We start from the raw sequence: 72,089 nt of genomic DNA, 5'->3' as shown, positions 1-72,089 counted from the left end.
CGTCAATTGCGTATCCTATCTTTTCAATGGGATTTTTCTAACTCCGGTATTTAGAGTCGTGGCTGAAGTGAGCATTAGAAATCTAACGACAAAACTCCAGCCGCAGAAAAAAGTCTGTAGTTAAGAGCTTTCTGGGCTAACGCCGGTTCATAAAGCTCTTAACTACTGTACTCTAAAGTACACTAACACCCATAAACTACCTATGTACCCCTAAACCGATGTCCCCACACATCGCCGTCACTCGATTAAATTTTTTTAACCCCTAATCTGCCGACCGCCACCTACGTTATTCTTATGTACCCCTAATCTGCTGCCCCTAACACCGCCAACCCCTATATTATATTTATTAACCCCTAATCTGCCCCCCACAACGTCGCCGCCAGCTACCTACACTTATTAACCCCTAATCTGCCGACCGCAAAGCGCCGCCACCTACGTTATCCTTATGTACCCCTAATCTGCTGCCCCTAACACCGCCGACCCCTATATTATATTTATTAACCCCTAATCTGCCCCCCTCAACGTCGCCTCCACCTGCCTACACTTATTAACCCCTAATCTGCCGACCGGACCTGAGCGCTACTATAATAAAGTTATTAACCCCTAATCCGCCTCACTAACCCTATAATAAATAGTATTAACCCCTAATCTGCCCTCCCTAACATCGCCGACACCTAACTTCAATTATTAACCCCTAATCTGCCGACCGGAGCTCACCGCTATTCTAATAAATGTATTAACCCCTAAAGCTAAGTCTAACCCTAACACTAACACCCCCCTAAATTAAATATAATTTTAATCTAACGAAATTAATTAACTCTTATTAAATAAATTATTCCTATTTAAAGCTAAATACTTACCTGTAAAATAAATCCTAATATAGCTACAATATAAATTATAATTACATTGTAGCTATTTTAGGATTAATATTTATTTTACAGGCAACTTTGTAATTATTTTAACCAGGTACAATAGCTATTAAATAGTTAAGAACTATTTAATAGCTACCTAGTTAAAATAATTACAAAATTACCTGTAAAATAAATCCTAACCTAAGTTACAATTAAACCTAACACTATACTATCATTAAATTAATTAAATAAAATACCTATAATTACCTACAATTAAACCTAACACTACACTATCAATACATTAATTAAATACAATATCTACAAATAACTACAATGAAATAAACTAATTAAGTACAAAAAATAAAAAAGAACTAAGTTACAAAAAATAAAAAAATATTTACAAACATAAGAAAAATATTACAACAATTTTAAACTAATTACACCTACTCTAAGCCCCCTAATAAAATAACAAAGACCCCCAAAATAAAAAATGCCCTACCCTATTCTAAATTACTAAAGTTCAAAGCTCTTTTACCTTACCAGCCCTGAAAAGGGCCCTTTGCGGGGCATGCCCCAAGAAGTTCAGCTCTTTTGCCTGTAAAAAAAAAACATACAATACCCCCCCCCAACATTACAACCCACCACCCACATACCCCTAATCTATCCCAAACCCCCCTTAAATAAACCTAACACTAAGCCCCTGAAGAACATCCTACCTTGTCTTCACCTCACCAGGTATCACCGATCCGTCCTGGCTCCAAAATCTTCATCCAACCCAAGCGGGGGCTGGCGATCCATCATCCGGTGGCTGAAGAGGTCCAGAAGAGGCTCCAAAGTCTTCATCCTATCCGGGAAGAAGAGGCGATCCGGACCGGCAACCATCTTGATCCAAGCAGCATCTTCTATCTTCATCCGATGACGACCGGCTCCATCCTGAAGACCTCCACCACGGACCCATCTTCTTCCGGCGACGTCCAACTGAAGAATGACGGTTCCTTTAAGGGACGTCATCCAAGATGGGATCCCTCGAATTCCGATTGGCTAATAGGATTCTATCAGCCAATCGGAATTAAGGTAGGAATATTCTGATTGGCTGATGGAATCAGCCAATCAGAATCAAGTTCAATCCGATTGGCTGATCCAATCAGCCAATCAGATTGAGCTCGCATTCTATTGGCTGATCAGAACAGCCAATAGAATGCAAGCTCAATCTGATTGGCTGATTGGATCAGCCAATCGGATTGAACTTGATTCTGATTAGCTGATTCCATCAGAATATTCCTATCTTAATTCCGATTGGCTGATAGAATCCTATCAGCCAATCGGAATTCGAGGGACGCCATCTTGGATGACGTCCCTTAAAGGAACCATCATTCTTCAGTTGGACGTCGCCGGAGGAAGATGGGTCCGCGGTGGAGGTCTTCAGGATGGAGCCGGTCGTCATCGGATGAAGATAGAAGATGCCGCTTGGATCAAGATGGTTGCCGGTCCGGATCGCCTCTTCTTCCCGTATAGGATGAAGACTTTGGAGCCTCTTCTGGACCTCTTCAGCCACCGGATGATGGATCGCCAGCCCCCCGCTTGGGTTGGATGAAGATTTTGGAGCCAGGACGGATCGGTGATACCTGGTGAGGTGAAGACAAGGTAGGATGATCTTCAGGGGCTTAGTGTTAGGTTTATTTAAGGGGGGTTTGGGTTAGATTAGGGGTATGTGGGTGGTGGGTTGTAATGTTGGGGGGAGGTATTGTATGTTTTTTTTTACAGGCAAAAGAGCTGAACTTCTTGGGGCATGCCCGCAAAGGGCCCTGTTCAGGGCTGGTAAGGTAAAAGAGCTTTGAACTTTAGTAATTTAGAATAGGGTAGGGCATTTTTTTATTTTGGGGGTCTTTGTTATTTTATTAGGGGGCTTAGAGTAGGTGTAATTAGTTTAAAATTGTTGTAATATTTTTCTTATGTTTGTAAATATTTTATTATTTTTTGTAACTTAGTTCTTTTTTATTTTTTGTACTTTAGTTAGTTTATTTCATTGTAGTTATTTGTAGGAATTGTATTTAATTTATTTATTGATAGTGTAGTGTTAGGTTTAATTGTAGGTAATTGTAGGTATTTTATTTAATTAGGGCAAAGGAGTACAAGAAGCGCAGGAAGCCTTGAGTTATTTATTGTCACAACAAGTAAAAATAATCAATATAAAAACTTACATTCAAGTAAGTAAATACATGCACCAAGTTCACAACACGGCCGCAGCACAGGACCGGATCCTCAGGCAGATATGTCCAAACAGATTTCAAAAAGGACCGCCGAACAGAGTCGGCGTCTGACGTCACTATATGATCCGGCACCGGAGCGTCCCCCTGCAGGCCTAAGCCTCCTAGACCGCTGTTGCTGATAATGTGACCAGAGCACAGGAGCACTGTATCCCTACGCGTTTCGTCCGGATCCTGGCCGGACTTTTTCAAGGGTTATTGGATAGTAGAGTTAGTTGAATATTAAAACACTGCTATAGGCCGTCTATTTATACCAAAGGAGAAGAGCGCCCTCTATCGGTCTTGTGTTTCTATAGACCACTTGTCAAAGGCACATTCATCAAAGGGGATTTGCTTGGAACGGTCGTTCTCTCCTGTTGTTCCCTCTGATATCCAGTGAGACTTTTCACCTGCTTGTGAGTCCCAGAGCAAGGTAAGGCAGACACCTTTTATTTAATTAATTTAATGATAGTATAGTGTTTGGTTTAATTGTAACTTAGGTTAGGATTTATTTTACAGGTAATTTTGTAATTATTTTAACTAGGTAACTATTAAATAGTTCTTAACTATTTAGTAGCTATTGTACATGGTTAAAATAATTACAAAGTTGCCTGTAAAATAAATATTAATCCTAAAATAGCTATAATATAATTATAATTTATATTGTAGCTATATTAGGATTTATTTTACAGGTAAGTATTTAGCTTTAAATAGGAATAATTTATTTAATAAGAGATAATTAATTTCGTTAGATGTAAATTATATTTAACTTAGGGGGGTGTTAGTGTTAGGGTTAGACTTAGCTTTAGGGGTTAATACATTTATTAGAATAGCGGTGAGCTCCAGTCAGCAGATAAGGGATTAATAATTTAAATTAGGTGTCGGCGATGTTAGGGAGGGCAGATTAGGGGTTAATACTATTTATTATAGGGTTAGTGAGGCGGATTAGGGGCTAATAACTTTATTATAGTAGCGCTCAGGTCCGCTCGGCAGATTAGGGGTTAATAAGTGTATGCAGGTGGAGGCAACGTTGTGGGGGGCAGATTAGGGGTTAATAAATATAATATAGGGGTCGGCGATGTTAGGGCAGCAGATTAGGGGTACATAGGGATAATGTAAGTAGCGGCGGTTTACGGAGCGGCAGATTAGGGGTTAATAATAATATGCAGGGGTCAGCGATAGCGGGGGGGGGCAGATTAGGGGTTAATAAGTGTAAGGTTAGGGGTGTTTAGACTCGGGGTACATGTTAGAGTGTTAGGTGCAGACGTAGGAAGTGTTTCCGCATAGCAAACAATGGGGCTGCGTTAGGAGCTGAACGCAGCTTTTTTGCAGGTGTTAGTTTTTTTTTCAGCTCAAACAGCCCCATTGTTTCCTATGGGGGAATCGTGCACGAGCACGTTTTTGAGGCTGGCCGCTTGCGTAAGCAACTCTGGTATCGAGAGTTGAAGCTGCGTTAAATATGCTCTATGCTCCTTTTTTGGAGCCTAACGCAGCCTTTATGTGGACTCTCAATACCAGAGTTATTTTTATGGTGCGGCCAGAAAAAAGCCGGCGTTAGCTTTTCGGGTCGTTACCGACAAAACTCCAAATCTAGCCGTAAAACTTTACACTTATTTTGTCAATATTTAAACAGCTAATGAATCTTTAAACAATCCATCTATATGTTATTCTCAGACTAATCTTTTCTTTGACAGCATCATTCTATCTAGCATTTATTTAGGGCAAGATTACAAGTGGAGCTCTAAATTAGCGCTGGTATTAAGAAAATTGCAATGCAATCACTAGGAAGCATTGCGCTCACGAGAGCGCGCTTCCATAGGCTTCTATGGGAGCCTTGTTCTGAGACGGCATCAGAACCTCACTCAGAAAAGGGGGTAAGTAGCGCAGGGGAGCATCTTTTAATATATGAATACATACATATATATTAATGTTATTATTTATATATACACATATTAACACATACATATATATGTACGGTATATAAGCATATGCATATATATTTTCATTGCGTTCTATGAGAACACACAGTTCCCATAGACCTCAATGCAAAACTTTTCAGTGTCATTTTTTTTCTAACACCCCACTCCCATTTTAAAGTCCCAAAACTGACTAGTGCATTTTTTTTAATAAAAAACTATAACACCCTCTATTTTTAGGGCAATTGGGGCACTTTTAGAAAATTAACCAGAGATCGGATCTCTGGTTACATTTCTGAGCACTAATTGCTACCGTGAGCTGGTGGTAGCAATAACCAGCCACTTGTAATGGCTGGTTAATGTTCCCGTTCCTGCAAACAGGCATATTTGTGTTGAGTTATTTTGAGGGGACAGCAAATTTACACTGTTATACAGGCTGTACACTCACTACTTTACATTGTAACAAAGTGTCATTTCTTCAGTGTGGTCACATGAAAAGATATAATAAAATATTTACAAAAATGTGAGGGTGTACTCACTCTTGTGGGATACTGTATATACTGTATGTGTTGAGTACATCATATTTTGTACAGCTAATGGTATCTGTAGGAAAAAGTCACATTATGACCCCAACATCTACAAATAGCTTGTAGTAGTCTTATTTCTTCTAATGTTTGATTTGAGCCTCCATGACCAGGTTGAGCTTCTAAATGGGAGTGCATCTTTGTGAACATGAGTTCAATAATCCATAGTCTCCATCTTGTTTTACGATCACGCCAAACGGTGCCGTAACAAACAGTAAAAATAAATATTCTAAAAACAATGCTTGCCAAACCATAAACGAAACATTATAGCAACTGAGCACTTGTGCCCAGTATGCCAATAGTGCCAACATACTAATGGCATTCAGGTGGTTTAGCAGAGGAGAAGTTTGAAAAGGGCTGCAAAATGTTCATTGGAACTCATGATTGCTCGATCCTGTTTTAAAGCCAAGTTATGACACCTGTACTGTTAGCGACAATTACAGCAGAGCAAATGTAAAATAAACCTTCAAAAAGCATCATCACCACGAGAAATTAATTTTCACTGCACATTCACTAGATTTCTGTCGAGACTGATATGACTGAGGTTAGGAGGGTGTAGGAGTTTTACATCGCAATGGGGATTGTGGTTGTTTAGGGGTTAATAATATGATGGGATTGTATCACAATGGGGTTCTGACTGTTTAAAGGTTAATAATATATAGGGATTGTATTGCTATGGGGAGTTTAATGTGTATTCTGTGTGTGATAAGTTTATTCTAATGCTCAAGGACGGGCTTTTTTAGGTGGGCTTTTTTATTTTAGGGGCTTTTTTAAGTATACTGTTCTTTTTAACTTAGGGGGTCTTAGTTTGGGGGCCTTCATGGGTTAGCAGTTAGGGGTTAATAATGTAGGAGGATTACATTTGATGGGGGTTCTGGTGGTTTAGGGGTTAATCGTGTGTTGGGATTATATTGTTTTGAGGGTTATGTCCATCGTGGTTTAGGGGTTAATCGTGTGTTGGGAATATATTGTTTGACTTTAACTTGTTTGACTTTAACTTGTTTGACTTTAACTTGTTTGACTGTTTAACTTGTTTGACTTTAACTTGTTTGACTGTTGATTTTAGATGGCGGTACGGATCTTGTGGTTATAGATTGTACCGCTCACTTTTTGGCCTCCCAGGCAAACTCGTAATACCAGTGCTATGGAAGTCCTATTGAAAAAATACTTTTTTAAAAGTGCGGTACTGACGTTGCGTGACGGCCAAAAAGGTGTGCGGTACACCTATACCTGCAAGACTTGTAATAGCGGCGTTAGGGAAAAAGCAGCGTTATAAAGCATAGCGCTTTTTCACTCATAATCTAGCTGAGTGTTAAAAGTGTTAATAGTTTTTCTCAAAAACAGGTACCTAACACAGAAAAAAGCCTTTTTAAGGAGATTTTCTTCATCACTCAAGAAACTCAACAACAAATTCAGGGCCAGAGTACAAGTGGAGCGGTATTTATCGCTTGCTCGCATGCTAACTCTGGTAGATGGAAGCTTTTTGCGAGCGTCGGGTAACGCTTATATTACAAGAGGAAAGTTAATAGCTTTTGCTCGTGCGCAAACCCAAAAATCGTGATTGTGCTCACGCATTACTTTCAACAAAGATCCATGATAAATTCCCCTTAACTCAGGCGTAACTGTTAGTGAGCCACTCGTAATCTGTCCCTCAGGTATCTAACATTATGAAGTCTCCTTTACTTTCAGGCTTAACCCATTGCTATGGGATTATGTCTTGTAGAACAACAGGCTAATGGTTTTTATTGAACTGGTTAGTACAAATACAAAAATAAATACAAAGGAACAATTCCCATACATTTTATACCCTGCAGTAGGTATAACAAGTAATTTGTAACACAGAATCAGATTTTCATGTAAGTGAGAAACATGGGACAGTATGATGTGTTTAGATGACTTGATTGTTAAAGCAAATTCCTGCCCGCTGATTTACATTTACCTGTGAGGGAACTGTGTTCTACCACATATTCCAGATTGTAATGATAATTGATCACTTAGATCTATTGTCTAGGATTTTTTCAAATGGATCTGAATCTATGATGAACTGAAATAAATATTTGTTTGATACTAGAGGATCTATCTAGTTGAAAAGCATATGTGGTTAGGCTCAGGGGAAGCAATTTACTACTGGGAACTAGCTGCTGATTGGTGACTGCACATTAATGTCTCTTCTCACTTACTCACCCAACATATTCAGCTAACTCCCAGTTGTCTATTGCTGCTCCTTCCACAAAGGATTTTAAGAAAATTAAAAAAAAAATAATAATAGAAGTAAATCTGAAAGTTGTTTAAAATTGTATGCTCTATCTAAATCATAAAACAAATGTGGGTACATGTCCCTTTAAAGTCTATTTCTCACATTTGTATAATTATTTTAGAAAAATGTTTCCAGTGCAGAAGAGGAATGTTATTTATTCAGGCACAAATTCACAGTTTTGGGAACTACGTAACCAAGAATATGTGATAATATCTTCTAGATAATCTTACAGAAACCACTGGGAGAGCACAACACTGTAAATGAATTCATGGAATTAAGATAAATAAAACTTCATGCTAAATAATTAAAAAATGAATCATTATCTCAGGATGAATTACCTGTGTATTATAATATATCTTAAATAAAAACTATCTTTAGATAGATTTTTTTCTCAAAAAGCATTGTATTTTAAAAAATCCTATTTAAATAGAAAAAATCTGACTTAAAGGGACAGTCGACTAGAATTTTTATTGTTTAAAAAGATAATCCTTTCATTACCCATTCCCCGGTTTTGCCAACATGGTTATATTAATATACTTTTTACCTGTGTGATTAGCTTGTATCTAAGCCTCTGCAGACTGCCCTGCCCTTTATTTCAGTTCTTTTGACAGACTTGCATTTGAGCTAATCGGTGCTGCTGACTCCTAGGTAACTCCACGGGAGTGAGCATAATGTTAACAATTTTGCACGCATGAACTAAAAAATCTGAATTAAAAAATCTGAATTAAAAAAAAAAGATTTTTTTTATTTTTTTTTTATAAATCATTGATTTTTATCTACCCTGTGTCAAGTATGCAGAATTTAAATTGTGAGAATTATCCAACAACTTATAAAGATAGATTGTACCTCTCTGTTTTCTAACTTCTGCCTTATTTGTTTTATGAACTACCAACACAGATTATATATAAATAAATATATTATATATAAATATAATATAATAAATATATTATTTTTTTTTTATTTGTATGTCAAAAAGATCTTCATACCTAAGCATATGGCAACAACAGATTTATGGTTTCACGTTTAGAAAATTAGTATGCAAAATCTGTTTCTGCTGGTTTGAATAATCCTCCAATTTATGGGGAAAAAAAGGATTATGAAACAATAAATAACCATCCAGTATACAATTACATAAATTATCTACACATGTTTTGTGTGACATCATTTTAACAAAGCATTGAAGCAAACAAACAAACAAATTAATTACACAAAAGACAATATATTCTGACAGTTTGCCATAAAACCATGCTTGCTTGACATATCCCTATTATTTTTAGTTATTAGCATTCTAATCTGTGTATTTCCTTAGAGAAACCAGGGTTTATGAGCTTCAACAAAAAAAATAAAAGGATAATTCTGCTAGATGTTCCCAAGTGATCATTATTGTTACAGTAATCAAATGACAAATATACAGACATAAAACCTAATAGACTGACCTTCTATATTTAAATATGTGATATATTTCTACAGGTTGCAAGAGCAAGTGTTTTATTAGAGTCACCAAATGCACAAAGTAGAATAATCATAATTGCTATAACAGTTGCTTGACAGATGAAAGGAGTAAGAATCCCTAATATGAAGATAGACCTATTTTCAAACAAGGCATTTTGGACATTGGAGTTGCCACCTGTTCAGTTTTCACATACACAGTCCTGGAAAATGGAGGTAGAAAGAGAGATAAGAGAAAGGAGGAGAGAGTATAATAAAGGGTGAAAAAGAGAAAAAAATGTGGGAGAGAGAGAGGGGGGGGGAGGTAGAAAGAGAGAGAGAGGGGAGAAAGGGAGAGAGAGAGAGAGAGAGAGAGAAAGAAAGAGAGAGAGAGAGAGAGAGAGAGAGAGGGAGAGAGGGAGAGAGGGAAAGAGGGAGAGAGGTGAAACAGAGAAAAATTGTGGGGAATGAGAGAGAGAGGGGGCGAGAAAGAGAGAGGGAGAGAGAGAAAGAGAGAGAGAGGGGAGAGAGGGAGAGAGGAAGGGAGAGGGAGAGAGAGAAAGAGAGAAGGGGGGAGAGAGATGATGAGAGAGGATAAGACAGTCGCACTGATTGCCTGTAGTGTTAGTGAAAGAGATTATCAGGTGTAGTTTCACCTAGGGTCATGTTCTCAATACTTACTGGCATGAAGAGAAATTATCATCTTATTTTACTGATAATTTTTTTTTGCTGCACAGTGATTGCTTAATCAGTGCAAGAGCAGATTTCTTTCATGTAATTGGCAAGAGTCCATAAGCTAGTGATGTATGGGATATACAATCCTACCAAGAGGGGCAAAGTTTCCCAAACCTCAAAATGTCTATAAATACACCCCTCACCACACCCACAATTCAGTTTTACAAACTTTGCCTCCTATGGGGTGGTGAAGTAAGTTTGTGTTTGTTTTTGTTTATGATTTCTTCTGTGATAAGTGTTTCTAAGCATTCTGACGCCCAATTCCTCTCAGAGTACAGTGTTTGTCAGAGGGATGTGAAGAAGAGTATCGTTTATTTGATTTATGGTTTTCCTCCCGGGAAATCTTTCAAGGGTTCTCTGTTATCGGTTGTAGGGATTCATCTCCTACCTCCCTTTTCAGATCGACGATATACTCTTATATACCATTGCCTCTGCTGATAGCTTTCAGTACTGGTTTGGCTATCTGCTATATGTGGATGGGTGTCTTTCGGTAAGTATGGGCTCCATGTACTAAAGCGTCAATTTCTCGCCGACAACGTGTCTGCTCGACTCGCTTGAACTCGCAGCTAGCGAGATGTTGCCCGCCCGCCATATGTACTAAAAAACATCCCAAAAAATCTTGCGTCTAATCCGCATCGAGCACTGGCGAATGATTCATACATATGACGCCTCTCTAGTTGCAAATGTACTATTATTTGCTTACAACTTGTCAGTCATGTTTGTCCCACGTGACTGTAAGGTGTCAGAAAAGTCAGATTTGTCACAGGAACTTATTGCAGCACTATATAAAGTAGAATTTATCAATTTTGTCAGACTGCATAGTTCCCGAACTTGAAGCTTTACTGACTTTTATTGTTATTGATAAATTAAGTATGGCTACTTCTTGATCGGATTCACAGTCCAAATGAAGAATCCACACTTTTCACATCAGCAGAACCTGGTTCTTGTCGATATGGTTCTAGACTCGTATGACTATTTATTTGGTTGTCGTGCGAAGCAAACTTCGAGTATCCGAAAAAAAATGTATCTGGACTCGGATAAGCGATGCTGTCAGTGCTCAGGGACCTGGGAAAAAGGACGTTGACCAAATCAAAACAAGGTACAACCACATAAAAAGATTTGCCAAAGCCAAATTGGCAAAAGAAAAAAATTCTACTTGTGCTACCGGAGGTGGAACAGCTTATGTCGCTGATCTGACCGATTACGAGCAGAGACTGGTGCAGCGTCTAGGCCCAGAAGTAATCGTCGGGATCACAGATGATTGTGATAGCGACCTAAGAGGTAAAACATAACTCTAATTACTTAGTAGTATTTAAATTGAATGATGATCATATTGCAATTATCCAGTAGAGTCGGTTTATCAAAATATTTATTATTTAAAGATATTTTGGCAAATCAATTTTTATTGGCGACAATTTTGATTATGTAAAATATAGGCCTATTACTGCTAGATTTTTGTATAGCTTACAAAATAACTATTGTTATCTAATTTACTTCATTCTCTTGATATCCTTTGCTGTAAAACATATCTAGAAATGCTTACTAGCTGCTTGAACATAGATGCCTCTAATAGAAGTATATTTGAATGTATTTTAAAATTTTATTTTCTTTCTGACTCTTTTAAATCAGTTGTAGGCGTATATCTTATAGACCCTATTGTTTATTATGGTGCGAGGGATTTTTCACAAGGTAGGTGCAGAAAAATTCACTAGCGTATAAATAGATAGTTTAGTAATTACTGTTTTGTGCGAGATTTATGTCGAGCGAGTATTTACGAGCTACAAAAAAGACTGGAATTCAAGAGTTGCGGACAAGTTCGCTCGACATTTGTTAATGTAAGGTTTTCAATGGATTCGTGGCATAGTACATATGGTTATTGATCCGCACGCAGAAATTTAGACGGAAATAGTCACGAAGACCTCGCAGACAGCTTAGTACATGGAGCCCTATGTATCATTATTTCAGATACACTCAGCTATGGTTTGGAGCTTTATGTATAAAGTTTTAAATATATGCATTTTACTTATATTTGCCATAAGTCAGGTCTATGTGTATTTCCCTTTGCAGTCTGGCAGTTTCGATATGGGAATCATGTTTTAGGAAGTTTGTCTTACCTGGGGTATAGTCCTTTTTAATTTGACTTGTTTTTTCTTTAAAACTTGCAGGCAAATTAGGCTCGCGAGGGCGCAAAATGCTATTATGCATTGCGTCATTCTTGGCGCAATAATTTTTTTGCGCGAATGTGCGTCTCTAATGACGGAAGTTTGTCATTTCCTGCATCTTAATTGACGCTAGGTTGTTTTGGCTCGAAATTATTTGTTATGACGCAAGTTGTGTCATTTCCGGATATTTGTTGGCGCCAAAAAATTTCTCAACTTCCTTTTGCGTTGTGCGTCATACTTGGCGCCAAAATTTTTTAGTTTTATTTTACTTCACTTCCTATATGCTCCTTGCCTTCTTTATGCTCAGAGGGCTATGCTATTTGCTTATTATGCCAATTTTAGCATTTGCATTTTTTTCCATTCCTTAAACTGCTATATGTGGAAATAAGATATTCTGTTTAAATGTTATTTTTTCTTTTACATTTTACAAGATGTCTCAATCTGTTCCTGTCTCAGAAGCTGCTGTAGGAACCATACTGCCTGAACACAGTTCTACCAAAGCTAAGTGTATCTGTTGTAAGCTAGTGGAGATAAGGGGGCCTATTTAACAAAGGTCTGTCAGACCTGATCTGACAGTGCGGATCAGGTCTGACAGACCTTGGTGAATGCTCTTGTGAGCTGCTGGTGCAATGCCGCCCCCTACAGATTTGCAGCCAATCGGCCACCAGCAGAGCATCACTAGCACTCGATCGGGTTGAATTACGGCGATGTCTGTCTGCCTGCTCAGAGCAGGCAGACAGGTTATGGAGCAGCGGTCTTTAGACCACTGCTTCATAACTGATGTTTCTGGTGAGTCTGCAGGCTCGCCAGAAACACGGGCCCTCAAGCTCCATCCAGAGCTTGATAAATGGGCCCCTATATCTCCAGCTGTAGTGTGTAACAGTTGTCATTATAAGCTTTTGCATGCAGAAAAGGTTTCTATTAGTGCTAGTACAGTATCTGTTGTTCCTTCAACATCTAAAGTACATGATATCCCTGTTGATATGAAAAATGATATTGCTGATGTGATACAGAAGGCTATTGCTGCTATACCGCCTTCAAATAAACGTAAAAGGTCTTTAAAAACGTCTCATAATACTGATGAAATTTGTAATGACCGGCAACATACTGATATATCCTCCTCTGATGAGGATCTCTCTGATTCAGAAGATCCTACTTCAGACATTGACACTAATAAATCATCTTATCTTTTTAAGATTGAGTATATTCGTTCTTTGTTAAAAGAAGTGTTGATAACTTAGGATATTGAGTCTGGCCCTCTTGATAATAAATCTAGTAAATGTTTAAATTCTGTCTATAAACCTCCTGTGACTACTCCTGAGGTTTTTCCTGTTCCTGATGCTATTTCTGATGTGATTGCTAAGGAATGGTCTAAGCCTGGTTCTTCTTTTGTTCCTTCTTCAAGGTTTAAAAAGTTTTATCCTTTGCCAGTGGCTAAATTAGAATTTTGGGAAAAAGTCCCCAAGGTTGATGAGCCTATTTCTACTCTTGCTAAATGTACTACTATTCCTATGGAAGATAGTACTTCTTTTAAGGATACTTTAGATAGGAAAATTGAATATTATATAAGGAAAGTTTATTTGCATTATGGCTATATTCCCAGACCTGTCATTTCTATGGCTAATGTTGCGGCTGCGTCAAATTTTGGTTGGATAGCTTAGTACAATGGGAAAAAGACTTTGATTTGCATAGCATTGTTTGTTTGCTTCAACATGCTAATTATTTTATCTGTGCTGCTATTTTTGATATCATCAAGATTAATGTTAAATATATGTCTGGCTATTTTAGCTAGAAGAGCTTTATGGCTCAAATCATGGAATGCTGACATGTTATCTAAATCTAGGTTACTATCTCTATTATTCAAGGGAAATAATTTGTTTGGTTCCCAGTTGGATTATATTATTTTCACTATTACTGGGGGGAAGAGAATTTTTTTTGCCTCAAGATAAAACATTTAAGGGCAAATCTAAAGCTTCTAATCGGTTTTGTTCCTTTCGTCAGAATAGAGAACAGAAAACCACTCCTTCCCCTATGGAATCTGGCTCCAATTGGAAGCCATCCTCAAGTTGGAATAAATCCAGGCCATATAAGAAAATAAAGCCAGCCCCCAAGACTGCATGAAGGTGCGGCCCTCAATCCAGTTCTACTGCTGGGGGGCAGATTTAAATTATTTCAAGATGTTTGGGCAGGTTCCGTTCAGAATCATAGGATTCAGAATATTGTCTTTAGCGAATAGGTTTCAGAATAAGACCTCCTGTCAGAAGATTTTTTCTTTCTCACGCTCCAACAAATCCTGTGATAGCTCAGGCCATTCTGAAGTGTGTTTCAAATCTAGAGCTTTCAGGAATAATTGTACCAGTTCCAATTCTGGAACAGGGTCAGGGTTTTTATTCAAATCTATTCATTATCCCAAAGAAGGAAAATTCTTTCAGACCAGTTCTGGATCTGAAATTTTTTAATCAATTTGTAAGGGTCCCAACTTTCAAGATGGTGACTTTGGGGCATATGTATCAAGCTCCGAAAGGAGCTTGATGCCCCGTGTTTCTGGCGAGTCATCAGACCGCTGCTCCATAACCTGTCCGCCTGCTCTGAGCAGGCAGACAGACATCTCAGCAATTCAACCCAATCGTGTACGATCGGGTTAATTGACACCCCCCTGCTGGTGGCCCATTGGCTGCGAGTCTGCAGGGGGCGGTGTTGCACCAGCAGCTCTTGTGAGCTGCTGGTGCAATGATGAATACGGCGAGCGTATTGCTCGCCGTATTCAGCGAGGTCTGGCGGACCTGATCCGCACTGGCGGATCAGGTCCGCCAGACTTTCATAACTAGAGGCCTATAAGGACTATTCTGCCTTTTGTTTAGGAAGGTCATTACATGTCCTCAATAGACTTACAGGATGTGTAGCTTCACATTCCGATTCATCCAGGCCACCAAAGAGTTCCTTGATTCCTCAGACAAGGGTCACCTTAACAGACAAGAGACAAATGAAATTAGTTTCTGCCTGTCGAAACCTTCAGTCTTGTTCATTCCCTTCAGTGGCTATGTGCATGGAAGTTTTAGGTCTCATGACTGCAGCATTGGACGCAATCCCCTTTGCTTGTTTTCATATGAGACCTCTGCAGCTTTGCATGCTGAATCAAAGGTGCAGGGATTATACTCGGATATCACAGTTGATATACTTAAATCCCAAAATTAAACTCTCTCTGTCCTGGTGGTTGGACCATCATCAGATTCTTCAAGGGGCCTCTTTTGTTCGTCCTTCCTGCGCTGTGATTTCAACAGATGCAAGTCTCACAGGTTGGGGAGCTGTCTGGGGTCTCTGACAGCACAAGGAGTTTGGAATCCTCAAGAGGTGAGGTTTACCAATCAATATTTTAGAACTCCATGCTATTTTCAGGGCTCTTCAGGCTTGGCCTCTATTAAAGAGAGAATCATTCATTCATTTTCAGACAGACAATATCACAACTGTGGCATATGTCAATCATCAAGGGGGGACTCGCATTCCTTTTGCTTTGAAAGATGTATCTTGAATACTTTATTGGGCGGAATCCAACTCCTGTCTTATTTCTGCTATACATATCCCAGGTGTAGACAATTGGGAAGTGGATTATCTCAGTTGTCAGTCTTTACATCCAGGGGAGTGATCTCTCCATCAAGATGTATTTTGTCAGATTGTACAGATGTGGGGTCTCCCTGAAATAGATCTGATGGCTTCCCATTTAAACAAGAAGCTTCCCAGGTACCTTTCCAGGTCCAGGGATTCTCAGGCAGAGAAGATGGTGGATGCGTTAGCAGTTCCTTGGTTTTACCAACCTGCTTAAATTTTTCCACCTCTTGTTCTTCTTCCAAGGGTGATCTCCAAGATCATATTGGAACATTCGCATGTGTTTCTGATAGCACCAGCATGGCCTCACAGGTTTTGGTATGCGGATCTTGTCCGGATGTCCAGTTGCCAATCTTGGCCACTTCCTTTACGGCCAGACGTTCTGTCTCAAGGGCTGTTTTTCCATCATGATCTCAAATCACTAAATTTGAAGGTATAGAAATTGAACGCTTAGTACTTAGTCATAGATGTTTCTCTGACTCAGTGATTCATACTATGTTACATGCTCGTAAGTCTGTTTCAAGGAAGATTTATTATCGGGTTTGGAAAACCTATATTTCATGGTGTTCTTATCATAAATTCTCTTGGTAGTCTTTTAGGATTCCTAGAATTTTACAGTTTCTTCAGGATGGTTTGGATAAAAGTTTGTCTGCAAGTACCTTAAAGGGACAAATCTCTGCTCTTTCTGTTTTATTTCATAGAAAGATTGCTAAACTTCCTGATATTCACTGTTTTGTTCAGGCTTTGGTTTGTATCAAGCCTGTTATTAAATCAATCTCTCCTCCTTAGAGTCTTAATTTGGTTTTGAAGGCCTTTCAGGCTCCTCCTTTTGAACCTATGCATTCTTTGGATATTAAACTACTTTCTTGGAAAGTGTTGTTTCTTTTGGCTATCTCTTCAGCTAGAAAGGTTTCTGAATTGTCTGCTCTCTCTTGTGAGTCTCCTTTTCTGATTTTTCATCAGGATAAGGCTGTTTTGCGGACTCCGTTTTAATTCCTTCCTAAGGTTGTGAATTCTAACAAAATTAGTAGGGAAATTGTTGTTCCTTCCTTGTGTCCTAATCCTAAGAATACTCTTGAAAGATCTTTGCATTCTTTGGAAGCTTTGAAATATTATGTTGAAGCTACTTAAGATTTCAGAAAGACTTCTAGTCTATTTGTTGATTTTTTCTGGTCATAGGAAAGGTCAGAAAGCCTCTGCCATTTCTTTGGCATCTTGGTTAAAGCTTTTGATTCACAAGGCTTATTTGGAGGCGGGACAGTCTCCACCTCAGAGAATTACAGCTCATTCTACTAGATCATTCGCTACTTCTTGGGCTTTTAAGAATAACGGTTCAGTTGATCAGATTTGCAAAGCAGCAACTTGGTCTTCTTTGCATACATTTACTAAATTTTACCATTTTGATGCATTTGCTTCTTCTGAAGCAGTCTGTGGTAGAAAGGTTCTTCAGACAGCTGTCTCAGTTTGATTCTACTGCTTATAATTTAAGTTTCTTTTCTTGAAATTTATGTGAAATTTATGAGAAAGACTTATTTTTTTGTGGATTTAATATTTTTCAGCCGAAATAGCTGTTTTTACTTTCTACCTCCCTTTCTAGTGACTCTTCTGTGGTCTCCCACATCTTGGGTATTTCTATCCCATACGTCACTAGCTTATGGACTCTTGCCAATTACATGAAATAAAACATAATTTATGTAAGAACTTACCTGATAAATTCATTTCTTTCATATTGACAAGAGTCCATGAGTCCCACCGTTTTTACGGTGGTTATGTTTTTTGTATAAAAGCGCAATTTTATTCCAGTTCCTCTTTTTGTATGATTTTTCACCCCACTACTTGGCTATTCATTAAACTGAATTGTGGGTGTGGTGAGGGGTGTATTTATAGGCATTTTGAGGTTTGGGAAATTTTTCCCCTCCTGGTAGGATTGTATATCCCATACATCACTAGCTCATGGACTCTTGCCAATATGAAAGAAATGAATTTATCAGGTAAGTTCTTACATAAATTATGTTTTTTTTTATGTGACCCTAACTGACTAGGGCAATGGAGGTATAAAACACTTGAGAGACTTGTCAGGGTGTCTGCTCCAGCTCAGAAAGAAGGTGGTGGGTTCTACCATATCAACAATGAAGCAAATCAAGTCATCGTCAACACTTTACAAGCTGTGACTACCTTTGAGCTGGCCAAGGGGTTGAATGTGTGTATCTGTGTATAGTACAACTTATCACTGAAACAGCATTTGTTTTGCAGGTTTTTGGAAATACATGTGCATTGCATTGCGGTTTGCATGAAAAGAAAAGCGATATTGAAGCCATTTTTATAAACCCATGATATGAAATTAACAATTAAGGGCTGAAATGCAAAATAATCTGCTTAGAAAATAAAATTGAAATTAAAATAATATATTACACTCCATGAATATTATCTTCAAGCAATCGATGTGTAGCATGTTACAGGGTCATCTTAATCTTAAGGATAAACTCAAGCTTCTTTGAGATCGTATATAGGCCATCATTTTCATAGATCAAAGGACAAGTGGAATAAATAAATAATGAATGTAATATACAGTTGTTGTTTTTTGTTGTTGTTTTTTTAATTCCCTAGTAACCAATGATAGCTGTGTTCTCGAGTAAAGTACCTGACCTTCTGTAAGTTATTGGGCTTAAAATAACAAAAGCAGATACATTCTATAAATGCAAAATTAGATCATTGTTTGATCAAGAAAAAAATTAAATGAATAACTGGATTTTTTTTTTTTATTATTTTCCTTATAATTACATCAATTCAATACATTTAATAACACCTTTTTTATTTCACTATATTTGACTTAAAATAAGAAAATGATGCTGCCTTTATTAGGTGATATTAAATAATTCTACAAGTATTAAAGATTTCTTCTAGTTGAAAATGCCTGTTACAAAAGCCATTGCTATGTAAACATGACCCTTGTCCCTAGTGAGTAGTTGTGTAACTCAGTAACAGGGGAGGTTACGGTAAAGTTCAGTTATATAACATGCTGTAAGACTGGTACCTTACTAAGCATAATTTATGTTAAAGCTATAATAAGCACCTATTAATATCATACAGCTTATGTACTGCAGCTAATACTAGATACTTAATGTACTGTGCAAATTAACACCACTTGCTTGCTATTATGCAAAAATGATCATAAAATATATATATATATAATATATATATTTTTATATATATATATATATATATATATATATATATATATATATATATATATATATGTATATATATATATATATATATATATATATATATATATATATACAGTATATACACACACATATATATATATATATATATATATATATATATATATATATACTATATAAGATGATAAAAATCTTTATAGCAAGTAAGTAGGGCACGTGAACATTTAGGATTCATATTTAACGAGATAATAATACCTTTCTAAATACAGACAGTTGAAATAACAATTCAGTTTGATTAAAAAATAATCAGAGGGTTTGCCTCCTTTATGGGAATGACCCAGGACAGTTAGGGTTTCCTTTTGTGTGTTCGGGTTTGAAATGTCTGGATTAGGAAGTAAACAGCCAAAGCTAAAAAGGGGATATTGTTCATTTGTAACATACTGCAAAAGCATACAGTTGGTTTCTAATTTGCATGTGAGTGTCTTTTAGTGGGAGTGTGTCTGTGTGTGTAAGTGTCTTTGTGTGTGAAAGAGTGGGTGTATTTGTGTGTGTGTGAGAGAATGTGTGTGAGAGAATGTGTGTGAGAGTATGTGTGTTAGTATATGAGAGAGCGTTAGTGTCTTTGGGGTCGATTTATGAAGCAGCGGATGCTGCTTCCAACCCACTCTGCTTCAGTCCTGCCTGAAGAGGAAGTTAAGAAGCAGCCGTCCTAGGACCGCTGCTCCTTAACTCGCCCGCCACCTTTGTGGTGGCGGACAGCAATCAGCCCGATCGAATACGATTGGGTTTATTGACACCCCTCTGCAGGGGGAGGTATTGCACCAGCAGTTCACAAGAACTGCTGGTTCAATGATAAATGCCGACAGCGTATGCTGTTGGCATTTATCGATGTGCAGCGGACATGATACGCTACATCGTATCATGTCCGTCTGCACAATAATAATTTGACCCTTTGTGTGAGTGTCTTTTTGTATGTGTGAGAGAGAGAGTATCTGTGTGCGTTAGTGTGCTAGAGAGAGTGTGAGTGTGTGTGTGTGTGTGTGTGAGAGTATGTGTGTTAGTGTATGCAAGAGTGTGTGTGAGAGAACGTTATTGTCTTTGTGTGGGTGTCTTTTTGTATGTGTGAGAGAGTATGTGTGTGCGTTACTTTGCTAGAGAGTGTGAGTGTGTGTGTGAGAGCGAAATAGAGTGTGTATGAGATTATGTGTGTGAGAGTGTGTGTGTTAGTGTATGAGCAAATGTGTGTAAGAGCATTAGTGTCTTTGTGTAAGAGTCTTTTTGTATGTGTGTTTGGGTGTGTCTTTTTGTATGTGTGAGAGAGTATGTGTGCGTGTTAGTGTGCTAGAGAGAGTGTAAGAGTGTGTGTGTGAGAGAGAAAGAGAGTGTGTGTGAGAGTATGTGTGTGAGAGTATGTGTGTTAGTGTATAAAAGAGTGTGTGTAAGAGTGTTAGTGTCTTTGTGTGAGTGTCTTTTTGTGAGAAAAAGAGTATGCTAGTGTGTGTTAGTGTATGAGAGTGTGTCTAAAAGTATTAGTGTCTTTGTATGAGAGTGAGTGTCTTTGTTTAAATGTCTTTGTGTGTGTGTAAGAGAGAGTATGTGTGTGTGAGCTAGTGTGTGAGAGGGTAAATATCTATGTGTGAGTTTGTGCTATTATACATAGTGAGTATTAATGTGCTAATGTGAGTAATAATGTGCTATTATACATAGTGAGTATTTTGCAAAAAATGTTTTGCTGTGAACTGCACAAAAGGTTTGTCCTGAACTAAAGGTGGTAACCCTATCTATCACAATAGTCCTTCTAGAGAGGATAATAATATAGCTGCAGCAAAAAAGGGGAAAACCTTAAAGGGACATTAAACACTAAATAAATGATAGAATGATGCATTCAAAGAAAAAAATAGTCTGAGAATAACATGTAGATGTATTTTTTTTAAAGTTTCATAAGCGTTTTAAATATTGACAAAATAAGTGTAAAGTTTTTAGTGTCTAGAGATCAATAGGAACTGCCATGTTGTAACTTAGGTTACCTTATTTGCTGTGGCCAATTAGAGACAGTTATAAATAGGTCACTAGTGTGTGCAGCCAATGGCTGTGTGGAATATAACAGTGTTCTGCACTTCCATTTCTAACAGGAGCTGAAAAGCTCACAATTTCCGAATAGAAATTATAGAAAAAGGGGAGAAAAAAAATAATGAAAGTATATTGCAGAGGTTTTTTTATATATGCGATTTTATCATTTTATATTACTATCTCAATGTGTTTAATGTCCCTTTAAAGGTTTTTTTCTTTTAAATATATGAGAAAGGCACATGGATAGCCAACCTGTGTATTAAAAATGGTTTTGGAGCACGACAGGTTAATTGCACACATTTAACCTATTAGCATCACTATACACTTTGAAAATGTATCTCATCTCCAAACCCTCCAAATTGCCAATTTCAGTTTGTATGTTATTAATGGTGCACATTTGTTTTTTGGATTACAAAATCAGAAGATTATCTATGCAGACAACAAATTTGCGGAGGAAACGTTTCTCAGCTTGAGTGGAATAAATTCAGAAGCATTTTGTGATTGTGATCACTGTAAAAAAAAACACGGAAATTGCTTTCTGCCGCAAACAAGTGCAAGCCTGGGATCAACCCTTGTTTTTAATGTCAAACAATTGCAAGGGAATCCTTCATTACCATGTATGACACGCTGTACTCCTGCAAAACAGTGGCATCCTATTTTATTTTCAGTATTGCGCTTATAAGGATGCCCCATATATCAGTATTTGTTCACTCATATCATGGTTTATAGTTTTAGTGTTCAGTGTGTATGCAATAGAGTATGTCAACAGCTGTTAATAGGTTTTCTGTAATTTTGTTAGAGCATTGCAGAGAACACTGTTTGTTTTAATGACAAGATATCACTTAATATTCTCTTATCCTATTCTATGTCACAAGACAAGGAGACTCCCTGATAGCCATGGTTGAAGGTTGCGCCTATATGTACATATACTATTCATATCTACGGTTTATACTTACAATATTTTGCATAATGTATTTCCTTAACCAGGTATACATCTATATATAGATAATAGAAAAAGCCTTATAGATTTCATATGAATCATTGAATAGTTTACTCTTTTTTGACAAATGTCTCTTTTATAAATGTCAAATTCAGCTGTGTTAAGTCTGTTGTCTGGAAAACTTCTATATTTATGTTTATATGTACAGTATATATATGAATATACGCACCTGCACCGCAAACTCACCTTAATAAACTTAATACATTGTATAACTCGTTCTGCCACTTTGTGCTACAATGTAACTACAGGACCCACCATTGTGACATGCTAAAAGAACTAAACTGGCTGTCGCTGGAATCCAGACGCACCCTCCATCTTTCCTGCCTTGTGTTTAAGAGCCTTTCTGGGAAGCTCCCACCCTACCTGAGCAGAATGCTCTCCCCGGCTATTCCCACCTCCTATAACCTCCGATCCAATACCAGCACATTATTTAGTTTGCCTCAATACAAAAAGAAAGCAGCTCGATCCTCCTTTTCCTACAGAGCACCACAATTATGGAATGACCTCCCGCACACTTTCAAACCTTCCCCAAGCCTAATATCCTTTAAGAGATCCCTCTCTACATATCTCAAAACAGAATGCACCTGTCATGGTTGATTAATTACCTGTTCTATGTTAAATTTTGTATATATTGTGTATTAATATTGTTTTTGTATTTTATTGTACCCTATTGTATCAATGCAATGTCTTGTAGACCCAGGACATACTTGAAAACGAGAGAAATCTCAATGTATCCTTCCTGGTAAAATATTTTATAAATAAATAAATAAATAAATAAATATACATTAATATACACACATATAAACACACATATATATATTCATGTATACACATATATTCAAACATATATGTATATATACTTTCTACATGAAATACATGAAAACAAGGAAATTATTTAATACATTTTAATGTTTAAAAATGTGTTTTACTGTGCATGTACTGTATTTTACATTCCAATGTTCTTCACATAGGGGAAAATGTTCTATGTATTTAGATATTCCAATGTATATCTGTATCTCCCTATATATACATATATATATATATATGTATATATACATATATATATATATATATATATATATATATATATATATATATATATATATATATATATATATGGCTTAAAATTTCCAGTTGTCCATTGGTCCTGGATGACTTAGAAATTGCAGCAGACTACTTAGAAATTTGACTTTTTCCTATCTTTAACATTGAGTGCACTAGTAACTTTTCCCTCTGTGCTAGTAGCTTTTAATCACTGATTAGTAAACCATAGTGATATTTTTCCACTCCTGTAATATAGATAGATACATATAGATAGATATATGTTACAAAAAAATGGTATTTGCTTGCAAACTAAAGCACTAAATAGAGCACCATTTGTAATATGGTCCTATTGTTTTTTAGAAACAACAAACGTAAAATGATCAAACCTATAAACTATCGATGTAAGTTGATAAGAGCTCGAAATATACTCCATTTGTAGAATCAATGTGCAGTACAGCTTGGCATTGCAATGCTCTTTGATCCAGAGGTCACTTGTCAGCTGTGTAGACTGTTACACCCAGTTAGCAGAAGGTGCGTTTCTCGGTGACACTTATACCTAGGGACATATTTTTTGCTGGATTATAAGGATGTTTTCCACTGTTCTGTTGGTGAAAATTGACAAATGCCACAAGTAAAAAAAAAAATGTTCAGCACAGCATTACTGTATAATAATAATAATAATACAAAATACTATAATAAATTTAAAATCATTGTTTATTTAGATTGGGGATATGCAAACTATCACCTTGGGGTCACAATAGACCCACTGTTACTATTCTGCCCTCTAGCTAAGAATGTTTGTTCACATTTTTATATGGTTGGGGGAAAAAAATCAAAGAAGAATATTATTTTGTGACAATTGGAATTTAAAATGCTATGAAAATGTAAATGTATTTGTCTATAAATAAAGTTTTATTAAAACACAGCCACTTTAGTTTGTTTCTGTGTTGCTTATGGTTGCTATTGCGCTATAACGGCAGAGCTGAGTAGTTGCGATATAGACTGTATGTAGTGTTCTCATAGCTTTGCACTACTGCTCAGTGTGTTACAATATACGTTGACACAATATACACAATGGAAAAAGGAGCCAGACTGCACCACAGAGTGAAAATAAAAATGGAAATTCCTTTATTACAGCAAGACAGCAAAACACTGTGACAGACAGACATGGAGGCTGCAAACAGTCCTATTGGCTGTTTTGAACAACCTATAGGATTTCAGTAGCTCTCATCCTATTGGCTGATTTGAATTTGAAGAATCAAATCCGCCAATAGGAATGCAAAGGACGTCATATTTAAAGCGTACCTTGAATTCACTATTCAGTGTACGGCAGCGATCGTATGAAGAGGATCCTCCATGCTCCATGGTTCCACGGTCGCCGGTCCTGCTCCACGCTTATCTCCGCTCCTTGCTGGCTTGGTCCTGGATGAAGAAGGAAGTGGTCCCCGCTTGGAAGAAGATGTCGGCCGCTTGGAAGAAGACTTCACCGCTTGGAACAGGACCTTCTTCGCCGGACTTGGAGGGTTTCTTTTTTTTAGTTTAGAGATTTATTGGGCACTCTTAAAAGAGCTGAATGCCATTTTAAAAGCAGTAAAAGAGCTGAATGCCCTTTTAAGGGCAATGCCGATACAAATGCCCCTTTAGGGGCAATGGGTAGTTTAGGATTTTTTAGTGTTAGGTTTTTTATTTTGGGAGGTTTGTTGGTTGGTGGGTTTTACTGTTAGAGGGGGGATTTAGTAATTTTTAAGGTAAAAGAGCTGTTTAACTTAGGGCAATGCCCTACAAAAGGCCCTTTTAAGGGCTATTGGTAGTTTAATATTAGATTAGGGGGTGTTTCTATTAGGGGGGGTATTTTCATAGGGATTAGGTTTCATTTTTTTATTTTTGATAATTTGGTTTATTATTTTATGTTAGACTTTTATTTTTTGCAATCTTACGGCTAGATTTAGAGTTCTGCGGCCAATGGGGTGCGTTAGCTACGCTTGAATTTTTTCCCCCGCACCTTTTAAATACCGCTGGTATTTAGAGTTCACAGAAGGGCTGCGTTAGGCTCCAAAAAGGGAGCGTATAGCATAATTTACCGCCACTGCAACTCTCAATACCAGCGTTGCTTACGGACGCGGCCAGCTTCAAAAACATGCTCGTGCACGATTCCCCCATAGGAAACAATGGGGCCGTTTGAGCTGAAAAAAAAACTAACACCTGCAAAAAAGCAGCGTTCAGCTCCTAACGCAGCCCCATTGATTCCTATGGGGAAACACTTCCTATGTCTGCACCTAACACCCTAACATGTACCCCGAGTCTAAACACCCCTAACCTTACACTTATTAACCCTTAATCTGCCGCCCCCGCTATCGCTGACCTCTGCATATTATTTTTAACCCCTAATCTGCCGCTCCGTACACCATAGCAACCTACGTTATCCCTATGAACCCCTAATCTGCTGCCCCTAACCCCCGCCGACCCCTATATTATATTTAATACCCCCTAATCTGCCCCCCCCCAATGTCGCCGCTACCTACCTACAATTATTAACCCCTAATCTGCCGACTGGACCTCACCGCTACTATAATAAATGTATTAACCCCTAAAGCTAAGTCTAACCCTAACCCTAACACCCCCCTAAGTTAAATATCATTTTTATCTAACAAAATAAAAAAAATCTTATTAAATAAATTAATCCTATTTAAAGCTAAATACTTACCTGTAAAATAAACCCTAATATAGCTACAATAAAAATAATAATTATATTGTAGCTATTTTAGGATTAATATTTATTTTACAGGCAACTTTGTATTTATTTTAACTAGGTACAATAGCTATTAAATAGTTAATAGCTATTTAATAGCTACCTAGTTAAAATAATTACAAAATTACCAGTAAAATAAATCCTAACCTAAGTTACAATTAAACCTAACACTACACTATCAATAATAATAATAATTAATTAAATAAACTACCTACAAATAAATACAAATAAATACACTAACTAAAGTACAAAAAATAAAAAAGAACTAAGTTACAAAAAATAAAAAAATAATTTACAAACATTATAAAAAAATTACAACAATTTTAAGCTAATTACACCGACTCTAAGCCCCCTAATAAAATAACAAAGCCCCCCAAAATAAAAAAATGCCCTACCTTATTCAAAAATAAAAATTGTAAAGCTCTTTTACCTTACCAGCCCCAAAGTATTTTGCTCTTTTGCCTGTAAAAAAAAACCCATACAATACCCCCCCAATATTACAACCCACCACCCACATACCCCTACTCTAACCCAACCCCCCCTTAAATAAACCTAACACTACCCCCCTGAAGATCTTCCTACCTTGAGTCGTCTTCACTCAGCCGAGCCGAATTCTTCATCCAATCCGAGCGATGTCTTCATCCAAGCGGGGGCTGAAGAGGTCCATCATCTGGCTGAAGTCTTCATCCAAGCGGGGGCTGAAGAGGTCCATCATCCGGCTGAAGTCTTCATCCAAGCAGGGGCTGAAGAGGTCCATCATCCGACTGAAGTCTTCTATCAAGCGGGATCTTCAATCTTCTTTCTTCCGGCTCCATCTTCATCCCCGCCGACGCGGAACATCCTTCCTCCACGACGAACTCCCAACGAATGAAGGTTCCTTTAAGGGACGTCATCCAAGATGGCGTCCCTCGAATTCCGATTGGCTGATAGGATTCTATCAGCCAATCGGAATTAAGGTAGGAATAATCTGATTGGCTGATGGAATCAGCCAATCAGATTCAAATTCAATCCGATTGGGTGATCCAATCAGCCAATCAGATTGAGCTTGCATTCTATTGGCTGATCGGAACAGCCAATAGAATGCGAGCTCAATGCCCCGCAAAAGGCCCTTTTAAGGGCTGGTAAGGTAAAAGAGTTTACAATTTTTATTTTATTAGGGCGCTTAGAGTAGGTGTAATTAGCTTAAAATTGTTGTAATATTTTTAGAATGTTTGTAAATTATTTTTTTATTTTTTGTACTTTAGTTAGTGTATTTATTTGTATTTATTTGTAGGTAGTTTATTTAATTAATTTATTGATAGTGTAGTGTTAGGTTTCATTGTAACTTAGGTTAGGATTTATTTTACTGGTAATTTTGTAATTATTTTAACTAGGTAGCTATTAAATAGTTATTACTATTAACTATTTAATAGTTAATTACTATTAACTATCTAATAGTTAATATTACTATTAACTATTAACTATTTAATAGCTATTATACCTAGTTACAATAAATACAAAGTTGCCTGTAAAATAAATATTAATCCTAAAATAGCTACAATGTCATTATTATTTATATTGTAGCTATATTAGGGTTTATTTTACAGGTAAGTATTTAGCTTTAAATAAGAATAATTTATTTAATAAGATTTATTTTATTTCGTTAGATAAAAATTATATTTATCTTAGGGGGTGTTAGGGTTAGCTTTAGGGGTTAATACATTTATTATAGTAGCGGTGAGGTCCGGTTGGCAGATTATGGGTTAATAATTGTAGGTAGGTAGCGGCGACGTTGGGGGGGGCAGATTAGGGGTTAATAAATATTATGTAGGTGTTGGCGGTGTTAGGGGCAGCAGATTAGGGGTACATAGGGATAATGTAGGTGGCGGCGGTGTGCGGTAGGCAGATTAGAGGTTAAAAAATTTAATAGAGTGGAGGCGATGTGGGGTGACCTCGGTTTAGGGGTACATAGGTAGTTTATGGGTGTTAGTGTACTTTAGAGCACAGTAGTTAAGAGCTTTATGAACCGGCGTTAGCCCAGAAAGCTCTTAACTCCTGGCTTTTCTCTGCGGCTGGAGTCTTGTCGTTAGATTTCTAACGCTCACTTCAGCCAAGACTCTAAATACCGGTGTTAGAAAGATCTCATTGAAAAGATAGGATACGCAAATGGCGTAAGGGGATCTGCGGTATGGAAAAGTCGCTGCTGGAAAGTGAGCGTTAGACCCTTTCCTGACTGACTCTAAATACCAGCGGGCAGCTAACGCCGAACTCTAAATCTAGGCGTTAGATTTATTTTAATTGTAATTTAGTATTTTTTTTAATTTAGGTAATTGGGTTTAATTTAGGGGGTGTTAAGTTAGGGGGCTTAGTAATTTAATTAGTTATTTGCATGGTGGGGGTTTCGCGGATTAGGGGTTAATAGATTTATTAGGATTTTTGTGTTGTGTGGGTTTAGTGGATTAGGGGTTAATAGTTTTATTAGGTTTATTGCGTTGTGGGTTAATGGCGGATTAGGGTTTAATACATTTATTAGGTTTATTGCGATGTGGGTTAATGGCGGATTAGGGGTTAATATACTTTATTCGTTATTGCTGTTGACAGGTAGATAGATATTTAGGTGTTTGTTAATATTTTAAGGGAGTTACAGTGCTCACATTTTCAGTGCAAGGCTTGCTGCGCCTGCCTATGTGTGGCAAGGTAAAAATGGAGTAAAATGTCTCCATTTTCGCCGTGTAAGTCCTTGCGCTAATTATGTGATACCGATTTGCAACGTGGTTCTATGTTAGCTTATGGGAGTAAAAATTGCGGGTGACGGGTGAAATATATGCGCCGCATTTATATGCAGCGCCATATATGTGATACCAAAACTGCATAAAAACCGGTGTCGCTGGCTTTTCTGGGCGACGCTACATATGTAATCTTGCCCTATGTCGCTACATTTATATATAATTTTAAAATCATATCTATTTTATGTATAATGCATATTATTTTAGTATTGTACATAATTGTATATGTAGTCATTCTGGTTCATTTCATTATTTTAAACTTAAAGGGACAGTCAATACCAGAATTTATGTTATTTTAAAATATAGATAATCCCTTAATTACCCATTCCCCAGTTTTGCATAACCAACACTGTTATAATAATACACATTTTACCTCTGTAATTATCTTGTATCTAAGCCTCTGCAAACTGCCCCCTTATTTCAGTTCTTTTGACAGACTTGCATTTTAGCCAATCAGTGCTCACTCCTCGGTAACTTCACATGCATGAGCTCAATGTTATCTATATGAAACACATGAACTAACGCCCTCTAAAATTGGTGATAAAAGTAAATTGGAAAGTTGTTAAGGGATTAAATGCTTATCGGGACGTTTCCAGGAGAGAAGGGAACCCATACTTAACTTAATTTAACTTACTTAACTATAAACTAACTATATGCAATAATAAATAAAGACAGACAACTTTGTAGTGGGTAAAATTTTGACCGTCACAGGTCAAATTTTTATTAAACTTTTAACTTTATTAACTACTATTTTTAGCCAACAGAAACAAAATGACGGCATAGAGATAAATAAGGCCCAGAACAGCAAGCAGATCAACGGCCCAACGGAAACAGCAGCAGAGGGGTCTCTGTTCAAAAGGAAATGATGCTGAGAGGTTGCAGAGATCACGTGACTATCCCCCAAAGGGGAGAGAGGGGGGTTACCTCACGTGCACATGAGGCCTACCGCCCCTCCCCTTTCTGGTCATCACTCACCCCTATTGACCTTTTCCTGCGCAACAGGGCCGAGACCTCCTGCAACAAGGAAGCATTACCAATGCTCTTGCCGCCACAACCACCACAACCTGACTTACAGGAAGGGGGAAATAGCTCTATGAATGTTGCTAATAAACAAATCTAGACCCTCATCTGATAAATGACTCTTGTCCCTCCTATAAAGTTCAGTTCTGTCAGCTGAGATGGCTTCGTGCCGTACCACAAAGCCACCATACCCTGTGATGGTTTTTGAAATTGAGGCATTGATCTTTTTACGAATTCTATATGCTGCCGTATGGGCTGACATATGCCTCCAATACAGGCGGGGGACTATGTTGGACCACCCTATAACTACTCCAGGGATATGCGTGTGTAGCCAGCTGATATCTGACTGCATAATCTTAATCAATTGGAGGACAGGGACAGCCCCCACATCGTTACCCCCTAGGTGAAGAATGAGGAAATTAGATTTCCCCCATCTTAAGAGGGCCCCAGAGATCACCTCAGATAGTTGTGGCCAGCACATACCCCTGTTCCCTAACCACCTAACGGAGGCTTTGTGAGAGGGGAACCCTAAATTCTGGCCAAACGGAAGGGAGGAGCATTGAATAGAGGCCCAGTGGATGAAGGAGTGACCCACAATCCAAATTTGCTTCACTCTGGGGTAAGCTTGTGTGGAGACAAAAAATTTAGTATGTGGACACAACACATATAACATTAAACAAGCGGACGGACATATTTTTTAAAGCAATTGGAATGCCACCACCCCATACGCTTAATATCCTTGCCCGAGGAGCTTATGATCCCTGCTTGCATAGCTGCCCCGATGCGAACTGAGTGTGGTGCAATCTTTTTGTCATCTAGGCCTGCCTTGAGCGCCGCTTGTTTTAAAACCTGACTAAATTGGAATCTGGATAGTGATTTCCCATCTGCGTGTATTAAGAACTGCCCTGACACCTGGGGTCTACAAGATAAGTATGCATTGACTACTGCTATAAGGCAGGAAGGCCTGCCCGGCTTAGGTGGAATGGAGAGCCAAGCACCCTACCCGACTGGTCCGTTTTTGAGCGTGGAATAAATAGCAAGAGGGAATCAACTGCGGCACTAATGTGCCCCAGCTGAACCCCCGAGCCTATCGACTGTTTCAAGGGGGCGACTAGCTAACTCGAAGTGCAGCGGCAAAAGCCAGTACAAACACTGTTTTAAACATAAGAGCCTCAAATGGGGAGGAGCAAGTGCTATCAAGCGCTTGTATCAGTTTTTCAAGACGCTCTTCATTGATGGGTTCCCGAGCGTCCACCTTCCGTGGCTGAGCTCTTCCCCATCCTCTAACCACCTGTCGAATTAAAAATGAGTTTGTGGGGTCTGTTAAATTCAATGCCCGATAAAAGAATGACAAAGCAGCCAATTTGGATTGGATGGCTCCCTGACATGTGCCTAAGGCTTGCAGACTCACCAACCAGTCGCATAAAGATGCCTAATTCCCCCGAGTAGCTTCTGCGCCCCTGGATAGACAGAACTGGTCCCATTCGTTCCAAAGTTTCATATAAGTGTACCACGTGGATGGGGCTAAGGAGGAGTGCACCAAGGGCACCAAAGCTATCCAGGAACAACCAGCTGCCAAAGGAAATCAGGACAACATAAACCAAATGGGGATGCAGATGGAACTAGACGTTTAAAAGTCTTCAACTCAAACCTTGACAAAGCATCTGCCACTACGTTATTAACTCCAGGTACATGTCTGGCTTGGAACTGGATATTGAGTTCTAGACAACGCAGCACCAAGTGTCACAGCAAAGTTACTACCACCCCGGAAGTGGCTGACAAGTTATTAATCGCGTATTCTACATTGGTGTTGTCCATCCAGAAAACAACTGTCTTGTTTGAAAATTTTGTACCCCATAGTTCAATTGCGAGGACAATGGGGAACAATTCCAGGAAGGTTAAATTGCGGGTAAGGCCCAGAGCATTCCAAGTTCCCGGCCAACGCTCTACACTCCAATCCCCCTGGAAGTAAGCCCCATACTCGTGTGACCCTGCAGCATCCGTGAAGAGGTGCAAGAGTTGACTGGAGATTGGGTCAGATTGCCAAACCCTGACCCCATTAAAATGATGGAGAAATTTCTCCCAAACTTCCAGATCCGCAATAAGATCATCTGTGAGTATGATTTTGTGATTAGGCTTTTCTTTGCCACTGAGTTGTCTTTCTAGTCTGAGGTTAAAAACTCTACCCATGTGGATGATTCTACAGGCAAAGTTGAGGAGCCCTAGCAATGATTGCAACTGCTTCAATAAAAGAAACCTTGAGGAAACAGCCGCTCGAACCACCTCCAACATAGTCTGAATTTTATCTGCGGGAAATCAACAAACCATCGTGCAAGTGTCAATTTCAATGCCTAGAAAAACCAGGCATGACGTGGGGCCTTGTGTTTTATCCTCTGCCAGTGGAACCCCAAAATGAGACATAATGCTGTGCATGCTGTTCATTAACCTTAAACATTCGTCTGACTCAGCCCTCCCTACCAGTAGGAAATTATCAAGGCAGTGTGCCACTGAATCGCTGCCAGCACTACTGCCCAGTGCAAAAAGGTACTAAATGCCTCAAAGAGGGCGCATGATAGGGAGCAGCTTATAGGCAGACAGTGATCCACATAATACACATCTTGAAATTTGCACCCCATGAGCGGGAAAACTGACAGATAAAGTGGTAATAAACTGAATGCAGATTCAATGTTCAACTTTGCTAATAAAGCACCCCTCCCCGCCCGTCGAACCAGGTCTAATGTACTATCAAATGATTGATTCCGCACTGAGCTAAGCTGAGGGTCGATAGCGTCATTAACCGAGCTATCTTTTGGGTATGAGAGGTGCTGTATCAGGCAAATTTTTCCAGGGTCTTTCTTGGGAACTACTCCTAGGCGTGAGATGACCAGATTTGAAAGTGGAGGTGAAGAGAATGGCCCAGCCATGCCGCCTAGGGACAATTCTTTTCGTATTTTGTCCAATACCGCTTCGGGGTGTTGGTATGCCGAAATTAAGTTTCTTTGAAAATGCAACCCTTTATTTCTCTGAAAAATTTGAATTCTAAAACCATAAGTAAAACCCTCCCATAACATTCTGGCTGTATCTTGGTCTGGATAGGCCAACAACCAGGGTTCAAGCATGTGAACCTTCACCGGGGTGTCCGCCCTTTTGTCCCAGGAGTAAATTATGGGGCCTATTGCTTGTGCCACTATCTTTTCTTTTTGTGCAGTCACTACCCGGGTGGGACCCTGTGCAGAACTTGCAGGAGTGTCTGAAAGGGCATGCGCTACCTCTTTCACACTTTTTCTTGGTATGTCCAACATGAACCACCCCTTTTTTATGAAATCTATTGTTCCGAAAGGGCTGTGGGCTTCCGGTTGCAGTGGAATTAGTGGAAGCCCCGTGGGGGTCCATACGCTGCCACAGTTGGTTATCAGTTGAATCAAAAGTTAATGTGGAAATTCTGAATCATATTCTCTCCAAACACCTTCACTACGATTACGCTGTATCCAGTGTATGGTGTCGGTGTATTTTAAAATAGCTATGTTTTGAGAAGCGTATTTCTCAAGATAGCATGAAGAGAAAACCCTGAAACACTGCAACTATTTGTCAAATGAGTCAGGGCGCTTACATTTTTTAGGGCCTGTCCCATCTGCACTTTTCTCTTTCTGTCTATACGCCTCAACGGACAGATCAAAAATATTAATGTACTTTCCCTGATGTATTCTTTTTACAATTTTTTTGACGCAAATGGGTATGTAAGGAATACATTTTCCCTGGGCTGGCATCGCCATAAAGAGCCACTCTCCTCTCTGAAATAGCTTTGGCGGGGGGTAAATCTACCATAGTAGGACCCGAGTTATTTAAAGGAGTGGGTTGTGCAGGTTCTAAACTAGCTTTCTTTTTTGATCCGCCAGCACCCTCTCTTAAAATTTTTTTAATCATGTGAAACATTTTCTTTTGACCCTTCCAATGCAAACCTAAGGACATATCACTGTCAGAGTCAGTATCAGTGTGTGAGGAGTCAGAAGAGTCTTGCTGATCATGAGTAAATACATTAATCTCACCTTGGGCAACCGGAAAGGCTCTGTCCTGATAAACCAGCATCAGGTGGTAGTTTTGGATGCGGAACTGATACCATAGTAGGAGCTTCCATCAGCTCCCTGGAGGTGCCTGGGTTGGCCGTATCCACAGGTGTGCTCATGGGTATTGCTGCAGACTGCTTAGCTGATGTTGAGCCATCTGCGTTTATAACTCCCTGCAAAAGATTAATGAGATTGCGAGCACTTTGGACATTGATTGTGGATGGAGTTACATTAGCAATTAGGGATGAAATAGGATTTTGTCTATGCTCAACAATCAATGCATCATTAGTACCATGCAAAGAATCAGGAATGTCAACAAGCCCCTCTTACCTAATCATAGAAACATTCATCCTGCTAGCATCCATCATGTCCATACTTGCTGCCACATTTTGCTGTGTTAAATCATTCACACCAACATAAGCATGCGCAGCCTTCACATCCCCTAGATGGTTAGTGGGAAGTATAGCCCCATTGTGATTTTGTAATGACAAATGGCCCTGAGACACCCCAGACACACTAGACTGCACAAAATCAAGAGGTCTTTTAACTCTCTGCCCCCTGTTAGAAGAGCGTATTGCCCCCCTTTTAATGATTTGAATCAATTTTGTGTTTACTGGTTTCTTATACCTCTGGCCTGAAGTTTGAGCCAAATTCCTGCCCCTGCCTTTACCTCTTATGCTGTTAGTACTACCGCTATTCCTGGGACCGCTTGCGCCAAGACCCCCTCTCGCCAAGTCCCTCCCCGCAACCAGTGTTCGCTCATGGTGCTCACCTTGGAGCCCTGTGCTGAGAGATCCTTGCTCGACGGTTCCATGGCCTCGAATGGCCGAACCGGAAGTTACCACGCATAATAAAATGAACAAGACAAAAAACTACATATTAAATGATATACAATACTAAAAATAATATACATAATACTTGACAATGCATATTTTAACATTGTTTTTACATATAATTAACCCATTACACACCCTCAACCCCAGTGCAAACTACACTATTAACCCCTAATCTGACATAACCTAAAAAATTTACCACCCCTAACCTATTAACTCTTACACTGCCACAACCCACCAACGCAAACTACCCCTACACTACTTACCTAGCTTACACCCACCACCTCTAATCTAAAAACCCCCTAGTAAAAAGAAATAACAAACACTAAATTTACCAAAAAGAAATTAACATTACAGACCCACACTTATGCTTATTCTAAAACTAAAGCACCCTTTAAAAAAAAAAAAACTAACACGAAACTATAGCAATAGCACTTAAAAGGGATTTTTGTAGGGTATTGCCCTAAAGTGATAGAGCTCTATTTCCTTTAAACAAAAAACAACCTACAGTACAAGTAAACCCTACCTCCTAAAAAAATACTCTAAGGATTGCCCTGAAAAGGGCATTTGGCTGGACATTGCCCTTAGAAGGGCATTTTTTGCTGCTGGGGGGGTTAGGTGTTAAGTAGTTAAGTAGTGTAGGGGTAGTTTGCGTTGGTGAGTTGTGGCAGTGTAGGGGTTAATAGGTTAGAGGCTTATTCTGTTGGTGGGTTGTGGCTGTGTAGGGGTTAATAGGTTAGGTGGCATTGGCAGTATAGGGGTTAAGTAGTGTAAGGGGTTTTGCGGTGGGCTATTGGTGGTAGTGGGGTTAATAGGTTAGGAAGTTTATTGCAGCTATTGGTGGTATGGGGTTAATACATTGGATATTTCATTGTGGTGGGCTATTAGCAGTTTAGGGGTTACGTAGTGTAGGGTTAGTTTGCTGTGGTGGGTTATATCGGTTTAGGGGTATATAGGTATAGTTATTAGGCTCGGTGCTATATATTTAAAATAGATCCTTTACTTCACCAATGTCAGTGCTGATAATACTGCTTGGAATATTTCACCAGGATCAGCACCCATTGCAATGTATAGTAAAATGCACCTCTGAGATGCTGCCTTTAAAAAATAATGTCGGTAATATTGAATATTAAGAAGTGTAGGATAAGTTTGCTATGGTGGGTTATGTTGGTTTAGGGGTACATAGGTGTAGTTACTAGGCTCAGTGCTATATATTTAAAAGGGGTCCTTTTCTTTACATCTCCAATGCCGGTGCCGATACTGCTTTTAATATTTCTCCAGCATTGACACCCATTGTGATGTATAGTAAAATGCACCTCTGTAATGCTGCCTTTAAAGGGTAATGTCTACATTTTTTAATAATTTGTTGGCATTCTCAACATTGCGTTGCATCCCTTTTGAATATATCCCAGACTCAGAGAACTTTCTATCATTGTGGCTTTAATCTCTTTTATTGTCTCTCTCACACACTCTCACTCTCTCACACACTCTTTTCACTCTCTCTCACACACAGGAGCCTATTTATTATGGTGAGAGCGTACATGATCCGATATAGCATCTGCATTTATCATTGCACCAGCAGTTCTTGTCAACTGCTGGTGCAATGCCGCCCCCTGCAGATTCGCGGCCAATCGCCCGTTAGCAGGGGGTGTCAATAAACCCGATCGAGCAGCGGTCTTTAGACCTGAAGGCTCGCTGGAAACATGGGGCATCAAGCTCCCTATGGAGCTTGATAAATATGACCCACACTCTCTTTCCCTCTCTCTCTCACACATTCTTTTTTCAATCTCACACACACATACTATCATGCACACACTCTCTTTCACTCTTTCTTTCACACACCACACACATTCTTTCATTCTGTCTCTCACACACACTCTCACTGTCTCTCACACCGCACACACTTTTTTACTCTCTCTCACACACTCTCTTTAACACCATATGGTCTCTCTCTCTCTCACATACACTCTCTCACATTCTTTCAAACACACAATCACTTTCTCAAACGCTCTCTCTCACACACACACACACTGTCAAACATGCACAGTTTTACACTCTTACACACACTCACACACACTTTCACTCTCTTACACTCACACACACCGTGTATTTTAGTGGTGAGACCATTTAAGTCAAGTTATAATTGTTCAGTTGAGATTGGTCAGTATATGAAAGTAAATTTGATTGTGTGCTCCATTCCACAAATTTATCACAACCAAGACAAAATATAAGAAAAAAATGTTTTATTAAATTCCTATCTTAGTTACAGATGAGACACTTGGGGGCTGATTTATCAAGGGCCGAATGGCCCCTGATGCCCCTTTTTCTAGGCTTGCCGGAAACTGCAGTTATGAAACAGCCGTCTTAAGGCCACTGCTCCTTAACTGGTCCGTGGCCTCTGAGGCTGCAGACATCAATCAGCCTAAAACAAATCTGCAGGGTGCAGCATTGCACAAGCAGTTCACCAGAAATGCTTGTGCAATGTTAAATGCTGACAGCTTATGCTGTTGGCATTCAGTGATGTCTAGCGAGCATGATACGCTACAGCGTATCATGTTCGCCAGACTTTGATAAATTGGCCCCATAGTCTTACTGTCCTTCTGCACTGTCACAGACTAAAGCGCAGGCACGAGGGTGGGGTAATTTGTCTTTTGCATTTCCCGCCTTCTAACTTTGCATTTTAATTAACATTGGTTAGCGTAGAAGAACAGTTCTGCAGATGGCCACCATTAAAAGATTTTTTAAAATTCCCAGTTTAAAAATAAAAAAGTACTGCTGAAATCCTATGCTGTGTTCACTTCTGAAAGTTGTGTTCTCACTTGGAAAGAGGTGTACGCACGCACATATGCACACCTTAGAGGTAACAGTGTTGGCAACTATGTGATTAAGTGTGTGCCCAGGCACAACCCATGTGCATACTTAGGCTATTTTTATAGAAGTAACTACTTAATATCCTTGATTTTGCTTCTTGGCACACAAAGCCTAAAATATTAACTTTCTGGCCCATTACAGAAACAGTTTGCCCACCCATGGTTTAAATGCAATGAAAATAAATAAATAAATTTCATTAACTTGGAGTCATTGAGTTATGAGTATTATAAGTAAAGTTTATTTTACTTAGTCTAGAATAATAAGCTTTACATTGATCGCTTGAGCTTAATGAAGTTTAAGTTAATGATATAGAACATCCATGATTAAAAGGATATGAAACCGTGCTCCTTTAGTAAAAACAAATATGCTAAATCAAAGTAAACATAATAAGAAACAGATTGTGTTAAAAAATATCTTACTTTTCTTACTGCATGAGTACTTTTAAAATATACATTGCATAACTTAAGATCTGCTGTCACATGATTTCAAAGAAAAAGTGGGCAATACGACTGTAGATATAAGTGTCTCCTTGCAACACTTAAGAGGAAAATCTGCTCCTTGGCCTCCCTGCAGAGACCACCGTACCAGTGTCAGGAAGTAGGGGACCATTCACATATGAAGTTAAAAATGAAATAGAAGGTAAAATCCTTTTAAAATGATAAACAATGCATATTGCAATCATTTGCAGTACCCACTGCTTAGTGCTTTTTTAAATCCCTTTAATGATACGCAAACAGTCTTTAATTACCCTTTTGATTTATGTTTGATTTTGCGCCTTGTAGCTTACTTTCCAAATAATACATTGCAAAGAGAATGCAGAGGATTTAACACTCCATAGACTCCTTCCTATAGCTTAATCAGAGTAGAAGGCCTCATACAAAATATAATATTACAGAGTCTTATTCTTCAGCTTATTTATATATGGCCTCACTTTATCTCCCAAACAAGTACCTAAACAGTAATATTACAAACTCTTTGTACTAAAAATGTATTCTTGCCACCCAGTCACAAACATCAACTGATATGAGTGTATGTTGTATATGAGGTGCTGTAGTGACATCTCCAGTGAGGTCTTCCTATACTTTTATTGTGGTCAGGTGCCCCAAAACATAATCTTTCTTAGGACTTTCAAGAGTCATAATTTGTCTCTGAAATAAGCACTTATGATGAAATATTACTGGCTACAGTTACCTGACCCTTGAGCTTTACAATAATAATGTTCTTGTAATTGTATTCTCTTCCGAATGTACTAATCACTTCCAAGAACAGCCAGGATTTTCTGGACAATTAACAAGATAAGTTGTAAAGTTGTAGAATGATACAATTGGAACCAGCCCAGAGTGTGAATTATTCAAAGGTCAGTGCTTCATGTGATAAAATTACTACAAAGGAAACAAGCAACACATGGAAAGGGACAGTTATGTCAAAAATAAACTCCCATGGTTCAGATAGGGCAGGCAATTTTAAAGAACTTTCCAATTTACTTTTATCATCAAATTTGTTTTGTTCTCGGAGGAATAACAGCAGGTTCTGGGGAGTCTCTGAATCCCTTTTACATCATCGCCTACACCACAATACTCACTGATTCATTTAGCTGGGATTTTTTTTTCTCCCCATGTATAATGAGATGGATACACATACTCAATAGATTATATCATTAAGATTTCCAGTAACATTTTTGTGACAATGTTTTCATGTGTATTATTCTTTGGAGAACAGTAGTTAATTTGTTTCTAATTTATACAGCATGCAACTGTTTCCGATTCTTGGCATAGATATTACATACTATTGATTGGTTGATGATGACATATATACACTGGTTACATTATTTGTATAATTAAGGTCAATGTAAGATTCTATAATATTGGTTAGCTTGTAAGACTCAGGATTATTGGTTAGCATGTATTATTTGAACACACTCAGAATGTTCCTGATTTATCCCTGACAAAGTGCTGGGAACAGCATGAAACATGTAGGATCCACGTGATTCTTTTTGGCTGGCCACTGGCTGTGATGCTTTCTAAATATTCTACTTTGTGTGGCATTTTCCATTTCAAATAAAAGTTATTTTTTATTACTCAAGCTAGGTCCATTGCACTCCGGAACCCTTTATTAATGAAAAATTAAAATAAAAAAGGGTTGGTAAACATAAGACAAAATGGAGTTAAAAGCTCCACAGAAGATGTGTTTTATCCATAGTTTTGGACTTCGTAACTGCTAATGTGGAAAATCATTAACCCTGTGTACTATTTATGAGAAAAACACAAAAACACCCTGATTTTTATTAACATTTGGAGCACAATTTTCTTAAATTTGGCATAAGTAGATCTCAGTGAATTTTTTTTAAAAAAAGTAGTAGACCAGGAGTCACTAAAGTCCGGGCACCCTTGTTATACAGGTATAGGTATATACAGATATATTTAGAAATATGTATTTACAATAAACATTTCATTATCTGTATGCAAAGAACATTGGAGTAAAAAATATGTATAGTAAATATAAAGTAAAACACATAAATACACAAATACATATGTACACATATAAACACACACATATATATATATATATATATATATATATATAGTTACATGAACTTTAGACATGTATATGTAATGTATGTATATATAATATAGCCCTTTGCATTCAAACACCTTGGGGGATATTTATGAAGCCGTCAACCGCAAATACACTGGAATTCCGCAGCGTAATTGTGGAGAGCTTGATTCACCTTATTTATCAAAGCCTACAGACCGGCAAAAGTAGAATTTTGTGACGTAACATACGATCCGCCAGTCTCAGTCCGACACTGATCGATGTTTACGTCACTACAGATGTTCTGAATGCAAATTCGGCACTATCTGACTACTTTTGCTAGTTATCAAAAATCTACCAGGTACGCTTGCCACTATTCCGGCCCAGCGTACCTGGTTTTCAATCCGCCGCCCTGGATGCCATAGGAATCAATGGGAGTCTGAAAGCAGCGAAAGCTTATGTTCGCTGCTTCCCGACATCCCATTGATTTCTATGGTATAATAAAAGTTATGTTTACACCTAACACCCTAACATATACCCCGAGTCTAAACATACCCTAATCTGCCACCCCTGACATCGCTGCCACCTACATTATACCTATTAACCCCTAATCTGCCGCCCCCTACACCACCGCCACCTACATTATACTTATTAACCCCTAATCTGCCGCCCCCTACACCGCCGCCACCTATATAAAGTTATTAACCCCTATCCTGCCGCTCCCAGAGCCCACCGCAACTAAATAAATGTATTAACCCCTAAACCGCCAGCCCCCCACATCGCCATAAACTAAATTAACCTATTAACCCCTAAACCTAACAACCCGCTAACTTTATATTAAATATTAACTCATCCCTATCTTATAATAAATTTAAACTTACCTTTAGATTTAAATTAAACTGTATTAAACTAATAATTAACCTATTCTAGCTATTATCATAAAATTACATTAAAATATATTAAACTAATAATTAACCTACCCTAGCTATTATAATAAAATTACATTAAACTATCTTAAATTAATAATTAATCTAACCTAACTTTTATACTAAAATTACATAAAACTAGAAAATAAATTAACTATATTATATATTTAAAAACCTAACCAAACTCAAATAATTTAAATCTACACTAAAAAATTACAAAGTTACCAAAAACTAACAACTAAGTTACACAAAAAAATAAACACTAAGTTACAAAAAATAAAAAAGAAATGATCAAAGCTTTAAACTAATTACACCTAATCTAAGAGCCCTATGAAAATAAAAAAGCCCCCCCCCAAAATAAAAAACCCCTTGCCTACAATAAACTACCAATAGCCCTTAAAAGGGCCTTTTGCTGGGCATTGCCCCAAAGTAATCAGCTCTTTTACCTGTAAAAATACCCGCCGACAGTAAAACCCACCACCGACACAACCAACCCCCCAAATAATAAGCTAACTAAAAAAACCTAAGCTCCCCATTGCCTTGAAAAGGTCATTTGGAGGGGCATTGCCCTTAAAAAACTTTATGTTTTTTTTAAATTTAATTTGATTTATATTTATATTGTAAGTCTTCAACGATAGCAACAATGCAACTGCGCTCTCTGATCCAATAGTACACAATGATTTTACTAACTCATTGCATACTATGAGGCCCATTTATCAAACTCCAAACGGAACTTGAGGGCCCATGTTTCTGGTGAGTCTTCAGACTTGCCAGAAACACCAGTTATGAAGCAGCGGTCATCAGAGCAGGCGGACAGGCATCGCCGGAATTCAACTTGATCGAGTATGATCAGGTTGATTGACACTCCCTGCTGGCATCGAATCTGCAGGGGGCGGCGTTACACCAGCAGCTCACAAGAGCTGCTGGTGCAATGCTGAATACGGAGAGCATATTGCTCTCTGCATTCAGCGATGTCTGTTGGACCTGATCCGTACTGTCGGATCAGGTCCGACAGACATTTGATAAATGGGCATCTATGTTTTAACGATCATACTTTTCTTGAAGCACTAGTGCAATAATAAAATTCTCTAGAACCTGGAAGCATTTTTATTTTTGTTATAATTATCATTATTATTATCGTCTTTAGATCTTTTTCTTAATTTACCAGGAAAGTGCGCAAAATAAAAAATAAAAGTATATTGCAATTTTGATTTATTTCTAGGATTACATAAATAATAAGATAAACTACGTACAAAACAGTGGATGCTCAAGCGACTGCTGCTTCTTATACCCCACACACATTAATTCAGAATGATTGACAGGCCATGCTTTTGCACGATTGGTCACGTGAGAGTCCTTGTACAATGGTACATTCAGGCAACAGAGTACAGTGTTATTTATATATATACAGTAGTGCTCATAAGTTTACATACCCTGGCAGAATTTATGATTTCTTGGCTATTTTTCAGAGAATATGAATGATAACACAAAAACTTCTCTTTCACTCATGGTTAGTGTTTGGCTAAAGCCATTTATTATCAATCAACTGTGTTTACTCTTTTTAAATCATAATGACAACAGAAACTACCCAAATGAACCTGATCAAAAGTGTACATGCCCTGGTAATTTTGGCCTGATAACATGCACACAAGTTGACATAAAGAGGTTTTAATGGCTATTAAAGGTAACCATCCTCACCTGTGATCTGTTTGCTTGTAATTAGTGTGTGTATAAAAGGTCAATGAGTTTCTGGACTCCTGACAGACCCTTGCATCTTTCATCCAGTGCTGCACTGATGTTTCTGGATTCTGAGTCATGGAGAAAGAAAAAGAATTGTCAAAGGATCTGTGGGAAAAAGGTAGTTGAACTGTATAAAACAGGAAAGGGATATAAAAAGATATCCAAGGAATTGAGAATGCAAATCAGCAGTGTTCAAACTCTAATCAAACAATGACGTGATGACTGCACCACGCAACTTTATTGAAAAATTATGATGAACAGTATAGGGAAATGGGGGCATGCTGCTTAGAAGCCTGTATCTCAGGCATCTAAGCAGCTACAGACCCCCAAGGTCCACAGATGGAACAGTAATCGCCTAACCTTTCCAATGGTATAAATATTGGGGATCTGAAAAAAAAAGTAAAAAAAAAAATAAAAAATAAAAAAATCCTCAAATCTAGCTTAGCACCCAGGTGGGAAATTGCTTAGCTCTCAAAGAAAATGACATATGGCTAGATTTAGAGTTGGGCGGTAGCCGTCAAAACCAGCGTTAGAGGCTCCTACCGCTGGTTTTGGCCGCCCGCTGGTATTTGGAGTCAGTCAGGAAAGGGTCTAACGCTCACTTTCCAGCCGCGACTTTTCCATACCGCAGATCCCCCTACGCCATTTGCGTATCCTATCTTTTCAATGGGATCTTTCTAACGCCAGTATTTAGAGTCTTGGCTGAAGAGAGCAGAAAAAAGTCAGTAGTTAAGAGCTTTCTGGGCTAACGCTGGTTTATAAAGCTCTTAACTACTGTGCTCTAAAGTACACTAACACCCATAAACTACCTATGTACCCCTAAACCGAGGCCCCCCACATCGCCACCACTCTATTAAAATTTTTAACCCCTAATCTTCCGACCGCACACCGCCGCCACCTACGTTATCCCTATGTACCCCTAATCTGCTGCCCCTAACATCACCTACAACTACATGTTATTTATTAACCCCTAATCTGCTGCCCCCAATGTCGCCGCTACCTACCTACACTTATTAACCCCTAATCTGCCGACCGGACCGCACCGCTACTATAATAAATGTATTAACCACTAATCCGCCTCACTCCCGCCTCAATAACCCTATAATAAATAGTATTAACCCCTAATCTGCCCTCCCTAACATCGCCGACACCTAACTTCAAGCATTAACCCCTAATCTGCCGACCGGAGCTCACTGCTACTCTAATACATTTATTAACCCCTAAAGCTAATTCTAACCCTAAGCCTAACACCCCCCTAAGTTAAATATAATTTTTATCTAACAAAATAAATTAACTCTTATTAAATAAATTATTCCTATTTAAAGCTAAATACTTACCTGTAAAATAAACCCTAATATAGCTACAATATAAATAATAATTATATTGTAGCTATTTTAGGATTAATATTTATTTTACAGGCAACTTTGTAATTATTTTAACCAGGTACAATAGCTATTAAATAGTTAATAACTATTTAATGGCTACCTAGTTAAAATAATTACAAAATTACCTGTAAAATAAATCCTAACCTAAGTTACAATTAAACCTAGCACTACACTATTAATAAATAAATTAAATAAACTACCTACAATTACCTACAATTAAACCTAACACTACACTAGCAATAAATTAATTAAATACAATACCTACAAATAAATACAATGAAATAAACTAACTAAAGTACAAAAAATAAAAAAGAACTAAGTTACAAAAAATAAAAAAATATTTACAAACATTAGAAAAATATTACAACAATTTTAAACTAATTACACCTACTCTAAGCCCCCTAATAAAATAACAAAGACCCCCAAAATAAAAAAATGCCCTACCCTATTCTAAAATTAAAATAGAAAAGCTCTTTTACCTTACCAGCCCTGAAAAGGGCCCTTTGCGGGGCATGCCCCAAAGAATTCAGCTCTTTTGCCTGTAAAAAAAAAACATACAATACCCCCCCAACATTACAACCCACCACCCACATACCCCTAATCTAACCCAAACCCCCCTTAAATAAACCTAACACTAAGCCCCTGAAGATCTCCCTACCTTGTCTTCACCACACCGGGTTCACCGATTCGTCCTGGCTCCGACGTCTTCATCCAAGCCCAAGCGGGGGGCTGAAGATGTCCATGATCCGACTGAAGTCTTCATCCAAGCCGGAGCTGAAGAGGTCCATGATCGGGCTGAAGTCTTCATCCAAGCGGGAGCTGAAGAGGTCCATGATCGGGCTGAAGTCTTCTATCAAGCGGCATCTTCAATCTTCTTTCTTCCGGATCCATGGTCATCCCGCCGACGCGGAACATCCATCTTCACCGACGAATTCCCGACGAATGACTGTTCCTTTAAGGGACGTCATCCAAGGTGGCGTCCCTCGAATTCCGATTGGCTGATAGGATTCTATCAGCCAATCGGAATTAAGGTAGGAAAATTCTGATTGGCTGATGGAATCAGCCAATCAGAATCAAGTTCAATCCGATTGGCTGATCCGATCAGCCAATTAGATTGAGCTTGCATTCTATTGGCTGATCGGAAAAGCCAATAGAATGCGAGCTCAATCTGATTGGCTGATCGGATCAGCCAATCGGATTGAACTTGATTCTGATTGGCTGATTCCATCAGCCAATCAGAATTTTCCTACCTTAATTCCGATTGGCTGATAGAATCCTATCAGCCAATTGGGAATTTGACGGACGCCATCTTGGATGACGTCATTTAAAGGAACCGTCATTCGGCGAGTAGGCGTCGGTAGAAGAGAATGGATCCGCGTCGGCTGGAAGAAGACTGCTCCGGAAGAAAGAAGATTGAAGATGCCGCTTGATAGAAGACTTCATCCCGATGATGGACTTCTTCAGCGCCTGCTTGGATCAAGACTTCAGCCCAATGATGGATTTCTTCAGCCGCCGCTTGGATCCAGACTTCAGCCGGAGGATGGACGTCACTCTTCAGCCCCCCGCTTGGGCTTGGATGAAGACTTCGGACCCTCTTCTGGACCGATCGGTGAACCCAGTGAGGTGAAGACATGGTAGGGAGATCTTCAGGGGCTTAGTGTTAGGTTTATTTAAGGGGGGTTTGGGTTAGATTAGGGGTATGTGGGTGGTGGGTTGTAATGTTGGGGGGGTATTGTATGGTTTTTTTTTAAAGGCAAAAGAGCTGAATTCTTTGGGGCATGCCCCGCAAAGGGCCCTTTTCATGGCTGGTAAGGTAAAAGAGCTTTTCTATTTTAATTTTAGAATTGGGTAGGGCATTTTTTTATTTTGGGGGTCTTTGTTATTTTATTAGGGGGCTTAGAGTAGGTGTAATTAGTTTAAAATTGTTGTAATATTTTTCTAATGTTTGTAAATATTTTTTTATTTTTAGTAACTTAATTCTTTTTTATTTTTTGTACTTTAGTTAGTTTATTTAATTGTATTTATTTGTAGGTATTGTATTTAATTAATTTATTGATAGTGTAGTGTTAGGTTTAATTGTAGGTAAATGTAGGTATTTTATTTAATTTATTTATTGATAGTGTAGTGCTAGGTTTAATTGTAACTTAGGTTAGGATTTATTTTACAGGTAATTTTGTAATTATTTTAACTAGGTAACTATTAAATAGTTATTAACTATTTAATAGCTATTGTACCTGGTTAAAATAATTACAAAGTTGCCTGTAAAATAAATATTAATCCTAAAATAGCTACAATATAATTATAATTTATATTGTAGCTATATTAGGGTTTATTTTACAGGTAAGTATTTAGATTTAAATAGGAAAAATTAATTTAATAAGAGTTAATTTATTTCGTTAGAATAAAATTATATTTAACTTAGGGGGTGTTAGTGTTAGGGTTAGACTTAGCTTTAGGGGTTAATACATTTATTAGAGTAGCGGTGAGATCCGGTCGGCAGATTAGGGGTTAATAATTGTAGGTAGCTGGCGGCGACGTTGGGGGCGGCAGATTAGGGGTTAATACTATTTATTATAGGGTTAGTGAGGCGGATTAGGGGTTAATAACTTTATTATAGTAGCGGTGAGATCCGGTCAGCAGATTAGAGGTTAATAATTGTAGGTAGGTGGAGGCGACGTTGGGGGCAGCAGATTAGGGGTTAATAAATATAATATAGGGGTCGGCGGTGTTAGGGGCAGCAGATTAGGGGTACATAGGGATAACGTAGGTTGCGGCGGTGTACGGAGCGGCAGATTAGGGGTTAATAATAATATGCAGGGGTCAGCGGGGGCGGCAGATTAGGGGTTAATAAGTGTAAGGTTAGGGGTGTTTAGACTTGGGGTACATGTTAGGGTGTTAGGTGCAGACTTAGGAAGTGTTTCCCCATAGGAAACAATGGGGCTGCGTTAGGAGCTGAACGCAGCTTTTTTTGCAGGTTTTTTTTCAGCTCAAACAGCCCCATTGTTTCCTATGGGGAAATCGTGCACGAGCACGTTTTTGAAGCTGGCCGCGTCCATAAGCACTGCTGGAATTTAGAGTTGCAGTGGCGGTAAATATGCTATACGCTCCCTTTTTGGAGCTTAACGCAGCCTTTCTGTGAACTCTAAATACCAGCGGTATTTAAAAGGTGCGGGCGAAAAAAAGCATGCGTAGCTAACGCACCCCTTTGGCCGCAGATCTCTAAATCTAGCCGTAAGTCTGGCATAAGAATATTATTTAAGGAACATAAAACCCACATTCATCTTTGTGATTTGGATGGAGCATACAATTTTAAGCAACTTTCCAGTTTACTTCTATTATCACATTTATTTCATTCTCTTTTGTATCCTTTGTCGAAGGAGTTGCAACATACTTCTGGAAGCTAGCTAAACATATTGAGTAAGCCAATGAGTAAATGCAAATATGTGCAGCCACCAAATAACAGCAAACTTGCAGTAGTGCATTGTTGTTCCTGAGTCTAGCTAGGTATGCTTTTCAACAAAGGCTTCCAAGAAAGCAAATCAAATTAGACAATAAAAGTACAGTGGAAAGTGGTTAAAAATTGTATGTTCTCTCTGAATCATAATAGAAAATGTTTGGGTTTCTTGTCCCTTCATTTACCAAAGGAGTCTTGAGTCAAAACACAACTTTTAAAAGGAGATAGTGTATTAGTCAATATCTTACTATTTAGAAATATTGCATGGTGCAAATCCTATCACTATGTAATATTACACAAATGGTTAAATCATGCATTGGCAAAAACTAATAAAGTAGAGTAAGAGTGAAAGTTTAAAAGGTCAAAAATGTGTGTTCAGTAGCAGCTTCTTAAATATTGTCAAAATTATTTTGTTTACCATACTCACAATATATTGTGTCAAAGAAATGATGAAAGCATTCCTTGTATATTTTGGATTTTATAACAAAATATTGACATAGTGATTTAATAAATTATCTTTTTTTTAATGATAGTCAAAAAACTTAAATGAGCATTGATTTTGTTAATCCATCCAAAATAATATATGTAAGATAAATATATTTTGTTTTAAAAAAATATAAAGTCATTTCTTGTAAAGTAAAAGTGTTTGATGAATGTGCATCTTAATCCATGAATAGGAGCAAGGAATTCTTTGAAGTAACTGCTGAAAGGCAAAGTCATATCTAACTATTCATCTGTCAATCAATCTCAGTTTGGAATTTTAAGCATACCATACGTTTCTTTAGAATGGCTAGGAGACAACTATGATATATCTATCCATCTATCTATCCATTTATATATCCATTCATCCACCCATCTATCTATCTATCTATCTATCTATTTATTATCTATCTAACTACCCATCTATCTATCTATCTATCTATCTATCTATCTTTCTATCTACATATCTATGATCTATCTATCTATCTATCTAGCATATACCTGTATGTGTTTGTCTTTCTGTCTTTGTTATATTTTTCTTTGCCTTTGCATTCCACTTGAACTCTTCTTTAAAACATAAAGGGCCAGATTACAAGTGGAGCACTAATTAATACTCCCGCTCGAATGTTAATTGTGCTAAAAGGAATCTTTTGCGCGCGTCAAGTTGTGCTGTTATTATGAGCTGAAAGTAAACTGTTTTCACTTGCGCGCTAGCCTGGCGAGAACAAAAACTCGAACTTAGAATATTGCATGAACGTTCACATATTCGCCCATAGAAGTCAGTGGAGAAGAAAAAGTGTGGGGGGGAAAACCCACTCGGGCTCAAACACGAACGCATATTCTCATGTGCGCTAACCTAACATGAAAATATGAATATTTCAAATTCTTCAAATACAACATGTTCTATTTATTCATAAATAAACATTTTGTCATATATCTGATGTTATTTTGGTACAATATATATCTATACCTATATATATAGATAATTATATAAAGGTATATATATAGGAATATCTATTTATCTATTTATAAATAATACATTGGAATATATTCTGCTACCTGCATAACACTGGAATGTTAAAGAATGTTATTTTATTAAATATGAATATTGCATAAATAAGCTTTAAGATGTTTTCATCTACTTAAAGGGACATGAAACCCATGATTCAGATAGAGAATACAATTTTAAACAACTTTCTAATTTACTTCTGTTATCTAATCTTTTTCATTCTTTTGTTATCATTTGATGAAGAAGCAGCAATGCACTAATGGTTTCTAACTGAACACATGGGTGAGCCAATCACAATCAATATATTTATGCAGCCCCCAATCAACAGCTAGAACATAGGTTCTCTGCTGCTCCTGAGCTTGCCTAGATAAACCTTTCAGCAAAGGATAAGAGAAGGAAGCAAATTAAATAATAGAAGTTAAGTGGAAAGTTGTTTAAAATTGTATGCTCTGTCTAAATCAGGAAAGAAACATTTTGGGTTTCATGTCCCTTTATGTCAGGTTATTCACCTGAATTGCTGAATTTCCTAATTCCTGTAGGAAGAAATATTTATCCTTTAGTTGAATCCAACTGTAGTAGAATATAAATTAACTAATAAGGATTTCTATGAGTTTTGTTTAATAGGTGTGTAGAAGATTTATTCCTAAATAATAGGTGGCAACATATGAAAACTTGTTCATAATTAGAAATAAACCTTGCATTGATATATGGTGGAAATCTACACAAGTAAATCTATAGTCAGGAGGATGGCAGCTTATGACAGAGATACTAAGTGTAGGACACCAATATAAAAGATACAGAGAAATGCAGCACAATATTAGTAAAGATTGTTAACAAGTTATAGTTTAGGTACCAGGTAATTATTAACATTAGAGAGGAGTATTTAGGTAAGAATTCTTACTATTTAGTGGAAGTCCAGATACTCTGTAACAGGAGGAGATCCTTTGGAGTTGAGACAGTCTGTGTGCAGCTCCGGCGTGTGACGTCACACCTGCAGTGTTACCGAAACCGGAAGTGTGAAACTGTCAGCTCTGGGAGAGCAGGAGTTTCAGGGAGACAGATTGATCCTTAGAAATTACTCCAATGAGATGGTAAGTGAGAGCGGATGCTCAAAAGGTGTTAGCTGGTGAGAGAGGTGAGGTCTGCAGAACAGAGATACCAGAATATGCAGGAGCTGGATAATTCTGAGCTAGTAGAACAAAATAATCAAGCAACTATTAGACTGTGGGAGGAACTTTTATACCTGATGATAGACACCTCCTATTAAAGGGAAAGCAAGGATAGGTGAAAGCATGACAGTACTCCCCCCCCAAGGATCCACACCGAGGATCAAGGTCCAGGACGATCAGGATGAGAACGATGGAAACGAGAAACCAGACGTCTGGCAGATAAATTAGAGGCAGGCTCCCAAGTATCATCTTCAGCTGGGAAACCTTTCCAATGGACCAGATATTGGAGAGTGCCATTCATCCATCTAGAATCCTTAATAGACCCTACTTCATATTCCTGTTCCGTGGACTGAGGTGAAGGGACTGATACAGAGGGGGTTTCCTGCTCCCTTATAGGTATAAATGGTTTCAAAAGAGAGACATGAAATGTCGGGTGTATCCTGAAGTTTTCCGGTAAGGAAAGCTTAACAGCATTTGGATTGATTATTGACTCAATTTCGTACGGTCCAATAAACAGAGGAGTCAACTTACGTGATGGGTAAGGAAGTCGAAGATTCCTTGTTGACAACCATACTTTGTCACCTATGGCATAGGAAGGAGAAGGTGAATGTTTGAGGTCATAATAAAACTTTTGATATTCTTTTGTCTGTCTGATATTATTTTCAATAGAAAGAAAGGTGTCAGCAATGGTGTTGACAAATTGGTTGACTAGAGGACTTGAACCATTCTTGAGAGCGTCATAGTGGAAGTGGGGGTGGAATCCATAGTTGATATAGAAAGGAGAATGTTTAGTTGTGGAATGTACGGAGTTATTGTAAGAGAATTCTGCATATGGAAGTAAAGACGACCAATCATCCTGGTGTTCGTTAGTAAAACAGCGTAGAAATTGTTCTAACCATTGATTGGTTCGTTCCGTCTGTCCGTTCGACTGAGGATGGAATGAGGTACTTAGGCGTTTTTGTATATTAAGTGCTTTACAGAGTTGGTTCCAGAATCTACTAGTGAATTGGGAGCCTCTATCAGAGGTTATACTGAGAGGAACTCCATGAAGTTTTATGACATGTTGAATCAAATGATGAACTGTTTCAGAAGCTGTGGGTAGTTTGGTTGATGGAATAAAATGAGCCATCTTGCTGAACAAATCAACGACAACTATAATAGTAGTATAACTTGATGATTTAGGCAAATCCACTATATAGTCGAGAGCTATATCCGTCCAAGGACGTTTAGGAGTGGGTAGAGGTTGTAACTCACCATCTGGTTTTTGGTGTCTGGGTTTTGACACAGTACAAATTCTACAGGATAGGACGTATTCTTTGATGTCCTTGTTAATATTAGGCCACCAAAAGTATCTGCCTATCATTTCGGAGGTCTTTTTTATTCCTGGGTGTCCAGCCAAGGGGTTGTCATGGTTGGTTTTAAGAATTTGAGACCTTAATGTTTTTGGAACATAAACTAATTGTCCATGATAAAGAAGGCCATCATTGGATAGAGATACCTGAGATGATGGTATTTCATTATCACTTAGTTGGTGTCTTTTAAAGAGTGTTACGGAGTCATCCGTGAGACCTATAATATGTTCAGCTGGTATGATAGTTTGGGGACCTTGAATTTCCATTGGCTTTTCATAAATTCTAGATAAGGCATCTGCCTTTTGATTTTTATTACACGGCCTATAAGTGATGACATAATTAAATCTACTAAAGTAAAGATTCCAGCGTACCTGTCTGGATGTTAAGGTGCGATTGGTTTTCAGGAACTCTAAATTCCTGTGATCTGTATAGATCAATATAGGAATTTCAGTTCCCTCCAATAAGTGTCGCCAGTGTTCAAATGCTGATTTTATCGCCAGGAGTTCTTTTTCCCCAATTGCATAGTTAAGCTCTGCATTATTCATAACTCTGGAGAAATAGGCAATTGGATGGAGAGGATGCTTTAAGGTTTTACGTTGGGAAAGTACCGCTCCTACAGCATGGTCTGAGGCGTCTACTTCCAAGACAAACTGGAGTGATGGATCAGGGTAGGACAATATGGGAGCTGTTGTGAATTTCTCTTTCAATATATCAAATACCTCCTGAGTTGATTCAGTCCAAAGGAATTTAACGTTATTTTTTGTTAGATTAGTGAGAGGTTTTGCTAACTGAGCAAAGTTCTTGATGAACTTTCTGTAAAAGTTCGCAAAACCCATGAAGCGTTGTATTTGTCTCTTGGTAGTGGGTACGGGCCAGTCAAGGATAGTTTTTATCTTAGAATTTTCCATGTTAATACCTTCTGCTGAAATTACATAACCCAAGAATGTGATGGTTTTAGAATTAAATATACACTTTTCAGGCTTAGCGTATAAGTGATTTTGTCTTAATCTAGAGAGTACTGTTCTTACATGTTTAATATGATCGGTCTGATTTTTTGAATATATAAGGATATCGTCTAGATAGATGACGACAAATACATCTAATAGGTCTTTAAATATGTCGTTAATTAAATATTGAAACGTTGCTGGAGCATTACAGAGGCCGAATGGCATCACGACATACTCATATAAACCATAACGAGTACGGAATGCCGTGAGCCATTCATCCCCTTTTCTAACTCTAATGAGGTTGTATGCACCTCTTAGATCCAACTTAGTGAAACAAGTAGCTCCCTCTAGACGTTCAATAAGCTCGGGTATAAGTGGAAGGGGGTAGCGATTTTTTACTGTGCGTTTATTTAACTCCCTATAATCCACTATGGGACGGATAGTTCCATCCTTGTTCTTTACAAAGAACATACCAGCCCCCGCAGGAGAGGAGGATGGTCTGATAAAGCCCTTTCTCAAATTGTCTTCAAGATAACTTTTTAAATAATCAAGTTCAACTTTGGATAAAGGGAAAATGTGCCCACAAGGGATGTCTGCACCTGGAATTAACTCTATCGGGCAGTCATACTTCCTATGTGGGGGAAGATTTTCAGATTCCTTTTTACAGAATACATCCTTGAAATCTGAATACTCTGTGGGTATTTTGTTTTCTTGAGTATGCAATATATGATGGCTAGTGTTACAGGTTGTAGTGCAATAAGGTGATGTGAAATGAATAGTAGAATTAGACCAAGATATTACAGGATCATGCAATTTTAACCAGGAGAATCCCAGAACTACTGGATAAAGCGGGGAGTCGATTACATCATAAGAAACATATTCTATGTGTGAGGATTGTATGGCTAACAACAGTGGAATGGTTTGAAAAAGAATTGGACCAGAGGAAATAGGGTTTCCGTCAATAACACGAGCTAAAACAGGATTCTGCTTTTTAATTAGTGGAATTTTATTTACAGTGACAAAATGTGAATCAATATAATTAGCGCTTGCTCCAGAATCAATAATCGCTTGACTGGTTAGCCGATGGTTCTCCCACTGTAAAACAAGGGGTAAGAGGAAATGAGTGGTTGAAGATTGTTCTGAACTACAACAGTAGGTAATGTCTATGTTCTTACCCTTCCTTTGACGAATCAGAAGAGGACAGTCCTTGACAGTGTGTTGAGCGGCACCACAGTACAAGCAGAGGTTGTTATTTTTTCTTCTTTGCTTTTCTTGTGGGTTCAAGGGACCTCTTATTACGCCAATGTCCATAGCTTCAGGAGTAGACTGTGGTACTGGTCTATTGTAAGAATGTGAGGCTCCAGATGTGATGGGACGTTTTGTAGTGAATTCAACTGAGCCTCGTTCATGCCTTCGTTCACGAAGACGCCTATCTAAGCTAATACTTAGATTAATTAATGCATCTAATGTGTGGGGTAACTCAACTCTCGCTAACTCGTCTTTGAGTGAGTCAGACAAACCTAACCTAAATTGGTTTCTTAAGGATAACTCGTTCCATCCACTATCCTTGGACCACCTCTTAAACTCAGCTATATAGTCCTCCACAGGTTTCTTATGCTGTCTCAGGGCTCTCATTGAATTCTCAGCAGTTAACTGGAGATAAGGATCATCATATAGCTGAGACATGGTTTGAAAGAAGGTGTCCAAGGACTGTAGAATGGGGTCGTTAGTTTCAAAGAAACTGTTAGCCCAACTGCGGGGTTCACCCTTAAGATATGAGATTGTTGTAAGGACTTTTACCTGCTCTGTAGGATAAGTGTGAGGCTTAAGAGTAAAGAGCAGATAACAGGCATTTCTGAATTCCCTGAATGTTTTTCTATCCCCTGAAAAGACATCAGGTGGGTTTACATTAGGTTCAATGGTATGGGATACCTTTTGTTTTTCAGCAATCTCTTTAATATAATTTTTTAAAGTGGTGTTCTCTTGCTGGAGTGAGTTTAAGGCTTGAGTAATGTTTTCTACCTTGTCTGTTAAGGTCTGCACATGAGTAACTAAGTCTACTGGATTCATTATTGGGCTTGATTATTATGTCAGGTTATTCACCTGAATTGCTGAATTTCCTAATTCCTGTAGGAAGAAATATTTATCCTTTAGTTGAATCCAACTGTAGTAGAATATAAATTAACTAATAAGGATTTCTATGAGTTTTGTTTAATAGGTGTGTAGAAGATTTATTCCTAAATAATAGGTGGCAACATATGAAAACTTGTTCATAATTAGAAATAAACCTTGCATTGATATATGGTGGAAATCTACACAAGTAAATCTATAGTCAGGAGGATGGCAGCTTATGACAGAGATACTAAGTGTAGGACACCAATATAAAAGATACAGAGAAATGCAGCACAATATTAGTAAAGATTGTTAACAAGTTATAGTTTAGGTACCAGGTAATTATTAACATTAGAGAGGAGTATTTAGGTAAGAATTCTTACTATTTAGTGGAAGTCCAGATACTCTGTAACAGGAGGAGATCCTTTGGAGTTGAGACAGTCTGTGTGCAGCTCCGGCGTGTGACGTCACACCTGCAGTGTTACCGAAACCGGAAGTGTGAAACTGTCAGCTCTGGGAGAGCAGGAGTTTCAGGGAGACAGATTGATCCTTAGAAATTACTCCAATGAGATGGTAAGTGAGAGCGGATGCTCAAAAGGTGTTAGCTGGTGAGAGAGGTGAGGTCTGCAGAACAGAGATACCAGAATATGCAGGAGCTGGATAATTCTGAGCTAGTAGAACAAAATAATCAAGCAACTATTAGACTGTGGGAGGAACTTTTATACCTGATGATAGACACCTCCTATTAAAGGGAAAGCAAGGATAGGTGAAAGCATGACACTTTAACAGCAAAGGGTTCCAATATACATATATATTTATGTGTTTATATGTGTATATATGTCTGTAAATACATATATATTTATGTTTTTATATGTGTATATATGTCTGTAAATACATATATATTTATGTGTTTATATGTGTATATATGTCTGTAAATACATATATATTTGTTTTTATATGTGTATATATGTCTGTAAATACATATATATTTATGTTTTTATATGTGTATATATGTCTGTAAATACATATATATTTATGTGTTTATATGTGTATATATGTCTGTAAATACATATATATTTATGTGTTTATATGTGTATATATGTCTGTAAATACATATATATTTATGTGTTTATATGTGTATATATGTCTGTAAATACATATATATTTATGTTTTTATATGTGTATATATGTCTGTAAATACATATATATTTATGTTTTTATATGTGTATATATGTCTGTAAATACATATATATTTATGTTTTTATATGTGTATATATGTCTGTAAATACATATATATTTATGTGTTTATATGTGCATATATGTCTGTAAATACATATATATTTATGTGTTTATATGTGTATATATGTCTGTAAATACATATATATTTATGTTTTTATATGTGTATATACAGGGAGTGCATAATTATTAGGCAAGTTGTATTTTTGAGGATTTATTTTATTATTGAACAACAACCATGTTCTCAATGAACCCAAAAAACTCCTTAATATCAAAGCTGAATATTTTTGGAAGTAGTTTTTAGTTTGTTTTTAGTTTTAGCTATTTTAGGGGGATATCTGTGTGTGCAGGTGACTATTACTGTGCATAATTATTAGGCAACTTAACAAAAAACAAATATATACCCATTTCAATTATTTATTTTTACCAGTGAAACCAATATAACATCTCAACATTCACAAATATACATTTCTGACATTCAAAAACAAAACAAAAACAAATCAGTGACCAATATAGCCACCTTTCTTTGCAAGGACACTCAAAAGCCTGCCATCCATGGATTCTGTCAGTGTTTTGATCTGTTCACCATCAACATTGCGTGCATCAGCAACCACAGCCTCCCAGACACTGTTCAGAGAGGTGTACTGTTTTCCCTCCTTGTAAATCTCACATTTGATGATGGACCACAGGTTCTCAATGGGGTTCAGATCAGGTGAACAAGGAGGCCATGTCATTAGATTTTCTTCTTTTATATCCTTTCTTGCCAGCCACGCTGTGGAGTACTTGGACGCGTGTGATGGAGCATTGTCCTGCATGAAAATCATGTTTTTCTTGAAGGATGCAGACTTCTTCCTGTACCACTGCCTGAAGAAGGTGTCTTCCAGAAACTGGCAGTAGGACTGGGAGTTGAGCTTGACTCCATCCTCAACCCGAAAAGGCCCCACAAGCTCATCTTTGATGATACCAGCCCAAACCAGTACTCCACCTCCACCTTTCTGGCGTCTGAGTCGGACTGGAGCTCTCTGCCCTTTACCAATCCAGCCACGGGCCCATCCATCTGGCCCATAAAGACTCACTCTCATTTCATCATTCCATAAAACCTTAGAAAAATCAGTCTTGAGATATTTCTTGGCCCAGTCTTGACGTTTCAGCTTGTGTGTCTTGTTCAGTGGTGGTCGTCTTTCAGCCTTTCTTACTTTGGCCATGTCTCTGAGTATTGCACACCTTGTGCTTTTGGGCACTCCAGTGATGTTGCAGCTCTGAAATATGGCCAAACTGGTGGCAAGTGGCATCTTGGCAGCTGCACGCTTGACTTTTCTCAGTTCATGGGCAGTTATTTTGCGCCTTGGTTTTTCCACACCCTTCTTGCGACCCTGTTGACTATTTTGAATGAAACGCTTGATTGTTCGATGATCACGCTTCAGAAGCTTTGCAATTTTAAGAGTGCTGCATCCCTCTGCAAGATATCTCACTATTTTTGACTTTTCTGAGCCTGTCAAGTCCTTCTTTTGACCCATTTTGCCAAAGGAAAGGAAGTTGCCTAATAATTATGCACACCTGATATAGGGTGTTGATGTCATTAGACCACACCCCTTCTCATTACAGAGATGCACATCACCTAATATGCTTAATTGGTAGTAGGCTTTCGAGCCTATACAGCTTGGAGTAAGACAACATGCATAAAGAGGATGATGTGGTCAAAATACTCATTTGCCTAATAATTCTGCACTCCCTGTATGTCTGTAAATACATTTATACATACACATGTTCACATATATAGAAATATCCTATATATATATACAAATACATCTTTAGACATGTATATGTATGTATCTCAATGTTAAAGCACTTTGCCTGCCTTTTTTTCCTAACACCTGAGACCTCATATCTTTGAGCCCTTATAACTTTTGTGTGCAATGTTTATTTTTATAATTTTTAATAGATATTGTTATTAGGAGTGTAACTGTACTTTGTATTGTATTTTTTATGTGTTTTGTGCAACTTTTTGTTTCGTTAAACAGTTAACCAGAGCTCTGAAGTAGCGGTAATCATTCTAGCGTAAATTCCACTGAAGTGATTGCATTTACTTTCAACTTATATATGGTAAGCTCGACAAGCGCAAACCCCCGCGATAAAACCCCTTATTGCTTGTGCGCAAACATTTGCGCTCTATTCCTAATCTGGCCCAAAACGTGATGTTGAGTTTAATGACATTTATAAGCTTTATGTGCTGCTGCATATATATGTATATATACCTACATAATAGACAAAACGTATGTATTTGATTTGAGAGTATGAAAACATAATTTAAATAGGCAGATACAATTTCTGATCTTTTTGCCTACTAAACTTCTAGTTATAAATGGTATGTAAATGATGTTCTAATGTATATATATATATATATATATATATATATATATATATATATATATATATTATTATTTGAAGTAGAGATATATTTGTTTACTTTTACAAATAGCAGTGAGCAGTAAAGGAAGTTGTTTTAAGTTCAAACAGACAAATTGTAGAATGCAAGTTGCAATATGTAGGACTCACCTCAACTGAGGTGAATGTCCGAATACGCAATCACCTGTCTACCATCAAATTGGGAGAGGCAACCACCCCATTGGTCAGACATTTCAAAGATACACATAATAAAAACAGTGCCACTCTGAGATGGCAAGCCATTGAAAGAATCAAAACCCCTTTAAGAGGTGGGGACAGAAATCTAATTTTGGGAAAAAAAGAGATGTATTGGATCTTTAAACTCCAAACAAGAGTGCCAAGGGGGTTGAACTCCGAATATGATCTAATAAACTATTGGCAATAGTAACAAATTAATAAACAGTACTGTAGGGTTTCACTCTTATTCACACTTTACCATAAAGCAAATACTAAGTAACCTAGACTTTTAAATTCCCTAAAATTTTACATCAAATTCTTGGGAAGTCTTTGATTGTTAGATTAAAAGTTCAGATAGATCTGCGTTACACATACACTTTCATGTACCTCAGCAGTAACAAAATAAATCATTAGATAAGGATATGAAGGGTCTCTACTATGCATTTGCATAAAGACATTAATCAGTAAGTTTAATGTATAATAAGTCACCAGTCCAGTGAAACTTATTAGAGGTCCTCCAAGCAGGAAGACTAAAACTTCATGATTTAATTTAATATAGGTTCTTTCTACAATCAGTTAAAGTTATAACATAGGTACATAACCTTCACATAAATGGAAATAATGTGCCAAACAGAATGCTTAGAAACATCGCAAAATTGAGATGTTTAATTCATTTCATATATTTTAACAAGGTTCTAATAGCTTATTAGATTCCAAATCTTCATATAACACCTTCTAATAATCTCCCGAGTCTACACTAACATGCAAACATAAGTATGTAATTTTTCAACAAAGGATAACAGTTGCCCATCAGCACAAACAAATAATCAGGTAGGGTATTAGTTAACACAGCATTCGAGTTCTAGCATTGCAAATGTGTAATTAGGTTTTAGCCAATTGGAACTAACATTGTCTTTTAAATTGTTAGCACTGATGCACTCAATCAAGCTATGATTACGGCACACAGCCGAAACATGTCAGCTTGAGTACACAGTGCTCGATGTTTTTCTGCTGCAGGACCCCTCCAGGGACTTTTTAATGGATTACCAATAAAGCTGTTTTTACTTACACATTTGACCCACGGATCGAATTCTTTCTTCAATTCTTGTGTATCTATGGCCAGGATCCGGGGTCACTAAGCTCGGCAACTTTCTTCCTAAGGGATACAGGCAACAGTGCTTACACTACGGAACTACTTCGGCGCCAGTATTGGACATCCGGCGCAAGGATCTGACGTCACTCTACCACGAGGACACGGAGGACTCCCGACACTACAGACGTCTCAGACAGCCCTGGAGCTGCACGTTGGGAGACCGAAGGAAAGAGGCAGGAGGACTGCTATATCAGAACGAAGGCCACGACAGTAATCGTGAGTTGCAAGCGGCTACACGCTGCATGGGGCTCGGTCCCCAGCACTTATACACATATCGTATTTGCTGTATAGCCTTAATCTGAATTGCACTACCTGACCCACAGACAAATTTACAAGGTGGATGAACTCTCACCAGTACTACCATTATGCTTAGAGTGAACGGTAGTGTAAGCACGTAAAGAAAGTGTTCATATATGTGTGGACTTAAAATTATATGCCTTTGTTGTAGCAACACAGACCTACTACTTTGATGTTTGATGATTTAATTTAATGCTATCTGGCAGCATTACTGTGTAGCACAACATTAAGAGCTAATTTTCAAAATGGAGGGGTCCGTAGTTAACTTTTACTCCCTACTACCGGCTGCTGAGAGGGGATATGGAGACCAAGATTTTGATACAGTATTCTCTTTGGACATTTCCACATACTCATTAAGTGAATTATTTGACAGAATGGAGCAACTACTTGTTAGAGAACACAGATTACAGTTTGATATATGGACTTTTGAAAAGTACATAAAACTCAACATCATACCAAGGGGTTTGAGGATAAGCAAGTTTCCTACATTTGAAACACAGGACTCAGAATTTATTACCAAATGGAACTTTGTATTAACAGAATGCTCATTAAGATTAATGAATTTGCTAATTAATTACAAAAGTAAAATGCTTGTAAACATTAGGCAAGAAATAGATGAGTTGCAACAAGTATTGAACAGCAAAAGAATGGAGATAGATTATCCCAAATTTGATTGCATTTTAAGATCTGCACTCACAGAGTCTAAAAACATTATCCTCAACCGCAAACACATAAAATATCAAAGAGATCAACTTGATTATGATACACAATCAGTTTATATATGGAATCACAATAATAGGAGACAAGGTGGGAGGTCAAATAGCAGAAGAGGGAGATCACGGAGCAGGAACAGAGGAAGAGGGAGAGGAATCAATTCTAATTCCAGCAGTACCTATACAGGCCCAGGCAGAATCACAGACAGTGAATTTGAGTCAGGGGGAGAAACGGGAGCTTCAAGTGGGGAAGAGCAGGAGATTGCACCCAAAGGGATATTAAAAAATACACACAAGCAGGTTACACTTCAGGAAAGTGCCCCAGAAATAACACAAGTAAAAAAGAACAAAAACAATCCAAAAAATAATCCCCACTCACATAACACACAGAAAAGTGGCACAGTATCAAAGTATGTGGGCAGTACCGGTCAACAGATAACTAGCAATATTTCCAATGAGGGGGAAGACCGCAGGGAATTTGAGCAGGTTTTTCACCAAGCTCAGGACAAAACTGGAATAGGTCAGCACAAACAGAACAGGTATCCCAAAAGAGGAAACAGAGCAACGAAATACCAATAAAAGAGTATAATGTTATCAACCTCTCCTCAATTACTTTGACACACACACAATTGAAAGTACTCAGTCTGGGTTTAAATTTTGCCCCCTCTTGTTCTTTTGATCTTTTCAGGACCATGCTGGATGTTAACAGATTAATTAGAAATCTCACCCTGAGAAAACATTTTCATGGGAGTAATGAGATGAGGGTTGAGGACCCTGGGATCACAACTTCACTCCAGCATGGCCCTGAAAACTCACAGCACCTGGGCTTCTCAGAAACTTGTGATCTTATCGCACTACAGAACTTGGCAACTACAGGAGAAATAGAAAATCCCACACATACGGTTAAGAACTTTAATGGCTTTAAGAATAAATCCACATTCTATCCAATACAATCTAGGGGTTCCATCCTAGAAACTTTTTACAATAGGATAGAACAAGATCTCACACAACTGTCTTATATGACGGATAGAGGTGAGCACAAAGCGAATTTATCACATAAAGAGAAACAAGCTCTATTAGAGCTACAGAAAAACAAAAACCTCATTATCCGCTCAGCGGACAAGGGGGGATCGGTGGTAGTTCAGGACAGAAGTGCTTACATTAGTGAGGCAGAGCGACAACTCAATGATACCAACAACTATGCAAGGCTTACAGGGGATCCCACTGTTCCCTTTCAAAAGGAACTGAGATCACTTTTGGACGATGGTCTGGAGGATGGGCACCTGAACTTAAACACACATGATTTTCTTTTTGTAAAGAATCCGGTTGTGCCCATCTTCCACCATCTTCCAAAGGTGCACAAGAGCTTGACGGATGTTCAGGGACGGCCTATTGTGAGCGGCATAGGGTCACTCCTTGAACATCTGTCACAATGGCTTGATGCAATCCTCTATCCATTTGTGGTCCGCTTACAGAGCCACATAAGAGATACGAAAGATTTATTGAATCTCATGGAAGACTTCAATTGGGAAAGCCAATTCAAGTGGCTGACAATTGATGTCACGGCTCTGTACTCTTCTATTCCACATGGAGAAGGTGTAAAAGCTATAACCTTCTTTCTAGAGGAATTTTCCCATTTTGACGAAACATTTATCAGGTATATTCTGAGAGTCACCTTATTTCTTCTCAATCATAATTATTTCAGGTTCAATGAGGACTTTTTTCTCCAGAGGTGTGGGACAGCAATGGGGGCCAAATTTGCGCCCTCATACGCCAATCTTTTCATGGGTTGGTGGGAGCTGTCCCACATCTATGGAGAAGAAAATAATCATAAGCAATGTATCGCCTTTTATAGGCGATACATAGATGATCTCTTGCTTGTTTGGCAGGGTACAGATGAAGAAATGTCTGACTTCATGCTCAAATTGAATAATAATAGCACAGGTCTCAGATTTACTCATGAGACAAACATTAGTCAGATAAATTTTCTAGACCTTACATTAACAGCTGCTGAAAATGGCAGAGTTAGAACAAGTACCTATCGGAAACCAATTACAAAAAACACTTTGCTTCATGCAAAGAGTTGCCATCCAAAGCAAGTTCCGCTGGCAGTGGCCAAAGGTGAACTCATCAGAATAAAAAGAAACTGTACGGATGAGAACACTTATCAGGCACAAAGCAGAGATCTGGAGAAGAGACTCCTGCAAAGGGGCTATCCCAAATATACTGTCAAGCAAGCAAAGTCACAGGTAGACAGACTGGATAGGAAGGCACTTTTGCAAGGATCGCTAAGATCCCCTAATCCATCCACTCAGGAAGAAAAAGTTACATTTGTAACAGATTACAGCACAGAGTATAAGAACATCTGTGGTATAATTAACAAACACTTCCATCTACTTAAAGCTGATGACAGACTTGTAGACAGTGTGGACAGGGGTCTTAGATGCTCTTATCGAAAAAGCAAAACTATAGGAAATTATGTGGCACCATCTGAATTGCCCAGGATAACAGGCACAGACGAAAGTTCTTGGCTAAGGCACAGGGGGATGTACAGATGTGGTAGGGCCAGATGCAAACCGTGTGAGAAAGCAATTATCTCGAATGAATTTCGTTCAGAAGTCACAGGTGAAGTGTTCAAAATAACCTCCTGCCTAAACTGTACATCCTCCTATGTCATATATGTTTTATCCTGTGTAGAATGCAAGTTGCAATATGTAGGACTCACCTCAACTGAGGTGAATGTCCGAATACGCAATCACCTGTCTACCATCAAATTGGGAGAGGCAACCACCCCATTGGTCAGACATTTCAAAGATACACATAATAAAAACAGTGCCACTCTGAGATGGCAAGCCATTGAAAGAATCAAAACCCCTTTAAGAGGTGGGGACAGAAATCTAATTTTGGGAAAAAAAGAGATGTATTGGATCTTTAAACTCCAAACAAGAGTGCCAAGGGGGTTGAACTCCGAATATGATCTAATAAACTATTGGCAATAGTAACAAATTAATAAACAGTACTGTAGGGTTTCACTCTTATTCACACTTTACCATAAAGCAAATACTAAGTAACCTAGACTTTTAAATTCCCTAAAATTTTACATCAAATTCTTGGGAAGTCTTTGATTGTTAGATTAAAAGTTCAGATAGATCTGCGTTACACATACACTTTCATGTACCTCAGCAGTAACAAAATAAATCATTAGATAAGGATATGAAGGGTCTCTACTATGCATTTGCATAAAGACATTAATCAGTAAGTTTAATGTATAATAAGTCACCAGTCCAGTGAAACTTATTAGAGGTCCTCCAAGCAGGAAGACTAAAACTTCATGATTTAATTTAATATAGGTTCTTTCTACAATCAGTTAAAGTTATAACATAGGTACATAACCTTCACATAAATGGAAATAATGTGCCAAACAGAATGCTTAGAAACATCGCAAAATTGAGATGTTTAATTCATTTCATATATTTTAACAAGGTTCTAATAGCTTATTAGATTCCAAATCTTCATATAACACCTTCTAATAATCTCCCGAGTCTACACTAACATGCAAACATAAGTATGTAATTTTTCAACAAAGGATAACAGTTGCCCATCAGCACAAACAAATAATCAGGTAGGGTATTAGTTAACACAGCATTCGAGTTCTAGCATTGCAAATGTGTAATTAGGTTTTAGCCAATTGGAACTAACATTGTCTTTTAAATTGTTAGCACTGATGCACTCAATCAAGCTATGATTACGGCACACAGCCGAAACATGTCAGCTTGAGTACACAGTGCTCGATGTTTTTCTGCTGCAGGACCCCTCCAGGGACTTTTTAATGGATTACCAATAAAGCTGTTTTTACTTACACATTTGACCCACGGATCGAATTCTTTCTTCAATTCTTGTGTATATATATATATATATATATATATATATATATATATATATATTATTATTTGAAGTAGAGATATATTTGTTTACTTTTACAAATAGCAGTGAGCAGTAAAGGAAGTTGTTTTAAGTTCAAACAGACAAATTACAGGAAAGTTAACAGGTTCTGAATTGCTTTAGGATGACTAAACACAAAAATATTCTACATTTGCTCAAGGTGTAGTTCCTGATAGACCAGTTGTGACAAATTTAAGCCTGATATGTAAAAAAAAAAAAAATGAAAAGAAAGAATCGAAAGTCTTTCACAAAACCCTCTCTTTAAGAATTGCAGCAATGTAGTATTCATTATTATGTGCCCACCCATAATTAAGTACACTGAGATCTTTCACACCCTCCCCTAAAGCAAAAATGTTCTTGTTCTCTCACATGGGAATCAGTTTTATGAACGTTTCAAAGATGAATCATTTCCTTTACTATAAGCACAGATAAGTGTAGTGCTTTTAAGCATTAATATTAGCCAATAAACCAATGTTAGGAGGACTGAGATAACTAATCTTTTCTCCGTAGGAGGAGAATAGATTCACGAGCCCGGAACATGTGAAAAGATAAGTAATGTAAAATAATTCACTGATTGTAAATGAATTGCAGCAATTAAAACCATAAACGTATCTCAACAATTCATGTTCTTATTTTTTTGTCATGAGTACAATTCAATAAAAACTTTAGTTGTTTCAGCAGTTCACAAGAATTTACAACCACCTACAAATGGATATAAAAGTTCTCTGGCAATTGTGCTGTTATTTACCTGAAACAACAGATTAAAAGAAAATAAATTAGCTCTATGGAATTTGGCCGTACTTTATAAATAAAAGATAATAGTTAATGCTAATAATAATAAACTAATAATAATAAACGTGAGTTGTATGCAGGAGTTGTACAGTCTCAGCGTACTATTGTAACAAACTTTGAAATGCAAAATGTAATATAAAAAATGAAAAGAAAATATACAGCCTTTTTTAAACATGTTTGGCATGTACAAGTGTGGTTAGCCTGAGACTGGTACATAATCTCTGATGCCCTAGATTAAAGGGACATTAAACACTAAATAAATGCTAGATAGAATTATGCATTCTAAGAAAATGTTAGTCTGAAAATAACATTTAGTATTGTTTAAATCTTAATTTACTGTTTAAATAGTGACAAAATAAGTTTAAAATTTTAGAGTCTATAAAACAATGGACGCTGCCATGTTGTAACTTAGGTTACCTTCTCTGCTGTGGCCAATTAGAGACAGTTATAAATAGGTCACTAGAGTGTGCAGCCAATGGCTGTGTGGAATATAACACTGCTCTGCACTTCCATTTCTCACAGGAACTAAAAAGCTCACAATTTCAGAATGGAATAACAGGAAAAGGACAAAAAATAAGTAGTGAAAGTATATTACAAACTTTTTTTTTTTTATACAGTTTATTATTTTATATTAACATCTTAAAGTGTTAATGTACCTTTAAAGGGACATTCCAGCCAAAATTGGAATCCACATGGATGCATTTCAATTTTGAATGGAATCATCTTTGTAATATACATGTATTTTAAAAAAAATGATTCTATTAAAAGCTGTAGCTGTTTAAAATGTGTATTTAAGTATGCACCTTGCACCAGCATTTTAAACACAGCACTTGCTCGTAGATCGCATGATGCTTGTACCATCTGGTAATGACTCAATTTGTTCATTGCTGACATGATATAAGCTTTACTGGCATTCTGAGCAGCTGCAGTATTTAAAATGTTAGTGCTCTGAGAATATCTAGCTATACTTCATATATGAATCGAATATATAGAGGCGCTGATCTTGAATCTCGTGTATATGGACGTACACACTGAAGAAAGAAAAACTTGGCTTGTGATTTGCAGAAGTTAACAACAAATTAATGTGCAGTATACTCACTCCGAAAAATTCAGAGTTCAGCTTCTTCGAAAGGTTTTTCTGTCTCAACTTTCCCAATTTCCACACTGTATTTGTGTCTGTGGATAATGAAAATTGCACTGCAGGTAATTGAATCTTTTGCTTGATAAAAAGTGCAATATACTCACTCCGATAAATTTCGGAATCCGGCTCCTCAGAACGTATTGTGTAGTTTGAAATTACTTCCAAAAAGGCAGCAAAAATACTTGTTGTGGTAAAAAACAAATATTTATTAAAACATAATAAAATGCTCTTATTTATCTTGGCTCTACGCGTTTCAACGACAGTGTCGTCTTTTTCAAGAGCAGTAAAAACAATTGGAAGTGCCAAAATTCCAGCCAAAATTGGAATCCACATGGATGCATTTCAATTTTGAATGGAATCATCTTTGTAATATACATGTATTTTAAAAAAATGATTCTAATAAAAGCTGTAGCTGTTTAAAATGTGTATTTAAGTATGCACCTTGCACCAGCATTTTAAACACAGCACTTGCTCGTAGATCGCATGATGCTTGTACCATCTGGTAATGACTCAATTTGTTCATTGCTGACATGATATAAGCTTTACTGGCATTCTGAGCAGCTGCAGTATTTAAAATGTTAGTGCTCTGAGAATATCTAGCTATACTTCATATATATGTTCTCTGTTCTATATGTTCATATATACTCTATGCACGTGCATACTTCACATGCACGTGCATAGACAAATGTTAACAGTAAAACAGTAATAACTTTTACTAGAAGCATTTTTGTCAATACATGTATACTGCAAATATGTTTCTATTCAAAGATGTAATTCATCTATGTGCATTTAAATTTTGACCGGAATATCACCTCCCTGATTCCCCCTCAAACAGCTCTTTAACTCTCCCCCCTCACCAGATGTCTCCATCTTAGTACCTGGAACAGATGTACGAGTGAAGGAGCGCCTCAAATATGAGGCTTAAAGGGACACTGAACCCAAATGTTTTCTTTAATGATTAAGATAGAGCCTGCAATTTTAATCAACTTTCTAATTTACTCCTATTATCATTTTTTCTTCGTTCTCTTGCTATCTTTATTTGAATAAGAAGGAATCTAAGCTAAGGAGCCTGCAAATTTTTGGTTCAGACCATGGACAGCACTTGTTTATTGGTGCTGACCAATCAGCAAGGACAACCCAGTTTGTTCACCAAAAATGGGCCGGCATCTAAACTTACATTCTTGCTTTTCAAATAAACATGCCAAGAGAATGAAGAAAATTTTATAATAGGTGTAAATTAGAAAGTTGCCTAAAATTGCATGCTCTATCTGAATCACGAAAGAAAAAATCTGGGTTCAGTGTCCCTTTAACCCCTTAAGGACCAGCGACGTACCCTGTATGTCACTGGCCTTTTTTTGGGACTTGATTGTTTTATAGCACGGTCTTGCCACCAGCGTTGAGACTGTTCTATTCCACAAAGCCTGCTGGAGGGAGGGCATTAATAGCGTGTTCTTGCTAGACTTGTGCTATTATGTCCTGAAAAAACCCTTAACAACCAGTGACATACAGGGTACATTGTGGTCATTAAGGGGTTAAGTATACTTGGGCAGAGAGTTCAACACTGTTTGAAGGTGTTGCACAGTATCACAAGATATATCTTAAAATGTATTATTAGATTATTGCACAAAGCAAATTCCTAGTAAAAGAGGGAATAAAAAATGATTCTGATGTTGGTATAAATTGACTTAATGCTATACAATTACATTATAGGATTAATTATCTACACAATGTAACAGTGGCAAATATTGCAAAAATGTGTGGCAATATGTATTATGTAGCAATATATATTATGATGGCAAAGTTGCAACGTGTGCTGCGTTATGCACAAAGGCAAATAAAGTTTTGTTGTCTCAAACAAAATGGCTATACATTAGAAATAACTTTACATTAACAAATGGTATTTAATAAAATTAAACATCGATAAAATTCAACATTAGATCAACATTTTACAATAATGATGAACAAATGTATACAGGTACTACTAGGGTTGTATGTTGGAACCTGAAATGGAAAAGATTTGCCGATCTTAGATAATGTGTGCACAGAGGATGTGTCGGTATGCAAAAAGAAAAGCAAATGTGTGAAAAAAATAGAGGCTGCCCTTTATATACAATCTTTACATCCATCTTAGTACCTTGTTTGTATGTTTGTTTGTTTTTTATATTTACTATTTTTGCTTTTTTTTCTATAGTATGGTGGTCCCCCCTCCACCTCCCCCTCTCAATATATTATCACTGAGACCCCCCTACCTCACTCCTATTTTCATACTGCAGCATCCTTCCCTCCCTCTTCCTTCCATTTCCTTTCTGTAGCGTAAGGCCCCACCCACACCCTCCTTCCCTCCCATACCAACAGTCGGCCACAATGGAGATCATTACAGACAGTGACAGATTGTCCCGTGTTTCCGGCGAGCCTTCAGGCTCACTGGAAACAGAAGTTATGAAGCAGCGGTTTAAAAACCGCTGCTCCATAACCTGTCCACCTGCTCTGAGGCCGAGGACAGAAATCGCCAGAAATCAATCGTATTCAATCTGGTTGATTGACACCCCCTGCTAGCCGCAAATCTGCAGAGGGTGGCATTGCACCATCAGTTCACAAGAACTGCTTGTGCAATGATAAATGCCGAGAGCGTATGCTGTCGGCATTTATCGATGTGCAGCAGACATTATCCACTATATCGGATCATGTCCGCTCGCACAATCATAAATATGCACCATTGAAGTACTAAATCAGGAGGAATTAGAGTATACTTCTTCCAAACCTAGTTCATCGAATTTTTTAGAGGGGGGCAAAGAAAGATCTCACGACCCTCCGAAGGGCAAAAGGAGAAGAGAGGGAGTAGAGGAAGAAGAAGTAGAAGATTAAAATCTATAGTTACTAAACCTAATGACGAATTTACTAATACAGGTATCTTTAACATTAGTGATACACCATTAAACAAGGAACAAGAATCCATTTTGAAAAAAGGATTATCATTTGCCCCCACATCTAAGCTTAATAAATTCGAACACCTCATCAACGTTAATCAATTTATCAGAAAATTAACTCTGAAAAAATACTTCATTAAACATCCAGTTTCCTACACAAACACAGTTAATCATAGCTACCAACATACAGAATTAAAACCCAAATCGACCTTTTTTCCTACACAAGAAAAAGGAAATTTTGTACAGTCTTTTGAAAAATTGGTAAGAGAAGATTTGGATAAATTAAATATAAATGAAAATAAGAATATAAATTGGAATTTATCTGTGAGAGAAAAGAAAGTTCTGAAAGATTTGCAAATGAGAAAAGATATAGTAATTAAACAAGCGGATAAGGGGGGAGGAGTTGTTATTATGAACCATGCATACTATATTGAAGAAGCAAATAGATTGTTATCAGATATCACAACATATAAAAAACTTAGGGATGACCCGGGAAATAAATATCAGAAAGAATTGATTAAACTGTTAGAAAAGGCTAAAGAGGCTAATCTACTTACTGAAACAGAATTTAAATATCTTTCCGTTACAGATTTTAGAACCCCAATTCTTTATTTTTTACCCAAAATACATAAAAATATTAATAAACCTCCAGGTCGCCCAATCATATCGGGGATTGAATCCATAACTTCAAACTTGTCTCAATATATAGATATCTTCTTACAGAATTATGTTAAAAACCTTCCCTCATACCTCTCAGATTGGACACATTTCTTAAATATTATTAAACATCATAAATGGGAAAAAGATCATATGCTAGTAACCTGCAATGTTAGTTCATTGTATACTAATATTGATCATAAGTTGGGAACACAGGCGGTCAAAACATATCTTGATGGAGATGAGAATATGACAGACATACAGGGCAAATTTTTAATAGAATGTATTGAATTCATTATTACAAACAATTATTTTAAATTTGAGGATACATATTACCTTCAAATCAAAGGGACAGCAATGGGCACAAGGTTCGCACCCAGTTATGCCAACTTATTCATGGGAATATTTGAACAGAATCATCTTCAATATTCACCATGGGGTGCGAACCTTGTGCTCTACAGACGCTTTATCGACGATATGTTTTTCATCTGGAAGGGGGACTTTGAACTCTTAAATCTTTTCATTGAAGATCTCAATACAAATACCTATGGACTCTCATTCACACATGAGTGTAGTACATTTAAAATCAACTTCCTAGATGTTGAAATAGAAGAAATAAATAACGAAATAAGGACACGTACTTTTTTCAAAAAAATAGACTCCAATAACTATATCGACTCTAGCAGTTGTCATCATATTAATTGGAAAAAAAACATCCCTAAAGGCCAGTTGTTACGCCTAAGGAAAAATTGTACTGAGATACAGGACTATGAAAAACAATCAAAAACTCTAATAGAATTGAATTAATTGCAGAAGATGTGAGAAGTACAAACAGAGAAGATTTACTATCAAAGAAGAATAAAGATACTGATAAAAAGTTTGATATGGGAATTCCAATTATAACAACATATTCCACACAATACAAACTCTTTCAAAATATAATTAAAAAACACTGGCATCTTCTATTAAAAGATCCTATTTTGGGCCAAACATTACACAAACAGCCAAAATTTATTTATAAAAAAACTAGAAACTTGAAATCTATTTTAGCCCCTAGTGAAATTAAAAACACTAAAAATAAAATAATGTTTGATAGAGGGATATTAGATCAGAAGGGAGAAAAAATTGAAGGTTTTTACCCCTGCCATGGTTGCAAATCTTGCAAATATAGCACTAAACTAAAAAACATCAAATCTGACAAAACAGGGAGAGAGATTAAAATTTCTGACATAATCAGATGTACAGATATTAATGTTATATATCTGATCCAATGCCAGTGCAATTTAAAATACTTTGGTCAAACAAGTAGAAAACTCAAAGACCGCATAAGAGAGCATATATTGGCTATTGAACATGAAAAAGTTGACACTATCCTCTATAAACATTTCAAAGAAATACATCAAGGTAGACTAGAGGATTTTAAGTTCTGGGGCATTAGGAAAATATTACCAGATGGGAGAAGAGGAAATATGGGGAAAAAACTTCAGAAACAAGAAGCAGAATTCATTTATAACTTTGGGACATTACACCCCAATGGCCTCAATAATGAACTAGATCTACATTTTCTGATATAAATTCCTACAAAATGATTACAATCCCAATTTCTAAACCCTGTACTTTAGTCAGACTAGAGGGTATTCTCCACAAACAGAATTATGATTTTTTTAAAAAGAATTTTATAGTCATTATGAGTCATATGTACTAACCCTATATATCAAGATTTTTTTACTTATCATATATACCAAATTTTGAAAAAATAATGGTTAATCTCCTTTTATATATTTCTTTCATTATGTATATCATATGGGTTAATCACTGACACATTGAGGTTTTTATTATATATTCAGATGTTCTCTCTAAATCGTTGGTGAATTGATATAATAATGGAGTATAGAGATGAATGTTATATGCCGATTGACAGGCTGGGAGCTCTCTCAAACCATTGATGAGCATACTAGTAATCCAATATAGAGTTGAATATCACATGCTCATGAGTGACCATTGGACATGTGGTGGCTTAATATCTTTAGACACTGGCTCAATATTTTTAGACACAGGCTCATTATATATAGCATATATATATATGTTTTTTATATATATAAAAAAAATTTTTTATATAT

Source organism: Bombina bombina, chromosome 6 (assembly GCF_027579735.1).
Source record: "Bombina bombina isolate aBomBom1 chromosome 6, aBomBom1.pri, whole genome shotgun sequence".
NCBI lineage: Eukaryota > Metazoa > Chordata > Amphibia > Anura > Bombinatoridae > Bombina > Bombina bombina.
This window is presented reverse-complemented; position numbering follows the sequence as displayed.